The sequence below is a fragment of the Dermochelys coriacea genome, chromosome 5 (assembly GCF_009764565.3).
Source record: "Dermochelys coriacea isolate rDerCor1 chromosome 5, rDerCor1.pri.v4, whole genome shotgun sequence".
NCBI classification, from domain to species: Eukaryota; Metazoa; Chordata; order Testudines; family Dermochelyidae; genus Dermochelys; species Dermochelys coriacea.
The window spans coordinates 86,570,167-86,642,255 of record NC_050072.1 but is presented as its reverse complement, the minus strand read 5'-3'; the positions used below and the strand labels follow the sequence as shown (position 1 = coordinate 86,642,255).

The 72,089-nt window shown below is 40.1% G+C and overlaps 1 long non-coding RNA gene across 1 annotated transcript; it reads left to right on the top strand.

Moving 5' to 3' along the window:
- Nucleotides 1-43,228: 43,228 nt before the first annotated feature.
- LOC122460259 lies at nucleotides 43,229-70,246 on the top strand. Its single transcript, XR_006281460.1, has 3 exons — nucleotides 43,229-43,364; nucleotides 61,705-61,811; nucleotides 70,146-70,246. It is a non-coding gene; the product is annotated as an uncharacterized LOC122460259 (long non-coding RNA).
- Nucleotides 70,247-72,089: the final 1,843 nt, after the last annotated feature.

Below are 72,089 nucleotides of genomic sequence, written 5' to 3'. Positions count from 1 at the left end.
AAGCAGTTCCCTCTAGGCCTATGCAGGCCCCATTCTCCCTCTACAGGTTAGTGATAGGCATACCCCAATCCCCAAATCCTCCAACATCTCCCTGAAGTATTTAGCCCCTGGTCCACTGGACACTCACACTGTTCACAGATTTGCTGCTTCCAAAGAAGCAATACATAGAATCATAGCATTAGAAGCTAACCCCCTGCCAAGATGCAGGATTTATTGTATCTAAACCACCTGAGATGGCTATTGTGCCTCCTTTTGAAAACCTTCAGTGAAGGAGCTTCCACACCCTCTCGAGGCAGCCTGGTCTATTGTCCTACTGTTTTAACAGTTAGGAAGTTTTTCCTGAGATTTAATCTAAATCTGCTTTGCTGTAGTTTGAACCCATTGCCTCTTGCCCTGCCCTCTATGGGAAAAGGAGAACAACTTTTCTACATCTTTTTCATAACAGCTTTTAGCTTACAGTTACAGCTCTGATCACCACTCCCCTTAATACACATCACTTACATATGTTTATAGTGAAAACAAAGTAAGTTGATTTAACGAAGTGTTAAGATTCAAGTGGTCACCCAAAGTCCTTCCAGCATTTTACAGCCAGGTTTGGCTGTAAGGATCTAGGGCATAAATCTGCGTTCCCAGACTCAGCCTAACAATCCATTGTCTTTAGTCTTAAACAGGATCCTGTCTGCCTGTTTGTTTATTCCTGTACATTTCTCTATTGAAGATTTTGCAATCTTTTTATTAACATTTGGCTTACTATGCAAACAGGCATCCATTGTTAGACATAGAGTACCCAATGCCCACAGATAAAAGCATCGATTACTAACTTCTTGAAAGGAAACTGTTTGAGACATGCCACTTTCTGATTACTTCCCTTAAGAACATAGTTTTCAGTACAGACACAGATATTTTGCAGTGATTTTGATAGGAGACTAAGTGATGTAGACATTAACACAAATCCATAGGGCTTTATGCCAGGAAGTTAGACAGTAGTTGATGTTTTTGCACTGAGGCAGCTAATGGAAAAAATATTAGAGAGAAAAGGAAAAAAAATATTCATATGGTGTTCATGGATCTGGAAAAGGTCTTTGATCAAGTTCTCAGAGAAGTCTTCTCATAGTGTAAAGGGAGATGTATAATGGTAGCAGAACTTTGTGTGGCTAGTGTAACCCATGTATGTAGGTGCACCAGCAATAGTCAGAAGTCTTGTGGTGAAATAGATGAACTATTGGTAAAGGTGAGAGTGGATCAGGGATCAACACTCAGCCTTTTCTTGATTAACCTGGTTCTGAATACCCTCACAAAGACCATACAGAAGGAAGCACTTTGGTGCATGCTGTTTGCAGATATCATTCTATGCAGTGAGGAGAAATATAGTTTAGAAGAGGATCTTGATAAATGAAGAAAAGTGTTGGAGAGACATGGGCTAAAAATAAGCAGAGGAAAAGCAGAGTATATGATATGTAATTGCAATAATGTGAACACTGAAAAAATTATCCTTGAAATTAGGTGGGAAGACTGTACTGAAAATGCAAAATTTCAAGTATCTGGGTTCCAGAATCTGGGGAAAATGAGAACAAGCATAGAGCCAGAATAATAAATGTCTGGCTCAAATGGAGAGAAAGTGATCTAGTAAGTGATAGAAAGATATCAGTAAGATTAAAAGAGAAAGTTTACAAAAGAGTGGCTTGTGCAGTTTTAATGTATGGTGCTGAGTGTTGGGCAACAAAGGAGAAACAGGAGGAAATGATCTATTCCAGAGAAACGTGAATGTTGAGGTTGATGAGTGGTGTTAGCCAGAAAGATCATGTGAGGAATGTGTATGTTAGAAAGATGCTCAAAGTAACTTCCATAAACAAACAAACAAACAAAAAAGGAGTGAGGGCTCAGACAGTTTGACAATGTTAAGCAGAGTCCTGGTAACTATGTGGGTAAGAGATTCCAACAGATCAATATTGAAGGACAAAGTTGGAGAGGTCACCCCAAGTAGTAGTTGTGGGATGTCATAAAGCAAAACATGTTAGCATGTGGTGCGATGGAGGATATGGCATTGAACATTTTGGAGGGAGAGGATTTATAGAGCAGACCCCATTTAATGGGATTAACACAAAGTAGATGATGTAAAAACAGAAGTTCTTGGACTCCCTTTGTTAGAACTCAGATGGTATATTGGGCATTGCTAACTCTACTGATTTTGCCTAGGACTTAATTGTATAGACAACTGGACACATGAAAGGAAAGAAATCTAGACCTCTGCTCCTAGAGTAGATAAATAAATGTGTGATGTTGGTGTAGCTGCTTTTTGAGGAATTGCCTTTGAAACCACACATGGGTTCTGTTTAGGGTCAGCTGTGAATCTTCTATAACGTGAAAGGGAAGGGAATTGTGGGGGGGGGGAAGAGTGAATAAATAAAGGATCACATCATATGTATGAGTGTTATGAGACACAATGTCTGTCTTGGGAGGTCCTTTTTCTTTTTCTAGTCTTTTTGCCATAGGGACATCCCCTTAGCATTTTTTCCAGTTGAACATATGGCCACCTTACCATTTGTCGGGACCTAAGACCTTTCCCGCTCTCCGAGACAGGTGACAAAGAAATTCCTCCACTTCTGGCAATAGTGCCTGACAAGAAGAGAGGGCTTGCCTTTCAGTTGCAGAATTTTCATGGGACCACATAATCCCAGAATCTGAGGTCTCCAAATGGTTGCTTGCTTGTGGGTAGGCTTTGTTGATACTGTCAGTCATATTGTCTTAATCCCCAGCTCTGATCATCTCAGTGACTACTCAAGAAACATACTCAAAGAATGACTGTGATTAATTTTCTTTATATCTACAGTTGTTAAAAGAACAAAAGACAAACTACCAACATAAGAGAGGAATGATAGTGTCTTTTCAAAACTGCTCATGCAGAATAATCATGGACGTTCATGACTCCAGAAGTCCTTCTTCTTGCTTCTTATGGAATCCATTCATGAGGTGATTTCCCATGTAAAAGTAGTTTGAAGGTTTCAGAGATAATTAATTTTCTTAGAATTCCTCCAAAAAGCACTGAGATGCGATGGGGTATTCTATAGAGATTCATTAGGATTCTTGTAGTGCTGGAAATGTAGGAAATTTGAGCAAAATGCCAGTTTAAACAGACATCAGCATATATGGCAGTTAGAGCCAGGCACTCATGCTCTTTTCTTCTAGGGAAACAGCAAAAATGTGCATAAAACTGCCCTCTGTCCCTTTAATGGACTTTTTAAACCATTCTCTCAAACTACATATGGGTATCTTTAAATCCATTATTAATATCTTTAGAATGTGCTTGGTTTCCTGGTACAGAAAGTAATAACAGCAAAGGAAATAGACTCCTAAAATAAATACCATATGAAAAGAGACAATATTATATCATAATAAATAATTATACTAATAATAATTGAGTAATAGTATCTGTATTAGGACTTAGCAACATCTTGTTTCCAGTTCTGTGGGGGGTTTCCTCTATAAGCATTTCATAAAGGTGATTAAGAAAAAGCAGAAAGCCTAAAAGGAGTGAAAGATGGGAGGGATCAGCAAGGAAAGCTACCTTGTTGAGGTCAGAATATGTAGGGATAAAGTGAGAAAGGTCAAAAGCCATGTAGAGTTGGACCTTGCAGAGGGAATTAAAACCAATAGTAAAAGGTTCTATGGCCATATAAATAAGAAGAAAACAAAGAAAGAAGAAGTGGGACCGGTAAACACTGAGAATGGAGTGGAGATTAAGGATAATCCAGGCATGGCCCAATATCTAAACAAATACTTTGCCTCCGTCTTTAATGAGGCTAATTAGGAGCTTAGGGATAATGGCAGGATGACTAATGGGAATGAGGATATGGAAGTAGATATTACCACATCCGAGGTAGAAACCAAACTTGAACAGTTTAATGGGACTAAATCGGGGGGCCCAGATAATCTTCATCCAAGAATATTAAAGGAACTGGCACACGAATTGCAAGACCATTAGAAAGAATTTTTAATGAATCTGTAAACTCAGGAGTTGTACCGTATGGAGAATTGCTAACATAGTTCCTATTTTTAAGAAAGGGAAAAAAAGTGATCTGGGTAACTACAGGCCTGTTAGTTTGACATCTGTAGTATGCAAGGTCTTGGAAAAATTTTTGAAGAAGAAAGTAGTTAAGAACATTGAGGTCAAAAGGATAATTGGGACAAAATACAACATGGTTTTACAAAAGGTAGATCATGCCAAACCAACCTGATCTCCTTTGAGAAGGTAATAGATTTTTTTAGACAAAGGAAACACAATGGATCTAATTTACTTCGATTTCAGTAAGTCATTTGATAAGGTTCCACATGGGGAATTATTAGTTAAATTGGAAAAGATGGGGATCAATATGAAAATTGAAAGGTGGATAAGAAACTGGTTAAAGAGGAGACTACAATGGGTCATACTGAAAGGTGAACTGTCAGGCTGGAAGGAGCTTACTAGTGGAGTTCCTCAGGGACTGGTTTGGGGACCAATCTTATTTAATCTTTTTATTACTGACCCTGGCACAAAAAGTGGGAGTGTGCTAATCAAGTTTGTGGATGACACAAAGCTGGGAGGTATTGCCAATACAGAGAAGGACCGGGATATCATACAGGAAGATCTGGATGACCTTGTAAACTGGAGTAATAGTAATAAGATGAAATTTAATCGTGAAAAAATGTAAGGTCATGCATTTAGGGATTAATAACAAGCATTTTTGTTATGAGCTGGGGACTTATCAGTTGGAAGTAACAGAGGAGGAGAAGGACCTTGGAGTATTGGTTGATCATAGGATGACTATGAGCTGCCAATGTGATATGGCCATGAAGAAAGCTAATGCAGTCTTGGGATGCATCAGATGAGGTATTTCCAGTAGAAATAAAGGGGTGTTAGTACCATTATACAAGGCACTCGTGAGACCTCCTCTGGAATACTGCGTGCAGTTCTGGTCTCCCATGTTTAAGAAGGATGAATTCAAACTGGAACAGGTACAGAGAAGGGCTACTAGGATGATCCGAGGAATGGAAAACCTGTCTTATGAAAGGAGACTCAAAGAGCTTGGCTTGATTAGCCTAACCAAAAGAAGGCTGAGGGGAGATGTGATTGCTCTCTATAAATATATCAGAGGGATAAATACCAGGGAGGGAGAGGAATTATTTAAGCTCAGTACCAATGTGGATACAGCACAAATGGATATAAACTGGCCATTAGGAAGTTTAGACTTGAAATTAGACAAAGGTTTCTAATGATTAGAGGAGTGAAATTCTGGAACAGCCTTCCAAGGGGAGCAGTGGGGGCAAAAGACATATCTGGCTTCAAGAGTAAGCTTGATAAGTTTATGGAGGGGATGGTATGATGGGATAGCCTAATTTTGGCATTAATTGACTATTAGTGGTAAATATGCCCAATGACCTATGATGGGATGTTAAATGGGGTGGGATCTGAGTTACTACAGAGAATTCTTTCTTGGGTGTCTGGCTGGTGAGTCTTGCCCACATGCTCAGGATTTAGCTGATCGCATTATTTGGGGTCAGGAAGGAATTTTCCTCCAGGGCAGATTGGCAGAGGCCCTAGGGGGTTTTCACCTTCCTCTGCAGCGTGGGGCACAGGTCACTTGCTGGAGGATTCTCTGCACCTTGAAGTCTTTAAACCATGATTTGAGGACTTCAGTAGCTCAGACATAGGTTAGGGGTTTATTACAGGAGTGGGTGGGTGAGAATCTATGGCCTGCGTTGTGCAGGAGGTCAGACTAGATGATCATAATGGTCCCTTCTGACCTTAAAGTCTATGACTCTCTAAGCTCCTATTCAGAAGAAATGTCACACTGCCATCTAGAGCTGTGTGAAGGCCAGATGTGCTGACTCTGAATTGAACCAACCTAATAAGAGGACAAGTTGGCCTAGTGTGTAAAGGTATAGCCCATCCCACAAATAAAACTCCTGCTTCATGAGAGAGAGAGAGTTTATAGAGCTGCTCCAAGAAATGAATTCCCCCTGCTGTGCACCACTATTTCTGCTCTCCGTCTGTTCAGTTCCCCCATGTGTGGGACAGATAGGCCAAGAGACAAGACAGAGCAGAAACAGGGATGAGGTTAAAAACTGAGATTTAGAACTTTTTGTAATATTGTATATTAACATTCGATACAAAAAACTGTATTAAAAATGTCCATGGAAAAATAGTGTCTCATAATGCATATGCACAAGGGAGCTGAATTAAGGTTGCACAAGCAGCCTTAATTCTGGCATGTAATAACTTCTGAGTGCCTGACTTTGTAACCTTAATAATGAACTTTGAATGCATAGTTTTCTAAAAATAGCATTACCTTGGTTTAAGAGAAAAAAAAACAAAAAAACCCATCCATTACATACAACTGTAGTGATTTCTGCCTGGATTGTCAGCAGGGTTTGAACTGGAAACGTCTGAGCCATACCACAAACCTTTGCCCTTAGCTAAAGAAGTAATGCTTACCTGATAGCAGTAGTAAGCTGCCATCTACTATGTGATAGCAATAAGAAGGGGACGCAAAATGGCTAGTGAGGTTAGCAGCCATTTCCCAGACTGTAGTAGAATACTGGTATTAGGATTCCCAGGCACTTTTCCTGGCTCTGGGAAGGAAATATTGTCTAGTGGTTAGAGTAAGGGAAGCTGTTAGGATCTCTTGCTTGCTGTGGTCTCCTGGCTTCCAGCCCATTGTACCTTCACTAAGGCAAAAAGATAACTTGCTGCTGCTGCTACTCCAATGGCAGCCCTTCTCTGCTGCTGTTGGTCTGTGCAGTTGTTCAGAAACCGTGCAAGAAGATCAGTGGGTACTCAGAGCATGCTCAGTTCAGTTGGAATGTTCAGAAAGTTAAAAGCGTGGATCTAACAGCTTTTACTGAGCATGTATGTAGTGTATAGGAACTGGGTAGTATTCCTTTAAATAGTTTGACCCTTCCAGTGGCCTGTCTTCTATGTTTCAGAAGTCACCAGATGCCTGCCAGAGCAGTAGTATCTATATGTAGACTTGCATGTTGTCTATAGTTAGATAACACAGTTATTTGGACCCCGTTAGGTTTGGGTGGTTCCTTCATAATAGGGTTGTTGTCTAAACAGCAAATATACACCAATGTGCAAATAATGATTTTTCTGAAGTTTATAATTTGGCCAAATCTGAACAGAGTTTCATGGAGAAAGCAGGAAACACCTCTCTGGCCCCTAGGCACCTAGCTTAAGTTAGAGCAGCCTGCAGACTTCAGCTGCTCTAACTACCACTAGGGGACTGTTCCTGCAACAGGTTAGCCCTAGTGTCAGGAGAATGCTGCAGCCATCCCTCTCCAGATGCACTGAGCACCACTTGACATAGGATATGCCTCCTAGGGCCAGACACTCTAGGAGCGTTGAACACTTGCAGCTCTTATTGACTTCAGATGGTGTTGTGGATACTCAATGCTTCAGAAAATCAGGCCCACAGAAGTCAAAAACAGAGGCATCCTAAATTGCAGCCCACATTTGAAAATCTGGGCTATAATCTTCAGAAGAATCTTGGCTTCTGTCCTGTCCTTGTTTCACAAACATAATAGTCTGTTTCTGTACTTGCTGTTATATGAACAATTACAACAACATAAAAACATTTTCCTCTTGGGATCACTGTATGGATTTACACACTTCATTGGAGTTAGGCTTTTTTTTCTTAACTGGATTTTAAACTTAGCAAAATGATGATCTGAGGAAGTGTAATCTAAAAATATAACAGGAGTGTTTTGAGAGAGTTTGGCTAATGGCCAGTGTGAATAGTTGTATAGACTCTCGCAGGTATTACTTTATAGTGCCCTGACCTCTGCAGTACTATGTGAAATGATTTTGTTTATAGCTCTTCTGAATGACCTATACATGGTATGCCCTCAATTTTCCAAAGGAGGATTACATGTACTGGAAATTCATTCAATTTTCTAAAACCCCAATTATCCAAAAGTATTGCTTGTCTCCAGGATATCCAGATAACCAAGGTTACACTGCACTGGCATTCAAGAAGTACAGTTAGAACCCTAAGGGTTGCTTTAACTTATGCCCTGGCCCCCATGGGTGGTGTGGCTGCCAGGAAATAACAGAAGCAAAGGAATGCCCCAAATGTGTTTCCTCATATCCTAGCCCACCCTCTACACTAGATCCCTCTTGCAAGAGGGGTATAGAGGCTGTGTTCACTGGGGATGCTCACTGATTGAGGCCTGGCAGCTCTTCTGGAGTCCCTTTGTCTTGTCCAAGTCAGTGGAAAGAGACAAAATAGTCCACGTTAAAAATTCAGTGGGCCCAATTCTACTGCCATTCAACTCAATGGAAGTCTTTTGCAGTGAATAGAAAATACAAAATTAAAGCTGGTTAAGATCTACATACAGCCCATAACATTCAGCAAAGTACTACTTAGTTTTAGGGAATTCACAAAACCTCTATTTGTCAAGATGTTGCAGTTTCAGAACAGAAGGGAAGCAGAACAATTTCAGTGAGTTCAATGAGTGAATGGTGGTGTTCTGTGTCAGCAATGCAGAAAACAAAGTGACCCAAAATACAAACTTGCTAACATTTCAAATAGTGTAGTCTGTTATGAAAAACCCTGCGTATTGTGTATAAAGCTATGTCTGCACTGGAGATAGTTGTAATTTCCAGTTCTGGCAGAGCTAGGTGCTAAAATAGATGCATAGCCACAATGCCACACGTGGCAGGACAGGCTGGCCACCCCAAATAAAGTTCCATCTGAAACCCTGGTGGTAGTGGTGGTGGTACCTATTTGGATAGCTAACTCATCCTGCCACTCATGCCACTAAAGCTATACTTCTATTTTTATCATGTTAACTTGATCAAAGCTAGAAAGCATATGTCTACCCAAGCTGGAAATTACACCTCCAGTTCCAGTGCAGACATGCCCTAAGATCAATGTGAAATGTAACATCTATCAAAAATATTTGGGGGTAAAAATAAAATGTATTTTATTTCTGCTTTTTGTGTGTGACTACTCTGTACTGTAATTGATTCCCATATCAAATTCAAAGACTATTTCTTCCTCTGGTTATTTGTGGCTCTAGGGGAAACTGTGCCTGGAAAGTTAGATTAATAAATCAATACTGCACCAAATTAAATCTCTCTGCAAACTTTGTTTCTTCCCTAATGGTTTGAAAAGTTCAGCAAAAACATTTTTGTGTCCCCATATGTTAGATCAAAAGAAAGTGATAAAATGCAGATGTATGCAATTTTGTTTTATTCCAGACCACATGAACCACTAGCAAACAGCACATAACTATTTGAAAATGTATGATTTGTAAGCGGCTTTAAAGACAATGTATACCAGATTGCACTATGCGCCTGGCCATTTCCCTCTCACTAAATGATATAGTTCTGAACCCCTTCTCTCTACTTATACTGAGAATTACAGTGTACACTTGTGCTGTTTCGGTGGTGGTACAAGCAAAGGGGGAATAAGGTCCGAGCCCTTGAATTAGTCCTTTCATTTTCTTTCTTCAATACAGACTGAGTGTGACTTCATATTTTATCGAATGCTCCAAAAGAGTTTATTTTTTACACTATATCTTCCTTTTTACAAAAAAGGCAATATATAAAAACTCATACTTGTTTACTGTTCTGGGAGAAATCACAAGGGTCATCAATTGGATTATTTCCTTATAAGATAAAATGGGGACTTACCTAATAAAAAGCAACCATTTTTGATATTTCTTTCAAGCAGTAGGTTAGGCCAGATTTTCAAAAGTCACCTTAAATTTATACTTGCAAGTTTGCATGCATAGCCATTTGCAGCTGGGCATTTGTGTCTGGAAATTTGCTTATAGAAAATTTCTGTGGTGGGGGGGCAGAAAAGGGGAGAGTAGAAGAGGCCTGGGTGGCACAAGTTGCTAGCCATCTGCCTCTGGAGTAATGGAGCAAGATTCTGCTGTCATTTATGCTAAAATAAATTGACTTCAATGGAGTTACTCTAGATTTCCACAGGTGTAAATGAGAGCAGAATTTTGCCCTCAGAATTGAACAACAGTTTCATACAAAATAAGTACAGTAACATACTTTTACTCTTCCTCCACTACTGATGCTATATCACAGTACAGGATAAGCTGTAAGAATAGGAATTCCTTTTAAAATGCTATTAAGGAAAACTGAAAAATTGAAAAATAAAATACCATTGTGCATGAGCAAGTGTTATAAACTTAAAAAAATTTTAACCTGACCAACTGATAAAGGCCTTTCCATACCCGAAATTGAGATGTGGATAAGATTAAAAAGTAAAGTAGGGGGACAAATCCTGCCCTCATTTACACTAGTGGAAATCCAGACTAACTCCCAACTTCAGTGGAATTAGTCTGGATTTACATTAATGTAAATGAAAGTCTAACACACTGATTAGAGGCATTATATGTCTCTCTCTTCTGTGGAGCATGTAGTCTGTTACAGCTCTCCACTACAGAGTCAGGCTTTTTAGCTCAAGTGGTAGAGACTCAGTTTTTAGCTTTGGTGGTCAGATATGATGGTTGTCATCGCTAAGGCAGAATGTCGCATAGAGCTTTTAGTAGTCTCATAAATGCTTAAATAGTATAACCTTCTTGTACTCCTAAACAAAAACATAATTGAAACAAAGTTTAAAACAATCCCTAGAACAGAATGAGCAGAAGAGAATGAGCTTGCCAGATGGGGAGGGCCAATGGAAAAAGAGCTCCATGATGATGTGGCAGATCAGCCACTAGGCTTGAGACAGGCAATCTGGGGTTATGCACAGGTTCTTCCATTGTCTAACCCTGTGTAAATCTCTTAACTTGTCTGCAGTCCCCATCTCCCCTCCCCACTTCCTGCATTTGTATTAATGGGAATAAGGATACCTACATATCTTTTTTTTTTAAGCACTCTGAGATTCATGTATGCAAAATGCTGGAGTGTGAAAGTCCTAAGTACAGTGTGATGGGTTCGGTCACAGAGACCCCCTTGGGACTGTCACCTGACGTTCTGGAATTACCTCTGAGCCCATTTTCCACTGCCAGTTTGGGACTCCAGAACCCTGTCTTGTTGAGCCAGACATGCTAGCCTGCTGCCACACAAAACACAGGTCTGGTCCATGGCCCCAGAGTTGCAGACTTTAACCAAAAACTGCTCAGCAAATCACTTATTTCCAGTCCCCAGACACCCAGTTCCCAATGGGATCCAAACCCCAAATAAATCCGTTTTACTCTGTATAAAGCTTATATAGGGTAAACTCATAAATTGTCTTCCCTCTATAACACTGATAGAGATATGCACAGCTGTTTGCTCCCCCAGGTATTAATCACTTACTCTGGGTTAATTAATAAACAAAAGTGATTTTATTAAGTATAAAAAATAGGATTTAAGTGGTTTCAAGCAATAACAGACCGAACAAAGTAAGTTACCAAGCAACATAAAACAAAACACACAAGTCAAAGCCTAATACATTAAGAAACTGAATACAGGTAAATCTCACCCTTAGAGATGTTCCAATAAGCTGCTTTCACTGACTATACTCCTTCTTTATCTGCGTCCAATCCTTTCCCTGGTACAGTTTGTGATGGTAGGATCACAGAAAACCTCTTGGGAACTGCCAACTGATGTGCTGAGACTATCCTTGAGCCTGTTTCACCTGGCAGCCTGGGACTTCAGTGGCCTGACTGGTTTGAGCCAGACACGCTAGCCTGCTACAAACATAGACCCAGGTCTGAACCACCTCCCCCGACAGCTGCAGGTTTTACTGAAAACAGCTTGAGAAGTGTTCCTTTCTCTAACACTCAGATGCCCAGCTCCCAATAGGGTTCAAAGCCCAAATAAATCTGTTTTACCCTGTATAAAGCTTATACAGGGTAAACTCATAAATTGTTTGCCCTCTATAACACTGATAGAGAGATATGCACAGCTGTTTGCCCCCCAAGTATTAATTCATACCCTGGATTAATTAATAGGTAAAAAGTGATTTTATTAAATACAAAAAGTAGGATTTAAGTGGTTCCAAGTAGTAACAGACAGAACAAAGTAAATTACCAAACAAAATAAAATATGCAAGTCTATGCCTAATACAGTAAAAAAGTAATTACAAATTAAACCTCACCCTCAGATGTTCCAGTAAGCTTCTTTTATAGACTAGCCTCCATCTAGTCTGGGTCCAGCAATCACTCACACCCCGGTGGTTACTGTCCTTTGTTCCAGTTTTTTTCGGGTATCCTTTGGGGGTGGAGAGACTCTCTTGAGCCAGCTGAAGACAAAAGGGAGGGGTCTCCCAGGGGTTTAAATAGACTTTCTCTTGTGGATGGATACCCCTCCCTCCCCCTGTGTAGAATCCCATCTACAAGATGGAGTTTTGGAGTCACATGGGCAAGTCACATGTCCATGCATGACTCAGAACTTACATGTAGCAGCCATTGTTCACCTGCTACCTTGACCATCCTCAGGTAGACTTCTTACATGAATTGGAGTCTTTCAAGATCCATTGTCCATTAATGATAGGTTTCAGAGTAGAAGCCGTGTTAGTCTGTATTCGCAAAAAGAAAAGGAGTACTTGTGGCACCTTAGAGACTAACAAATTTATTTGAGCAAAAGCTTTCGTGAGCTACAGCTCACTTCATCGGATGCATTCAGTGGAAAATACAGTGGGGAGATTTATATACATAGAGAACATGAAACAATGGGTGTTACCATACACACTGTAATGAGAGTGATCAGGTAAGGTGAGCTATTACCAGCAGGAGAGCGGCGGGGAGGGGACCTTTTGTAGTGATGATCAAAGTGGGCTATTTCCAGCAGTTGACAAGAACGTCTGAGGAACAGTGGGAGGGTGGGAAAGAGTGGGGAGGGAATAAACATGGGGAAATAGTTTTACTTTGTGTAATGACCCATCCACTTCCAGTCTTTATTCAAGCCTAAGTTAATTGTATCCAGTTTGCAAATTAATTCCAATTCCGCAGTCTCTCATTGGAGTCTGTTTTTGAAGTTTTTTTGTTGAAGAATTGCCACTTTTAGGTCTGTAATCGAGTGACCAAAGAGATTGAAGTGTTCTCCGACTGGTTTTTGAATGTTATAATTCTTGATGTCTGATTTGTGTCCATTTATTCTTTTACGTAGAGACTGTCCAGTTTGACCAATGTACATTGCAGAGGGGCATTGCTGGCACATGATGGCATATATCACATTGGTAGATGCGCAGGTGAACGAGCCTCTGATAGTGTGGCTGATGTGATTAGGCCCTATGATGGTGTGCCCTGAACAGATATGGGGACACAGTTGGCAACGGGCTTTGTTACAAGAATAGGTTCCTGGATTAGTGGTTCTGTTGTGTGGTGTGTGGTTGCTGGTGAGTATTTGCTTCAGATTGGGGGGCTGTCTGTAAGCAAGGACTGGCCTGTCTCCCAGGATCTGTGAGAGGGATGGGTCATCCTTCAAGATAGGTTGTAGATCCTTGATGATGCATTGGAGAGGTTTTAATTGGGGGCTGAAGGTGATGGCTAGTGGCATTCTGTTATTTTCTTTGTTGGGCTTGTCAGGTAGTAGGTAACTTCTATCCATTAAGTGTTTCTTGACTGGCCATAACTTGCAAATTCCTTTTAAAGAATTTTAGAAATGCCTTACTAAGGCTACTTAAAATCAAACAAGTACACAGCCAATATTCATAACTTTGAATACAAAAATGATATATGCATACAAATTGGATGAATATATTCAGTAGATCATAACCTTTGCAGATATTTGTCACATGGCCTATGTATCATAAAACATATTCCAGTTATGTCATATTTACATTCATAAGCATATTTCTATAAAGCATTATAGGGTGCAACGTCACACAGTTCTTGTTAGTTCCAGCAGGCAATTTAGGTGAAAAACAGGGGATTTCACATGACTGGGACCCCCTTTGTTATGTTCCTCCTTTTATATCTTTGGCATAAGGTGGGAATCTTTTGTCTCCCTGGGTCTCTCCCCCACTCCTCCCCTCCTCCCATCCATCATTTGGAGTGCAACGTTACATGTCCTGTGAGACCCCAAGCCTCCATTCTTTCTGGTCTGACTCACACAAGAATGCATCCGATGAAGTGAGCTGTAGCTCACGAAAGCTTATGCTCTAATAAATTTGTTAGTCTCTAAGGTGCCACAAGTACTCCTTTTCTTTTTAAGAACTCTTACAAGTAAACAGAGCCATTTACAACCAATCGTCCTGGTCAATGGGAGCCATCAAGATTCTAAACCACCATTAATGGTCAACACTTTGCATAATTATAATAGGACTTCAGAGTAATACTTCATATTTCTAAAAAGAAAAGGAGTACTTGTGGCACCTTAGAGACTAACAAATTTATTAGAGCATAAGCTTTCGTGAGCTACAGCTCACTTCATCGGATGCATTTGGTGGAAAAAACAGTTTCAATTACAAGAATGATACAGGTTTCAGGGTAGCAGCCGTGTTAGTCTGTATTCGCAAAAAAGAAAAGGAGTACTTGTGGCACCTTAGAGACTAACAATTTTATTTGAGCATAAGCTTTTGTGAGCTACAGCTCAGTTCATCGGATGAAGTGAGCTGTAGCTCATGAAAGCTTATGCTCAAATAAAATTGTTAGTCTCTAAGGTGCCACAAGTACTCCTTTTCTTTTCTAAGAATGATACATTCATACAAATAGGATTAACACACACAGTAAATTATAAGCTTTGTAATGGTACCTTACACGAGACCTTTTGCATAAAGCATATTCCAGTTACATTATATTCACATTCCAAGCATATTTTCATAAATCATATGGAGTGCAATGTCATATACAGTATTAATGATTTTTTTAAATTAAAAAATGTACTGAAACAGAAAGATAATGGGAGAGCTGGTTCGAAAACAGAATTTCTGTCCCGTGAGGAACTCTGACATCTGGAAATTTGTTTTTGTTCCAAATCAAGTCAAGACCTCAAAATATTTCATGCAATGGAAATTTCAATTTTTTGATTTGGAAACATCGGAATGACCGTATCAAAATGTTTTGTTTCAGTAATGATGAAACACGATAAGATAAATTATACCACAAAGTCAAATTGAAATGAAGTGAGAAACTTGGAATGAAACTAAAGAAGAAAGTCAAAACAAAAAGTTCACTTCAATTTTGAATTGTTTTGAAATTTGTAGACATGTACACTCTGCATACATTTCCCAGATCTGAAGAAGAGCTCTTTGTAAGCTCTAAAGCTTGTCTCTCTCACGAACAAAAGTTAGTTCAATAAAAGATATTATCTCACCCACCTTGTCTCTTTAATGTTCTTACCAAACATTTAGATTTTGACAAAACTGCATTTTCCACTTGAAACTGTTCCATGAAAAAAACTTTAACCAGCCCTAGATAATGGGATACTGTGTATCAGAACAGAGGTGTATTTGCAGAGTTGAATGAGTCAGTGTGGAGGGCTTCAATCTGCATTATTCCTCCATCCAACCAAAGCTCCCAGACTTCACTCCATGAATACAAACATTACCAATTGTTTCTTATCTAAGTACCTGATACCTGCCAAAAGCTTTGGTTTTGAATTTCTCTCCCCCAACCCCCTCCACCAGGTATGACATACCCAGGGGACACTAACAGAGAGAGCTTAGTACATCATTATCCACAGTCTTGTTCAATTTCATTCTTTACAGAAAGCTTCACTCTAACTTTGACTGACAATTAGGATAGTTAATTTCTTTCAGAGAAACAAGTCAGCATTTCTTCATGAAGCTAGCCCAATGGTGCTCAATGTGTCAGCCAGCAGGATATGTTGAACAGCAGGGTAGTTCAACTCTCTCAGAGATCAAATGTGTCATCTCTTGTGACACATACTTCCTGTGAAACCCACTGTATCTCAGAGTGTCTGGAAAGAAATGCTATGTGAACTCCACCAACACAGGAGTGATGGTGCCAAACAAAAAAAAAGAAGCCAAATGCTTGTCGCTCTGGGACAGTGAAAACATCTGTGGAGTATTTTGCTAATCCTAAACACTGCAAAGTCTGCAATTTTTCAATGGCTATTTTACTAGATGGGAGGGATGGGGGAAGAGGAAATGTCCTCAATTCTTTAGGGAAGCTTTGGATAGCTATTTCTATTAATATTTTTGAGGAAGTCTTGAATCCTTCATTGACTGGGATCATATTCCCATAGCATGTTCCAACTTCTGCAAAAGCACTTTATGTAGGCTTGTCTGGCACTACATCCAAGAATGAAATAGCTCTATTGGCTAGAATACAATATGCTTGTCATGCAAAGTCTTTAATAGACTCCATATTGTCCAAATACATATATCACAGAAGGGTTAGAGGAAAACTGTAATCCCTCTCTCGTTGTCCCTCTTTCAAGATATAAGATTGGTGTGGAAGCAGTTTAAAATATGTCTCAGTGAAATTCACATTAAGTGTACAGCAGATGCTGTAGGTAGGTCAATTTCAGGCTGAGAAGAATGTTTCCTTTTCTCTACTTTTTATATCAGAAGAGCACAGTGTTGACAACATCAAATTAAATCTTGTTAAAAATCCACATTTGCAATTATTTTCATCAAATACTGTGGCCAGATTTTCAAAGTGATCCCTAATTTGCAGGGCTTCATCTAAGACTCCTGTTGGTATTGAAATTTGTCACCCAAAAACTAAGGTAACCAAACTCATAGGCCATTTTGGAAAATTTGAGCTTGCTGGGTTTGATATTCATCAGATTATTATGTGTTATCATAACTGGAAAGGGAAGGAGAGCTGATGGCACCTGTCTGATCAACTACATAGCCTCACATACAAATTAAACAAGACAGACAACTTAATAGAGCCCTCCAGTACACCACATGAAAGAGCTCGGGGAGCATATGAGCAATTGCTGTACACTACGGGTATTGTTAGAGAGAAGCGGTCACATACATGCACATATCTATTGATATAGTCACCTGCCACAAGTGTTACAATGGTCATCAATTTTCCATTAGGACAACGTGTTGGCGGCTGAGAATAGTTTTCTTAGTTATGTGTCTGTTGATTCTGAGGCATGTTAAAGACACCTCTATAGAAAGTGAGATAAGTAGTGTAAACTTCACAGATTATATGGCACATTTGGATCTACAATTCCCTAGTAATGTCCCCCTTTCACGATCACTTGCAATTACTATGACAGTTTAGAAAGTGATGAAAAATACTAGAACTTATCAAATATTAAATGCAGCATAATATTAACAATTGATAAAGAGGTGTCATGTAATTTACAACAGTGCATCCTATTCACCAGGTTCTTTGTAATATCTAGGCAATTAATATATTAAAGAAGAGCTGTTTGTATTTCATGTTCCAGATTATGGATATCTGATTAAAGGAAACATGCATGTAAAGTGCTTACTATGCACCAGAAATCACGTTTGACATTCAAAAGTTGTCACTGAGACTTTATTGTTATAATTAATATGCCATAGAATATTCACTCCAGAGATATATAAATCCACACATTGCATGTATTATATACCTTAATTCATATACATTTTATCTATTTATAATGATGAATGTGTAATTTTTAAGGAATTCAGTCAGTCATTTTTAAGTTAGACATTGCTTTCTACTATTTTTTTTCTTTTTCTTTTTAACTGATTTAAATGTATAAATCATAAAGGGACAAATTCAAACCAGATAAAACTCTCATGGACATTTCTGGGCTAAATTTAATAGCAATAGTGTAAGAGACACTCATTTTGCATACTCACAACACTAAGTTGCAAGTTACTCCACTAAAAGTGAAAGGATGGGGCAGATTCTGTTCTCAGCTTCCTAGGTGTAAATCCAGAGTAGTTTTACTGAAATCAGAAGAGTTTAGATTTTCACCGTTGTACCTGAAGGGGATAATCTGGCCTATTTATATACATTTTCTGATTAGCTTACGCCTGACCTGTCACACTGCAACTTATATCATCACTGAATTTGCTCTTACATAGCCAAATTCAGCTGTCATTGCAGCTCATTTAAAGTCACTATGCTGGCACTGTTTAATTCTACTCTCACCTTCAAGTAGATTGCAATTTCACAAAGGGATTGTGTGTGGTGAATAAGCCTTCACACCTTATGCTCTGGGTAGTAGTCATTTTCAGATTCCAGAGTACGCAATGTATGGTTATAACTGTGCATACCTCATCCCCTGCTCCTTCATTGCCCACCCCTGCTCCTTCATTCTGAGGGAATGGTGATGGAGTAATTACACGTCCTTTTATGTTGCCATCTGTCAAGGTTCCTTCCCCACTCTGAACTCTAGGGTGCAGATGTGGGGACCTGCATGAACCCCCTAAGCTTATTTTTACCAGATTAGGTTAAAACTTCCCCAAGGTACAAACTATTTTCCTTTTTCCATTGAACTTTATTGCTGCCACCACCAAGCATCTAACAAATATATAACCGGGAAAGAGCCCGCTTGGAAACATCTTTCCCTCCAAAATCCTCCCCAAACCCTACATCCCCTTTCCTGGGGAAGGCTTGATAAAAATCCTCACCAATTTGCATAGGTGAACACAGACCCAAACCCTTGGATCTTAAGAACAACAAAAAAGCAATCAGGTTCTTAAAAGAAGAATTTTAATTGAAGAAAAAAAGTAAAAGAATCACCTCTGTAAAATCAGGATGGTAAATACCTTACAGGGTAATCAGATTCAAAACACAGAGAATCCCTCTAGGCAAAACCTTAAGTTACAAAAAGACACAAAAACAGGAATCTACAGTCCATTCAGCACAGCTATTTTATCAGCCATTTAAACAAAACAGAATCTAACACATATCTAGCTAGATTACTTACTAAGTTCGAAGACTCCATTCCTGTTCTGTTCCCGGCAAAAGCAGCCAGAGAGAACCTTTGTTTCTCCCCCCCTCCAGCTTTGAAAGTATCTTGTCTCCTGATTGGTCATTTTGGTCAGGTGCCAGCGAGGTTATCCTAGCTTCTTAACCCTTTACAGGTGAAAGGGTTTTTCCTCTGGCCAGGAGGGATTTTAAAGGTGTTTACCCTTCCCTTTATATTTATGACATCATTAAATGTATTTTTATGACATTTCTCTCATACTGTGGGGATAGGGATGTGAGAACAGTGAAACAATAGCTACGCTTACTGAATTGTGTCTCCGAATATCCCAGCGCAGCACTGGAATGCCTGAAAATAACCATTCTGTGAAAAGTTTGAATCAGAGGCTGGTCCAGATTTGGCCTACCTTTTTAGACCAGGTTTTAATTGTCTGTCTGCCCCTAACTCCAGACTGGTCATCTCTCCAATGATTTATTTCTGCATCCCTCTAGTTTTCTCAAGATCATATGTAATCTACCCTTGCATGCTGTGCAGTAGGATGGAAGGGAAGGTGGGAAAAGACTGAGCACATAAGAAGCCTCTCCGTGTTTGTGCCTCCTCAGCAAAGAAAGATCACAAAAGCAGACCATGTGAGCATAAGAGCAAAGTGCCCAGAAAGGGCTGAGGAGGTGGTGATGCTGTTTTTCTGTCCCATTTTGCTTTGGCTTCTGAAGCCTGACTAAAAGGAGCAATTTGCTCCATCCTTATGGATGATGCAAAGTAAAAACCTTCCCCCTCACCCCATGACCACCCTTCCCTCCCACATGCACACTAAGCAGACCTAGGAGAGATTGTGCTTTCTGAGGGCATGGAATAATTTGGTGATATAAGAAAGTGGCCAGGATTATGGTTGTGATGTCAACCATGATAGATAATTGGGTGTGAGGGGGAATAAGGAGGGCTTGGGAAGAAAGATGAGTTTGGGGTTTTTTTAGGCTATGTTAAGTTTAAGCTAATGGCAAGACATCCAGGAGAAGAAGTCAGAGGGAGGCTGAGATGTAGGATTAGATGAAGGGAGACAGAGTTGGAGTGAAAATGCAAATTTATGAGTTCTTGGCATAGACAGTATAGCTACAGCCATGTGAGCAGATGAAATCATTCAAAGAGAGGTTGTAGAGAGAGCTCAGGCCTAAGCTCAGGATCTCATAGAAGACCTCTCCAAAATGATGCTAAGGAAATAAACAGAAAGGTAAAAGGAGAACTAGGAAAAAACAAGGAAGAAGAAGAGGTATGTTGTGTTCGGATGTGCAAAGAATATAGTACTGGGCCTCATGATGAAGCTTCAGACTATCTCATTTAGAGCTCAATCCTTTTGAACGTCCAAGATATGTACTGTTTCTGTTTGTCTTGGTTTCCGCTTACAGTTTCCTGAAAGAATTGTAGGGTTTTTTTAGAGGAACTACTACATTAGTCTGTGTGAGTGGAATTTTCCAAAGCACTCAGTGGCGACTCAATTCTGCCTCAGTGGAGTCAATAACAAAATTCTCGTTGACTTGAATGAGAGGGTTGTGCAACGGAGTGATTTTGAAAATCCCTATACTTCAAGCTCATCATTTACCACAAGAGAATTGAAATACAGCCAGTCACTAAACATTTCAAACACAACACTCTCATAGGTAAAATAATAACTAAAAGATCAGGGTTTGAACTCTGCCTGGGATGAACAACATGTTTGTATATAATTAGCTACTCCCCATTCATTGATTTCCTTAGTCTCCCTCACTGTTTGTTGATCTGTGATCTCTGAAGGCCTGATCCAAAGCCCATTGAAATCAGTGGAAAGACTGTGACTCATTTCAATGGGTTTTCGATCGTGCCCTAAGTACACTAGTGTGATGCAAGCAGCTGGACACATACGTAAACTATTGCAAATTTTCAAGCTTTCCAAGTTTACTCATCAAGGAATCAAGTGATTTATTTTGGAAATCCACATAAACACTGAAATTTTACTTGCTGTAGACACTTTGTAAACACAAAGCAATGTAATGGCTCTCTGGGTATAATAATTTACCAGAAAAGAAGTTAAAATGCAACCACATCTTCCGCTGAATTGCATTATCAAAGGGAATTATGATTCCATTCTTAAGCATTTCCCATGCTTATGTGAAAAGGCTCAATTAATGACTGAAAGCATAAGTGTACTCTTTTTTGTCTAATTATGGTAGTACTGAAGCTTTTGTTTTGTTCTGAAAGCTTTTCCACATACTTTTAATATTTTCATTTGTTCAATCCTTGCAAGATAATACTAAACTATTAATAAATCTTTCATGCCTAGTTCATATGCAGTGTATCTGCAGAACATTCTGCTGGCCAGATGCTTATACCTTGTAGCTTCTATGAAATTATATTACATACCACACTATATACCATGACTCCTGTTGACTTTGATGTGAGTTGTGTACAAATCAAAAGGCAAAATCTGGCCTTTAGAAAGATTCTCCTCACTCCCTCTTTAGTGGTTCACACCAACATACATTTCCTGTTAAGAAGAGCATCCTTTAAATGGCATTTATTTTTTCAACTATTGTTGGGTGGTCATCCTGATTAATGGACAATATATATTGTACAGGTGAGGCCACAAAAAGTGTAACCTTCCACAGTAAATGTACGAAGTTGTTCTTTCAGTGGTGCCACAGGCTTATGATAAATATACTCACAGAAGATTATACTATTGGGTCACCTTTGTTATATACATAGATTCTAGAATGTTGTTTTTAAAGAGCTTCCAACAGACAACATCAAGCCAATAACAGATACATTAAAAGGCTTGTATCCTATATGTAATTCTACATTTAAATAATATTAAAACAATTATAGGATCTTATCAGGTTGAGAAATTCCCACCAAAGAGAGTCATACCTAGAGATTTTGGCACAGATCCTCCAAGATATTATGCTCCTAACTTCTACTGACTTCAATGGAAGTTAAGATCATAAATACCTTTGAGGATCCTAGACCTTAGTTCAGAATTTGGAGCCCTTCTAAAACTCTTTTTTGAAGCTTTCCTGAACCTGTTGGCCACTACTCCAGCTCCTCCACATGGTGCTCTGACATTGTATTAAACCCTCCAATATTCCCAGTTGCTACTTTCATCTATTTATCAGGGTCTCTTAATATTTCCCAGTCTTCTCTGTGCCTGCACTAGTCCACAATTCTCAATTCTCCACCATCCATTCTTGTCCCTTCTCCATTTACTCTCTGTTTTCTCTACTGTTTTCCTGGCTTTGTCTGCTGCTCACCCTTTCATTCAGCTTTTACTCTTCATGGATTCATCTATCTAAGGAACTTTGAAAGGATCTGAGACTTCGGCACCCATAAGGATACTTCTGGTGAAACATCATTTGGCTTCAGGCTCATTCCCCCAGAAGATTTTATATGGAAGTGAACTGAAACACAAAATAAATATTGACTTTTGTTTATATTGCCACTTAGTAATGAAATTCTAAATGAGCTGAGTGCTGAATCAAAGTAAAATAGAACATGAAATGTAAATTAAACTTTGCCAAAATATGTGTGTAAGCAATTTCCATTCCATTTGGGAAGTGCAGCAACCCATGATTGAGAAAATGTAATTTCTTACTTTTAGAGAGTACAATAGTTAACTGCAATGACTAATATAATAATTCTTTGCACACTGATAATACCTTTCATCAGGGGCTATCAACGCAATTCAAAAACATTAACTAGTTAAGCCATAGCAAATCTGTCTAAGTAATTTAATCACTATTCTACATAGGGGAAAGCTGAAACACAGAATGGTAAAGTAACTTGCCCAGGACTTCCAGTGAGTCTTTGGTACCTCCAGGAACAGAGCTCAGATGTCCACACCCTAGCTCGGTAAGTCTGAAAGTTATTTCTCCAAACTATTTGGTGAATACTTACAAACAATGAATACCTTTAAAAAAATCAGGAATAGTTTTCAGACAATTCAGTAACCATAAAATGGGGTTGCTTCATACAAAAATATTAGTCCTAGTGAATAATGCACCTAGCTCTACTCCAAAGGTTTCAAAGTTGGGTTCAGATAAGCACCCAAAGATTTACTTGACCTTTTCTGAAATTCTTTGTTTGAGAAGTTACTCTGAGAATCTTCCAAGAACAAGCTTCCTCATTAGACTTGCAGGGCTGTATCCTCAGCTAAGTCAATGGAGCCACCCGGATTTACATACACTGAGGATCTGGCTCTCAGTACTTACTAGTTTTGGCCAAGTCTTAAGTATACCAGGAATAGCTTGTTACAGAATTTCAGTATTTATAATTCCTGCCAAACCTAGGGAGTGTGGAAGTGAACCCATTGCACAGTGTGTGTGTTATGTGTGCGTGATTCACAAAGGATGTGAGTCTGTTTTCACTCTTGGCTAGGGAGCCTGACTCATTAGATCAAGCTATGAAATCTTGTGTTTTTGGCTCTATAGGTTCCTGATTCAATCTTTGGTGTTGGCTAAAATGGCAGTTCTCACAGAAGCCCATGAAAACATAAGACAAGCAAAAGAGTAAACCAGAACCTTTCAAACAACAAAACAGATTCTGGCCCATCACTTTGACTTTTGGTTAAATGTTTGCTTAACTGAGTGAGTGAGGTACCATATTGTATTGAAGTTTCTGAATTACAGCAATATAGGTCAGTGAATCTGTAAGTTAAATTCAGCACAAATAGACTGATTTTATAATAACATTGACAGCAATGCCTGTTCTTCTTTACCCTCCTCCACTTCTACGTTTGAATAGAAATGTCACATGAAGTTGCACTATTGTCACCTTGATTTAAAAAAAATCAGTTAAATCCCACAAATTATCAGATGTATTATTTTTTCGTAGATTTCAGGAAATTTCAAAGTCCGCCTAAACATGTATTCCAACAAGCAACATACTGGGACATGGGGTGAAATCCTGCTCCCCCGTGCACAAGGCCAGAGTGAATGGGTTTGTCATAGGGGACCAATGCAGGCATTCAGGAGAATTAAATCCTCCAGAAGCCAGAACCAGGCCAAAGGACAGCCCTGCAGTCAGTCTGCAGCCACTGCTACAGTTTATGGACTGTTGTAGAATCTTCAAACTACTGATCCTCACCAAGTGAGTGCTGTGGCCAGTGGATCCATGCAGTTTACAGACCCACTGACCTTACCACACACCATCCCACATCTTTGTGGAGTCAACATAGAGCTTAGCTCCGTGGTGCAGAAGACACTGAAGAGTCAGTCCTTCAGTATATCTCATCTGCATTCTGCCGTGATTTTGCTGCATTATAAACTTTCCATGCCCAGAAGGATTTCACCATTATTTGTTAATATAGTCAGTGTTGTGAAATTGTTCACATCACAAAGCATATAACACAGCCTGATTGACAACTGCCACTTGGGAGAGGGCCAGGAATAAAATAGCCGGGAAGCTGCATGTCAGCACTGAGATGCATAGGCAGAGCCTTGCATTGGAATTAGGGTTTGATCCTGCTCCCATTGAAGTAAATGGATAAATTCCCATTGACTTCAGTGGGGCAGGATCAAGCCCCTAATGCCTGCTTATACTCAGTCCTCCACTTTTTCCAAATTATTTAACAACTCAAAACTAAGTGAGGTCCTTAATTTGCCTATAAAACCTACAACTGTTTCTTTAAAAAAAACCAAACGGAACCTGACTTTTTCTCAAAGCCACAGGTACTACAAGATGAATGTTTCTTTTCTATAATTTACAAATGATATATACTCATCCAAATCCTGGTCCTTCATTTTTCTCTACTCTTCTGGTTTTTCAGTGCCTTCTCTAGGTGTAAAATTGCAGTTGTTGTGTGGGTCAGATTATCCAGAATTCACACCTTAAAGATTCTGTGAGCCTATTCCTCAACCCACAAAAAAGATCTTTCTCACAATTTTCTGCTTCATTGCTAACTATATGGTTCAGGTTGCTTGGCTTGCTTGCAGTTTTAATTCCAAAAGCGTGGGAAGATACAGTGTCTCACACTTATGCTTGCTTTCCTGTTTTCTATATTTGTAAATCACTGTTTTCCCAGATAAAATATATACTAACTCTTTCTACAAACGAAAGCTGTCATTTTTCTAAAATCAAATTAAATGCTGTCTGAATTTCAGTTATGTTTTGTAAAACAAACAAATAAACAAAAAACCCAACAACAACCACCTCCTTCATTTTGGCTGATTTAGCTTTAAATCTTCATGTTTGGCTAGATTGTGATTCAGATTACATGCCCATACGAGAGAGCAAGAACCACCCCACCTTACAACCTCCTGCAGAGCTACTCAGTCCTTGGGTTCAGGTGGCTAGAAATGAGCAGGGCTACTCACCCACTTAATCCCTTCCTAGAGCAGGCATCCAGGGAATGAGTGGAGCCTTTTCCTAGTGCTTAAAGTTAATCACATGCTTAAGAGTTTTGCTGAATGGAGCCCCCTAAAGAGCTTACAGCCACAGAACCCATTCCTGCAAATGGATCTGTACAGGCAGATCCATGTGTCCATACAGATCCAAATTCAGGATTGGGACCTACCTTTGACATGACATAAGAAATGATGATCATAAATAGGTTCAGCAAGGCTCAGTCATATCTTGGTGGTTCTGTTAATATTTTTTCTTTTGAGTAGCCTTTCTTCCCCACTACTTCTCATAAGTGAGATGGCAAAAATGAGGCTAATGCTCTATGGTGAATGTATACTCTGCTACAGATGTATTTTTTCAGTTTTAAAAGGAACTCCTGGGAAAAGGTTTATATTGAAAAGTCAAAGGTAGTGGAAAAAGCTTTTCAAAAAATGGTATATAAGATTAAAAATCCTTCAGGGTTCTATCCTGTTGTCTTTATTCAGATAAATTTCCTATTGAAGTCAACAGGAATTTTGCTTGAATAAGAAACACAACGTAAGTCCTTAGCAGAACATACATATACAGTTAAAATGATGGTGGAAGACAATAGCATTATGTTGAGTGTATCTATTCAAAGTCTTAAAAGCTAAAGTAACAGAAACACATTTTAAAAGAACAGGAGTACTTGTGTCACCTTAGAGACTAACAAATTTATTAGAGCATAAGCTTTCGTGAGCTACAGCCCACTTCATCGGATGCATAGAATGGAACATATAGTAAGAAGATATATATTTACATACAGAGAAGGTGGAAGTTGCCATACAAACTGTAAGAGGCTAATTAATTGAGATGAGCTATTATCGGCAAGAGAAAAAAACTTTTGTAGTAATAATCAAGATGGCCCATTTAGACAGTTGACAAGAAGGTGTGAACATGGGGTAATAGATTCAATATGTGTAATGACCCAGCCACTCCCAGTCTCTATTCAAACCCAAGTTAATAATATCTAGTTTGCATATTAATTCAAGCTTAGCAGTTTCTCATTGGAGTCTGTTTTTGAAGCTTTTCTGTTGCAGAATTGCCACTCTTAAATCTTTTACTGAGTGGCTAGAGAGGTTGAAGTGTTCTCCTACCGATTTTTGAATTTTATGATTCCTAATGTCAGATTTGTGTCTATTTATTCTTTTGCATAGAGACTGTCCGGTTTGGCCAATGTACATGGCAGAGGGGCATTGCTGGCACATGATGGCATATATCACATTGATAGATGTGCAGGTGAACAAGCCCCTGATGGCATGGCTAATGTGATTAGGTCCTATGATGGTGTCACTTGAATAAATATGTGGACAGAGTTGTCATCTGGCTTTGTTGCAAGGATAGGTTCCTGGCTTAGTGTTTTTGTTGTGTGGTGATTGACCAATATTGACAGCAGCTGGAACATAGTGATGCTGAACTTTTGCATCATTTGGGCCTTTAACAGGACAATAATATAAAAACTTGTGTATCATCATTGATTTTAGGTTTAGGACTAATGCATAGTGCACTTCAAAACAGCTAGCTGCCAAGTCCTGAATATGAAGTTTTCTGTTTCCTATGTTAGTGTTAATGAAGGTATCACAAACACCAAACAATGCATCCGTGACATGGATAAAGCCAAGCAAACCCTGTGGTCTTTGACTTTCTTGTATATTAGCACCACTCAGCAATTACAGTCAACATACAATGGTAATAATGACAATAAAAAATGTCCCCTGGGTTTGAAACAATAGGGAAATAAATTAAATAAATCATGAGGAACCTTTGAAGAAGCTACTTTGCCAGATAGAATTTGTTTTTCCAAGGATCTTCATAAATCTGATAAGAAACCACTGCAAGAATTTTTGGAGCATTTATATAACAGCCCCGTGTGATTTATTGTTGAACAAGTACATCCATGGATTATAAAATGCATCTAAACACATGGCCCTTGGGTCACAGAATTAATTTATCTTACTTATTTTTATGCACTGCTTGAGCAATATGTACTGTATATTAAACAACAGACACTGGAATATATACAGACATAGCTAAGGACAGTAAATTTACAAGTAGTTCTTTAACTTTTCACAGTCCACTAAAGTGTTTTGGTCTTCTGAGTAAGTTTCATAGGCGTGGGAATGCTGGAGTTACACTAGGGAGGATTTTGATATTCTGACTATAAAGAAAACATTTAGAAATTAAGAGAACTGAACCAGCAATGCAGACTAAAGTCACCCAGTGATGGTGGCAAGTAGATACGGTCCGATTTAAAAATAAGCCAAAGAACCATATAAATTGCTGATGCTAGGTAATTTTCTACAAATTCCATTTCACGGGCTAAATATTTTTTCTGTCAACCATTAGATCCCGTTTTCTTTACCCAGATAAAATGATGCCCATCTCTCTTCTGTGTAGAGCCAATTCAGCATAACTGGTTTCATCATGGGAGGCTCATCAGCCCAGTTAGGCATGGCCTAACCAAGACTTCCCAGAAGCTACAATATACATGTTGCCTAGTATTTTTTTATTTCGTTGATTAATTATATATTTAAAGACAAATTGTGATTTGATATCAATGTCACAACTCACTCTCTCCGATAGCAAAAGGCAATGCTGGAAAGTTTGAAGAATGTAGTGCTGCGTGAGGCTCAAAAGTTGGTAGAGCTAATAGTGCCTCAAGAAGCTGCCTTGTGATCATGGCAATTACCCATGCACAGGAGTCACTTTTTAAAAGTGTTGCTATGGTAATCGCTGCTTGGTGAGGCCAGGGCAAGGTTGTAGCCATTAAGGTTGGCTGTAGGGGGTTTTCAGATCAGGCTTGCACCCTGTGTCTCCCCAGTTCCCTCCCCCATGGGGCATGCCCCATGTGTATGTGCATGAGGAGCCATTGCTGAGCCCCGGGCCTGCCTCATGCTCCACCCTCTGCACCGGCCCAGGTAGCAACTATGACTCCAGCTCCCTTATTCCTCCACTGCTTCTTCACTATCAATAAGATAAGCTTTTAATAGCTATTAAATAATACGTTGTGGCGGGGATAGCTATCTTATGATTTTTGCCTCACCTGTCAAAAAAGCCACCACTGGTTCTGATAGCCCTTCAGTAGCCACACATGAAACAGACCTAATGTTAGCAGAGGCACCAAGCCTGGATACTAAAAGGTCTTTAGATGTTTAACTCACAGTCTTTTTTTTTTTTTTTTTTGAGGAACTAGGTCCTAATCAGTGAGGAAAGATTGAAATAACTCAATATGTATAGCTTGGTTAAATGACAGCTAAGAGGGACATGACAACTACATACGAGAATAGTGTCTGAAGTGTGTAAACACCAGCAGGAATTGTTTAGGGTGGGGCATTACTAAAAGAAATGGAATGAAAAAAGACAGGAAAATATTACATTGAAAAACCTATTAGTGAGGCCTATTAGACCATGGTGAAAAACAATCTCAAGGGAAGGAATAGGAGCATCATCGTCTGAGTCATGTAAACCTGGAATGGAAACACACTGGACAATAAGCTGTAAAGAACATTTCTAATATGGCCTTTGGGAGGTGTACCAGAAATGACCTAATAGATCATTTTAATTTTTAACATCTAAAATTCTATGACTACTTGCCACATATTCTCTTTATATTCCTCCCTCATGCTTTAAAGAATCTCAGAGAGAAAAGAACACTCTAAAGATGATCTCAGTCAAGTGAGAAACACTTGGATGCAGCTATGAAGCGGGTTTGAAGGGCTTTGTAATATTTTGACGCAGACCACCAATACTGGTCTGTTTTGCAATCATTTTCACTATAATAATCTGATTCTTTAAATTCCCATCTATTCTCTTTACAGCAACATGGTGAACTTTTCTTTTCTGTGTTCCAGCCAGTTCTTGTCATCTTTTAAGTCTATGAAGCACCTTGGAAATGTATAGGATGAAAGTTGCTATACACAGTAAAACTCTAATTATCAACATGGGGGATTCTGAATTTGCTTTTATAACTGATAATCAACATGTTCAATCTAATTAATGAACACTGGGAAACATAACTCTGTTTTCAATAATAGGAAGTTGTGGACTACTGTAGTTTTGATCATCAAGACTTCACTACAGAAGTAAGTTATTAATTAAGGATAGTAACTCTAAAGACATGTAATAGTCTATTTACAATGTTTAATGCCTTTTCAGATTGCATAACCCATTTTGTTGTTGTTGTTTATTTATTATTACATGTTAATTGATGTATTGGGTTATGTATTTTAATGTATTACCCACTGGTTCCACCTACTCTCCTAAAGGCGTTTAGTTTAAAATGATTTCGCATACAAATTGTTGGCAATTTTCCAATCCCATTGTAAAAAACATCTTTTTCTTTCTCCTGTTCAAATTAGCAAAAATCTTGGTGAATAACCTAGGAAAATAGTTGCTGACCTGCAGCGAAAAGCTTTTCAGGAAATACAGAAGCAATTGAATAATTGGCAAATGAAAACAAGACAATTCAATGAGGACACTTGCATACATTGACTGCAGAGGGAATGTAACTGTGCAGGTGTGACCCAAAAACCACTCAGTGCCAACTGGTAAGGAGATGACAAGAATATCCTGGTCCTAGTATGTACATTCAGGTTAATCAAACAATATCATCTTAAAAGGAAGCCAGGGTCATGCTGTTCATTAATATTGTTGTGAAATGTACATACAGATACTATGTAAGGAGTTACGTATACGTACTACAATGTGTTTTAAAGGCTGTGTAAAGACAGAATCAACACACAAGTTTTCTTTTAGACAAAAGATGTTTATTCACCTGTCTCTCTGTCAGTGTGCAAATTAAGCATTGTAAAGCAACACAATGGCTATCCATCTACATATGAAGTCACAAGGGGGGTGGTGAAATCAACAGGGCAGCAGCACACAGGAAAATAAGACAGGGTTATCCTGACTTAGAGGACAGACAATGAATTTTGGGGATTTAAGAAGGCAAAAAGACATCCCTTTATCCTGCACCTAGAAGTAAACAGGCAGTATTTTTACACTTATGAAAATGGGATCTCAACCAGCCTTGGTTGAAACACTACAGAGGACATTTAAAGTGAAATAAACTTCTTTAGATAGGAGGTTAGCTTGATGAGTTAAGTTTAGTCTCTTGACAGCATATTATGATTTTGTTTCATACATACATCTCCTTTTGTTTTCATTATCCCTAATTACTATATCTTGAATCTTTGATAATAAACATATTGTTGTGTTCACTATAAATATATCTCAGTGCTGTGGTATTAAGTTAGGTGCTGATCCTCAGCTGAATCATACAAGATGGTGTGTATGCTGTTGCCTTGGGGGCAACAGACCTGGTATTTCTCTGAGTGTTCAGTGGAGAAGGAACTGTCATTACAGGGGAATGCTTCAAAAGGGGTGGGGAAGTGGGGTGCACCTATTTTTAACCTGCAATGCAAAGTAAGGACTGGCATAACCCAGACAAGATTGTTTGGGTGGCTAACAGGCAGTGGTGTCATGGAGCTGACACCCAATCTCTCTCTCACGGGAGCCAGGAGGTAACAAGATGGCTCACAGTCCTGGACACCCCAAGAACTGTCACAGCAGGCACTTGAAAAGTATTTTGGATTGTGAAGGGTTTTTTTTAATTCTTTTTGTAATCTGCATGCCACATACATAAAGAGTCCAGTGTTGTATTCTGATTCCTCATCATGCGGGCACAACCCCATTGAAATCAGTGGGAGTTTTGTTTGAAAAAAGGCTTTAGGCCCTAAGAAATTGTGCTGTTTGTTGGAGTGAACTTTTCTCAGACACAGGATAAGATCCAGCTGGCCCGGTAAATGATGATCTGGCTGTTTGGAATCTGTTGATTTGCTTAGGGAGGAGGTGGTATTGCTAAGCAGATTCATTAATGCCAACACATTTTACCCAACAGTGAACATTTAGTTCTTTTCTTTCCTCCCACTTAGGGCCTGACATTTGAGGTGCTGAGCAGCTCTGGAAAGGTGCTGACCAGACAGCCCTAAATCTCCAGCACCATCAGTGGATGTTGATGTTACTCCATATCTTGTGAGACTGAACTGTTAAAGTAGCAAAATTCAATAGTTCTTTTAAACTAATTGTCAGAGATGCTCGTCAGAGTCTAGTGCTCATGAAAAGTGCTGGCTTGATGTCTCGGGACAGCAAAGTTCTCTGCCTAGACACAGAGGAATGAGACAACTCACATGCTTACAGTTAAGCATGTGCTGGATTAAGGTCTGCGTGCTCAGCATTTACAGGATTGAGCCCTTGGTGAACAAGCTTGTTATGAGGTACAGTGGGTATGAAGAGGAAAAGTACCTATACCACATTCAACCCTTTTCCCATCTATGCTGTCCTTGTCAGAAGGATTATTCAGAGTACTTTATTTCTCAGGAGCCAAGTCTTTCAACTTTTAATCATAGGAGAGCCACAATGGGACTCTTGGAGGAGAAAGATATTATTCAGTATGAGCAAAGCTGGCAGGATTTGGCCTTATCATATCAGACTGTGACACACAGAATTATGAAAGTATCATATGGGGCCTGAGTCTGATCTCACCAAAGTTTTACCCTGGTGTAACTATTGGCTGCAGTGGCTTTATACCTCCTTTACACGAGTCTATTTGAGAGGAGAATCAGAGTGATTGCATTTAGAATACAAAAATAGTTACTACTGTGTCATGACAGCTAAACAGAGGCTGCAAAAGAAGCAATAGTGGCATCCTGAACAAAGAAGAAAGCTACCTCTCAGTCACCACTAAAAATCCTGTGGTAACCTCCGCAGTTGCTTTTTTTTTTTTTGGTGTTCTGGCTGTGCTTTTTAAAATACTTGCCTGTTGACTTTCTGCTTTGTCACATTTAATGTTACAGTCACGTAAACTTCCATTCATTTTCTGCAAAATAATACTAATTACCTGGAGTTTTATAGCTCTACTGTGCAGCTGCAAAATGCTAGGATCTTATTAAAATACCTATTGCACCAGCAGTTTTCATTTACCATAAGTTCATTTTTCATTTCAGTCACTATAATTACTCATCTGAGCAACTTTATTAAAAAGCTAAAACTTCGAAAGCTTTCCACTTCTACTATTCTTTTCATCCAAGTTCAACCAGTTCTAAGGGTGCTTTACAGATCTTCATCTATTAAGCCTTACAACACCCAGGTGAGGTACTGTTTTAAGTAAATGTGATTATAATCATTTTGGGGAAACTGAGGCACAGAAAGTCAAAAGACATAGTGGAAATAAGCATGGGGAAATAAATTCAAAAACCAGTCAGACAACACTTTAATCTCCCTGGTCATTCGATGACAGACCTAAAAGTCACAATATTACAACAAAAAAAACTTCAAAAACAGACTCCAACGAGAGACTGCTGAATTGGAATTAATTTGCAAACTGGACACCATTAAATTAGGCTTGAATAAAGACTGGGAGTGGATGGGTCATTACACAAAGTAAAACTATTTCCCCATATTTATTTCCCCCTCCCCCCCACTGTTATTCACACCTTCTTGTCAAATGTTGGAAATAGGCCATCCTGATTATCACTACAAAAGGTTTTTTTCTCCTACTGATAATAGCTCACCTTAATTGATCACTCTCATTATAGTGTGTATGGCAACACCCATTTTTTCATGTACTCTGTGTGTATATATATCTATCTTCCTATTGTATTTTCCACTGCATGCATCCGATGAAGTGGGTTGTAGCCCACGTAAGCTTATGCTCAAATAAATTTGTTAGTCTCTAAGGTGCTACAAGTACTCCTCGTTCTTTTTGCTGATGCAGACTATCACGGCTACCACTCTGAAACCTGTCGTTTTGTAAGTAGTTAATTTTTCTGTTAATTTTGTAAAGAAAAAGCTAGACAAATTTACAAGTTTACAAATTCAAAATAGTCCTTTATGTCACTCCTTCCCCCCAGGCACATATGTATCATACAATAAGCTATCTAAACTACGTGGCAGAGAACATGCATTATGGGCCTAACAAGAGTAACAATTCCAGGATGGCCTGTGTTCAAGATTGTGCAACAGCAGCAGGATATTGTCCCACAAACTTGTTTCCCATTTCATATATACCACATGGAACTGGAGGAATTGGTGGGAAGGGTGAGTGAGTGAACAGGAGGCAGAGAGAGAGAGAAAATAAAGCAGCCCCAAATAAGGGTGTGAATGTTTGGACTGCTTTTTCTTTTTATTAGATCAGTATTAAACACTTACTGTTTTTATTTTCTTTTTATTACTGAAATATGAAACTAAGAATCCATGGTAAGTGGATGAAACTAAGGCCCTGATTCTGCAATTGACTCCAGGGGGATGCAGCAGGCTGCATATGCGGAGTCAATTGTAAGGTCAGGGCACAAGACGAAAAATGCAGCTAGCATTGAACAAGCAGCTGGTAAACAGTCTGACTTGTCACCTCATTAGACATGTCTTTGCTAATGAACTAGTCAATTTCCAGGTAACTGACATCATCTGGATTTTTTATTGAGACAATCTGAAATGTAGCAATTAGATCACCCCTAAAAAAAAACTTTTTCTGACATTTACTAGGAATATCATGTGCAGATGTCAATCAAAAAACCTCAAGCAAACCTCATCCCCAGACCATATGTTTTGTTGTACCTGTATGTTTGCTCACTTTGAGGGGAAGAGTCAGGGCACAGAGAAATGTACACATAAGAATTTTTGTCCTAGCTTTTCAGAAAACAACAACTCCTTTTTGTCTTTAGTACTGTCTTAGTAAATATTCTTAGCATTGCAGGTGTCACTGTAAATCAAAGATTAACACTTACTGCATGAATATTTTACAGTCCAGTAAGTGGGCCCTATTAAGAAATTAATGCAGCTTTATAACTCTTCCTCCACTTATAATTCCTGTCTGCTTTCAAGCAATGATATGACACACATGGGAAATATAAATTGCCAGAGACTGCAAACAGCGGATGTGTCTACACACTGAAATGTTAACTTTTATAGGCTGTAAAAATAGTTATTGCTCTTTTATGGAATGATAGTGTTCAAGACCTCAAGAAATATTGCACAGAAGGAATAGGTCTTTTTATTAAAAAGCATGGATCTTTTCCCACAGGAAGTTAAGGTTTAAGAAACTGGTACACAATAACCAGCAATGATTTCTGGTTCTATGTCCATTCTAACTGTATCTTCATCTTATTATCTACAAACATAGGTCCTATGCATAAGTCTTGGCAAAATAGGACCATAAATTAGTGTGTCTTGTTTGGACCAAGGTAAGATTATATTCCATACAGTACCTTACAGCTTGGATGAACCACATAATGCTAACTCTACATTGCATTAAAAAATTTAAAATAGACAGAGTGTTTCGATTTGCTGTGGAGGAGTAAAAATAGATGGGTGGTGCACAAGGAGGTATAGGACTGAAGAGACTCAAACATCAAGAACCAAAGCTGTGTTCTAGTTATTGAATGAGAAATAAGGTGGGATACATTCAGCAAATGAAGACTGTTCTGAGCAGCTATACACAGAATGGTTGCAGCGTCATTAAGAGAAAAACAAAGAACTAGAAATAAAGAAACATGTACTCTATATTGGAAGGGGGAAAGTACAGTATAAAGATAGCTGGTGAAACTGCCAACACTGTATTTGGAGGAAACTCTTCCAATAGGCCTAGCTTGCAAGTTGTTTAGAGCTGTCAGCTTCCATTAGTTTCAGTGGGAGTTGTGGATGTGGTTTGCATAGAACTGAGCCCATAATAAATATTTTATTTTCGGGTGGAATAAGATTCCTGGGTTGCAATCACATTTCCCATCTCCAATTGTGTCCTGTACAGCATATATCACATATCCATAAGGAGTGCTCCAATTCCTTACATTTTGTGGTCTGTGGCAGTTTCCTTTCCCAATATTAGCCAAGTGTTTGACGAAATGTTGATGAATGAATGTTTGACTCCCACTTCGGATTTTAATGGGTTTGTTCATCTTTGCCACTTGAGAGGCAATTCTTTTTGCACAATACTGATTTATTTTAAGACTTCTACATGATGTACCAGATATCCACCATTGAAAGAAAAGCCAAAATGATTGGCTCTGCTCAAGTGCTTTCCAGTGGTGTGTGTTTGCCCTAAAAAAGAACTTGAATATTTATTAAAAGGAACTCAGCTGGAATTACTTTCTTTAAACCTTCCAAGAAGAGCCGATCACTGATATTTGTATACAAGCCTTTTCCTCACAGTTAATACTGACCTGGCTTGTTGAGTATAGTAAATATATTCCATGGATCCTTGTCAATGTTCAAAAGGTGAAATTCATTGTAGTGTCTGGGCCAACACAAGGCTTATGAACAACTTAAGTGTTCAGCAATTTTTTTTTCACTTTGAACTCTATGCATATAACAAAGGGCTAATATAAAAGGAGGAAAGCACTATTCTGTGAAGATTATATTTGCCCCCTTTAATTGAGGTTGTGTGCTTATTTTTGTTATGATATTTCATAGTCTGGGGATACTGTTGCATCTGGGATGCTCTGATGCTGTTTAGATAGTCACATAACAGCAATGCCCAGAATGGTTTTTTCGTCTGTCTGGCCAGAAATCTGTGACCATTTCACATGACCCATGCCTTATCACACTGAGATTAGATTACCACAATGTGTTTTATATGAGATGACCCATTGAATCAACTCAGAACTTGAAGTTCATGTGGAATGAGGAGGTTCCCTTGTTACGTGATGCATAAGCCCTGTCCTGACTCTCTGGACAGGGTGAATTTCACCCTAAGTGAACAAAAATATCACAGTTGAATCCAATATGCCACAAATTAGCAAACAGCCACCGCCCATCTAGATTTCATCAAATTCTCAATTATTGCTTCTTGAGCCTCTGGATGCTACACTACAGTTTGTATCTAAAATGTCCTATGGATTCAGTGTGGGTCAGATCTTTGACCATGCTCTCCTATTCAAAAATCTTATGTTTATATAACTGACCACAGCTGCTTCAAATGAATGCATTCCCCTGAGGAGCTGCTGACCAAAAGAGTGGCAAAACAGATATTTGAATGTTTGGAAAAATCTCATCCTTTCTTTGTTTCTTTCTCGCCAGCTATGCTTAAATATAATTTAAGATTGTGTCTAGCAGAATCATCTGCAGCAATTACACTGTGCAGACAAGCTTGTAAGTAGAAGTTCCTTTTAATGACCCAGGCCCAGATCCACAAAGGGACTTAGGTGTTGCAATGGTGCATGTCACAACAGCTAACTTTCAGGCACCAAGAAAATCACAGGAACAATACTGTGACCCACAAAGCCTAAGTTAGGTGCCTAGGTTCCTATAGAGTGAATGGTGTCCTAGAATGAGATCTACAAAGCCAGCCTGCTTGGCAGGGAGCCACCTAAACTAGCCAATGGGAGATATTGACAAGAGGGATGTGTGCTAACCCCCACCCTTCTTTCAGAGTTTGGTGTCTAAGTCCAAGCTATAGGGAGATGCCTAGCTCTGCTTGTGATTCATGAACCTGGGGAAGATAGGTGTTCATCTGCCTAAATCTCAGTCAGGGCCCAATCCAGTATGAGTGCTCAGAGGCTGCCTAAGTCCACATAAATTGGTGCGGGGGGTGAGCGGAGGAGGAAAAGGTCATCCCTTATAGCCTTTAGCCAGTTATTAGGGTATGCACGTGGGATGTGGGAGACCCCTAGTTCAAGTCCTCTTTCTGCCTGATGAGAAGAAGGGATTTGAACAGGGATCTGACCCTCTCAGGTGAGTGCCCTAATCCAGTTCCAAATGGTGCATTGCAACCCCCCAGTGAGTCCTGGGCACATTCTAAGTAGGTCACCGGCCCGGTGCAGAGGGGAAACCCTCAGCGGGGAGGTTGGAGAGCCCCCATCCACATCCTGCAGTGATGGCTCCTGTCCTGTGGGGCTTGGCCTAGCTCCTCACTCCGGTTGTGGCAATATAGAATGCAGGTTTGAAGCACCACTTGCTCAAATTTGTCCCAGCCATCCCTCCATCATAACAGAGGGGCCCAGAGTAGGGACCCAAGTCCAGCCCCCAGGGGCAGGAGCCACCGCTGTGGGTTGAGTGTGGGGCAGGCTCCCTCTCCAACCCTTTCCCCTCAGGGCCTCCCCTCTGCACTGGGATGGGATTAGGGTTTGCAGTGCCAGGGTGGAGGGTGCTGCTGTGAGTGGTCAGTGCTCCCTTGGCAAGGCAAGGAGGAGAAGGATGCTGCCCTAATAATTTTGCCCCCTTCTTCTCTCAACTATGGATCTGGACCCTGGGTGAGTCATAAAAAAGAACAACGTGCAGTTGGTGGGTTGCCTTACTAAAAGGTTTGGGATATTCTGATATTCTCCCTCAAGTTCTCCTATTGATATTGTTTACCTTAAATTAAATAATTGAATAACTAAATGTTAATTGAGCCAGAGAAAGAGTAAGAATGACTCTATAGCCCAGTGGTTAGGACACTCACCTGAGAGAGAGCAGATCTCTGTTCAAATCTCTTCTTCTCAGGCATTGGGGGTTTGAAGTGGGCAACTCCCACATTCTGGATGAGTACCTCAACCACTAGACTAAATGTTATAAGGGAAGCCCTCCTCTTCCCCACTGTTTTGTGTGGAGTTAGGCAGCCTCTGAGCATACCTATCATAGCAGGCCCCCATACATGACTTCGGCAACTGAACACTTCTCTTTTCCCGGGTTTGTGAATGCCTCTGGGGCTTAGTGGGAGATACGCATCCAGACCCCTAGAGGGAGGCAGCATTGTGCATGCCCAGAGGTAGAAACATATGAGCCTAGTGAATTTATACTGAAAAAACTTAGGCATGGCATAAGTTTGAGCACCTACATCATTAGGCAGTAGCCGAGTGGGAGTTTTGTAGATCTCAGTGGTGCCTAAAAATGGAATTTAGGCACCTGAGGACCTTTGTGGTTCCCATTTCCACTGCCACTCCCAATATCAGCCCTGTCCCTCCACACATGGCTCTCAGAATGATAATTTTGCAGACCCCTGAAAGGCTTTCTTGGACTGCTAGCAATCTATGGGCTGTGAACTACAGCTGACTGATTTGGGGTTTTTTGAACATTTTTTCAAGAAAAATGACTTTTCAATCCAAATGAAATTTTTTGGTAAAATGGTTCAGTTTTAGAAAACCAAATTGTTTTTACTAAGTTTTTTAAAACTGAAAACCCAAAACATTTATCCATCAAATTTAGAAGAAAAAGGTGGGGGTTTTTTCAAAATTTCCCACAGTCAGGAAATGCCATTTTTTGACCAGCTCTGCTTTCAACCATTGTTTCTAATGTCCAATACAGAATTAATGTGTGAATTAAATTTTGTTAATTTACTGTATAGAATATTCTAATCACAGGAACATTGACACATAAGGCTGGAAGGAACCTCAAGAGGTCACTGAGTCTAGTACCATACCTGCTGCGCTGAGGCAGCGATAGGTGCCTCCCTCTGCTTGGGATGCTCAGCCACAAACCCTCTCCTGGAGCTAGGCATATAAGTCAGGTCAGATGCTTAGATAACCCAGTCACCTAGCAGCCAAAACCATCTCTCTCTGTCTCATGTTCGCCTTATGTTCACCTCTGGCCATGGCTGTCTTTTGTGTGGGTGCAGTCCTGTCCCCTTCCACTGTTGAGGGCCTGCGTCTGGCCTCTTGCTGTGGGGCCTGACAGGTATCAGGTCTTAGGTCTGCTCAGAACACACTTACATGATCGGGCCCTGCTGGTGAGATAGACAGTCCCACACTTAGTTTGAGAATCCCACTTCAGGGCCTCTGGGGCTTTGGTTTGAGCAAAGGCTCCAAGAAGTTCATTAGTTGTAGGGTGGTGTCAGGGCTTAAGTAGTTTTGCAAATGCCAACCAATGAAAATTGAGGCACCTAAAGGACCTAGGCATCTCCAGGGTTAGGTGGCAGCTGAGCAGCGACTGCGAAAATGTCAGTGGCACCTTAATAGGGGACTTAGGTACCAAAAAAGGCAGATGGACATAGCTAAAAGATCTGCTCTAGGAATTATTTTGGGGAAGTTCTATGGTTTGTGTTATGCAGGACATCAGAGTCCATGATCACAATGGTCTCTTCTGGCCTTGGAATTTATGAATCTATGAATACTTGTAAGGATCTGAGCCTAAGTCACGTCTCAAAATGGGACTTAGGCTTCTAGATCACTTTGGTGCTTTTGAGCCTAATAATCAGTCTGATGGGGGGAAAAATAGAACGTTCAGTTAAAGAATATCTTTGTATGATGGGAACCTAGCATCTTTCAGAGTCTTCCATTACTAACAATGTGCAGGTATTAAATGAGCTGTGAGAGCATTGGAATGCAGCTTCCTGAATGCCACAGAAACAGTCAGCCAGATTCTTTCCTTCTCTAGAGCTCCGCTTGGCTCAGGAGAGAGTGAGGGGTTAGGGGCAGCATGTCAGGAAGCCATAACCAGCTCCAGACTCTGATGTTAGACAGCTATAAATGACACCAGTGACAGGAGTTGTAATCCATTACAAGTCTCTTAAATCAGGTAACTAAATAGTTATAATATGAACAAATATATTGCAAATACATTCTTAAATGTACTTAAGCCACTGCAAATGGGGTACATGACTCTAAATGTGTATGTATATTTATAGGCATTTGAAAGTAGATTTCAAAGGGTTTTTTTTATATTCTGCTTTAAATTATACATGTACGAAGTGTAGTAAACAGTCCTTTCCATGACTGTATAGTCCAGGCCAGGATTTAGAAGAGCCTATGTGATGACAGTTGGAACCATAGGCTGTCTTTAGTTAACTTGGAACTTAGAGCTACAGGGAAAATTACAAGGTCTTTCCTAAGATTCACAATTTCAATAAAGAATCCCTTTTATATTCTTTACAACTGAGTCCTCTCTCTTTTCTACCATGAGGAACAGACAATACAGCATGCAACCACATGTGAGCCATAGTCTATAGAGTCTATTCAATGGAGCTGTATTTTGGGGTTAATTATACCAGTGCAACCCCATCAATGGCAGTAGTGTTGCACATATATAATGAAGTTCCTTTGGAGAACATTCTGTGAAATGTGATCCAGTTGAACTGGGGCTTAATGTGAATGTCATTGTTAGTGAGAATAATCAGCAAAGTGACTAAAAGCTTTTTTCCACATTAAATTGTTTAATGTTAATTGATTGTATTTATTTATTGACTTGACTCCAGTGCTGAGGCAAGAGTTTCTTAGACTTCTTTAAAACAGAACCGTAAAGCAAGACAGGCACCTATAATACAGAAACCCAAGACAGTGGTCTACTGTAAAAAGTATCTGTGTAGCAGTGAAATCCAGCGAACTTCCCTATTTCCATGACATTGAGCTCTTATGGACACAGCAGACAGTAGATGCAACCACTAATTGCTACTAATTGCTTCTGTCTAGACACCATGTAAAGGTTAAACTATTGTCCTTGCTTCCAAGCTAGAGAATACCTGTGTTCTCAACCAGCATTATTTTAGGATGCAATGTGCAAAGTCACCAGTGCAAAAGTATGTATAAAATACTACTACATCAGAATGGTAATGAGTTACACCAACTTTGCACTGGGGCAAAAGACTGCACAATGTGAGGAATTGTAGTGGGTCAGGCCCTATATCTCTAACAGCATTATATTTTGCTTCATTAAATTCGTATGTGATTCTTTCTAGGGTATATCATGAGCAAGTAATTTCCTAAATTATACATTCAATCAACTTACTATGAATGAATAATGATCTCAAATAAGACCCTTGGCAGATGAAAACTCTACAGAGAATTATAGTGAAATAAACCATTTTAGTAAAAAGAAGATAAATTTGCTTTTTTTTAAATTGATACCAGCTTAGAGTAGTGGGTGTCAGTATTTGTCATCCTGATATAATAAATCTCTCACTGATTTCTTTCTTAAGAAAAAAAATACAGTATGAATTTTCCTAAGGGTGAAAGGGTTGCAATATCTTTTATGAGAACAGGATATCATTGTTTTGAAGTCATAAACCTACAGACATCCAGCCTGACTGCATCTTTCCTGTAGACGGACAGGAGAGGAAAATGTAGCATTAGTAGACAGCACTCAGTGTCAAATTCTTTTATGCAGAGTTGTTGTAGCTGTGTCGGTTCCAGGATATTAGAGAGACAAGGTGGGTGAGATAATATATTTTATTGGACCAACTTCTGTTGGTGAAAGAGTCAAGCTTGCAAGATATTACCTCACACACCTTGTCTCTGAAATTCTTGTGGCATTTTGATGCATGGTATCTCTTATCTGACTTCTAGTATGATTTAGTGCTTTTACTATTGTCAGGTCTCATGTTATTTTTGCCTTCTTGTGCTGTGACTAAATCTAGGTGCAATTTTTCATGTCATTGCTCAAATAATCTAGGTTTGAAAGCACAGCTCGTAATGGCACTTGCAAGGAGTAGTTACTTCCCTCTTGCTACTGGTCTTAATATTGTGAGTGAGGATGCATAACAGAGAGAGGCTCTGCAAGCTGTTAAAATACTGACAGATGGAAATTGTGGATAACTATGTAATGGGATGGAGGTGGGGAGAAAAGTAGAAGATAGGAAAGAAAATCTGGAACAGCCATAAAGTCATCTAAGAAGGAGCAAAGATACTGCATTCTACTTTACACAGAAGTAGCAAAATTGATTGACTTTGATATCATGTTTTATATCTGAATTAGCTGAAGGGTTGAAAACACTACCAGGGCCCAAGATAGGCCTATTCCTAAAGTACAGGTATTTGAGACCTTTGTCTTTAAAAGGAAATTACGGTCTTGCAGGTCAGTAAATACCATCAAACTGTTACTCCTACACAGTAGCCTTGATCAAAACTCAGCAAGAAGACACTGAGGCCTGGTGAACATTACAAAACCCTATAGTGTTTGAACACAGTTCTGAACAGTTGAGTTAGCTGCCGCAATCCCAAGCATTACTTAGCAGACAGGTACGTTCAGTATCCAGTCAGCTAACTGTGAATAGAACCCTATTATATATACTGGTAAAAGATGAGCTGTAAGTGTACAGCTTTATATTTCATGGCAACATCAAACAAAGTCAAGCTGATGGCAATCACTTGTACAAACCCCACACTCCAAAGCATGCCAAGCTGTTTATTGCATGGCTTGTCTTGATTAGAAAATCTTACTGAGTTTGAACTCAGTTGGGAAACTTTGAGTTACCTGACATATTGGCCAATGCTGGAGACAGGATACTACACTGATAGACCACTGGTCTGATCCAGTATGGCAGTTCCTCTGTTTTCACTCTCTTCCCCTTTCATACATGCTCCATATGCCGTTTTTCTTTTTTGCTACAACTAGGACTGTGTGACTCATTCACAATGATCCCAAGACCCACTGTACTTTAGCCTGGAGTGCAGGGTTTCCTGTGTTTGCAAACCTTACCTCATATTCTCAAAAAGTTTATGAACGTGGGCTGAAGTTCAAATTCACACAACCCCTCTACCCACAGCTAGTCTCCCTCCAGCTCCTACTAGACCCAAGATCATACATTCTTATCTTTGATGTATCAGGGATTCCAGGTGGCTGTCCTCTCCTGCTATGATGCTGTTTGTAGGAGTGGACTTGGTACAAATTCATGCCATCCTATCCTAAAACAATCTTTTGGGGGGCAAGAAGAAAGGATTACTGGACTCCACTTTCTCAGCTACAGTGTTATAGTACAGAAGGAGCAGCACCAACCGTCAGGATTGAGAGGGAGAAACCTTTCAGGCTTTCTTTATACACTATAAAGAAGCAAAAAGGGCACAGGACCAATTGTTAGTTGATCATTTAATGAAGTCATTTGTTGGTCTCCTTCTTATGAAAAAAGAATTTGCTATGTTTCAATGAGGCTTTTTTTCTCAACCTTCCATTAATAAAGCTTGACAACCCTGTGCACTTGATGGAGCTTCACAACCGTGGTAAGCAGGGAATCTCTGCATGCTCACTGAAAATGACACATATGATTATGAGCTACCTGGGACTTAGAGATGGCCCATAATCCCCACTGGAAGGTTGCTAAGGAATCCCCTGAAGTTTCCTAGCTACTGAGCTAGAAATAATATGGCATCTCTGTTCTGTGGTCAGTTCCTGAGGCAGAGACAACAAGAGGAGCCTATTTGCTGCTGCTTGCCTGCACTGTGGTGGAGGGCACATCCTTCTTCCAGAAGACCCTCATAGAAGAGAAGAAGTGGCCCACACTTGATTGACAGTTAGCCTGGTAGGAAGAGGGAGTGGCCACCCAATGTCTCATTAAAGCTCTGGAGTGTGGCAAAGGCCACTTGTCCCCAGTACCAGAGTGAATAAGAGCTGGCTGTTAGGCCCCCCATATACACATCAGAACTAAGGTTGGGCTCTCCTGCGATGTGTTGGCAGAGAGAGCAGCAGAGGACAGGTTAGAGTCAATTCATTGAAATTGAACTTCCAAGCAAATCTATGGGGGATGTTTTGCTACCATCCTTGTTGACAGAACTCCCAAGGTTTTGCTTGCAAACCCCAGGATTTGCACAACTCATTGTAGCCATTAGCTAAAGCACTTAGGGTCAGAGTTTTATATGTTTGATTTATATTCATTAGCAATGTCATACACGTTAAGAATAATCCATCTGAGAGATGCTAACTTTTATCTCTTTCAGTTGTTTCAAGAGTTAAAGGTTGAGCTGACTTTCATTACTAAACCTGCTTTGCAAGATTTAATTCCTGAGCCATTTCAAATAGCACAAGGAATGATACTGAATATACTTAACTCATGTCAAACTTTCATCGACTTCAGTGAGAGCTTTACCTGAGTCTTTACTCAGGTCCAGTGGGAGAAAATGTTGCTAGTAGTTGTAATTTGATTTGTTTTGTTCTGGGAGAGGGAGAGGCTATGGTTTTTTAAGATATGGTTGAAGTGTATTTTGTTGTTTTCAGTGCTGCAAAAAAATGAAAGGAAACTGGACTTGCAGCATCAATGCTACTTTCCCTAAACACCATAAATTTCGTATTGTTAAATAAACATCTTGTAAGAAAGTAGTCTTTATAATGGAAAAGTATCTTATGGTACTGTACAAACTATGGTCATGATTCTGCAAACACTTATACACCTGAATAATTGTGCATATGTGAGTAATCCCATTGAACATATTGGGTCTAATCACCTGCATAAAATTAGTTGTGTGTGCATGTAAGTGTTTCGAGAATCCAACCAAAACTGCTTCTAAACAGTCAATCTAGCCGAGATTCAGCTTCTGAGAAGAGTAGTTGTGTGTTTTGAAAAGTTACTATTTGTCTGAGTTAGGGCTGTCAAGCAACTTAAAAAATTAATCACGATTAATCACACTGTTAAACGTAATAAGACATGGGCAGCATTATCTCCTCCAAATTGTAGCCAAACTTGTTTGTCTGAGTGATTAGCTAAAGTAAGACTGAGTGGACTTGTAGGTTCTAAAGTTTTACATTGTTTTATTTTTGAATGAATGCAGTTATTTTTTCTACATAATTCTACATTGTAAGTTCAACTGTTATTATAAAGAAATTGCACTACAGTACTTGTATTAGGTTGTAATAAAAAATAAATATAAAATGAGCACTATACACTTTGTACTCTGTGTTCTAATTGAAATAAATCACGTCTTATTTACAATGTCACCTGAAAGTGAGAACAGGTATTTGCATGGCACTGTTGTAGCCGGCATCGCAAGATATTTATGTGCCAGATGTGCTAACAATTCACGCTTCAACTACCATTCCAGAAGATGTGTCCATGCTGATGACAGGTTCTGCTCGATAATAATCCAAAGCAGAGTGGACTAATGCATGTTCATTTTCATCATCTGAGTCAGACGCCACCAGCAGAAGGTTTATTTTATTTTTTGGTGGTTAAGGTTCTGTAGTTTCTGCACCAGAGTGTTGCTCTTTTAAGACTTCTGAAAGCATGTTCCACACCTTGCCCCTCTCAGATTTTGGAAGGCACTTCATATTCTTAAACCTTGGGTTGAGTGCTGTAGGTATTTTTAGAAATCTCACATTGGTATCTTCTTTGCATTTTATCAAATCTGCAGTGAACGTGTTCTTAAAATGAACATGTGCTGGGTAATCATCCGAGACTGCTATAACATGAAATATATTGCAGAATGTGGTTAAAACAGAGCAGGGAACCTACAGTTCTCCCCTAAGGAGTTCAGTCACAAATTTAATTAATGCATTTTTTTAACGAGCATCGTCAGCATGGAAGCAGCTCCTGTGGAATGGTGGCCAAAGCATGACAGGGCATATGAATGTTTAGCATATTTGGCACGTGAATACAAAAGTGCCATGCAAACGCCCATTCTCACTTTCAAGTGACATAAATAAGAAGAAGTCAGCAGTATCTCCCATAAATGTAAACAAACTTGTTTGTCTTTGCAATTGGCTGAACAAGAAGTAGGACTGAGTGAACTTGTAGGCTCTAAAGTTTTATATTGTTTTGTTTTTGAGTGCAGCTATGTAACACAAAAATCTACATTTGTAAGTTACATTTTCACAACAAAGAGATTGCACTACAGTACTTGTATGAGGTGAATTGAAAAATACTGTTTCTTTTGTTTATCATTTTTACAGTGCAAATATTTGTAATAAAAAATAATAATATAAAGTGAGCACTGTACACTTTGTATTCTGTGCTGTAACGGAAATCAATATATTTGAAAATGTAGAAAAATTTCCAAAAATATTTAATAAATTTCAATTAGTTTTCTATTGTTTACCAGTGTGATTAATCGCAATTAATTTTTTTAATCACAGTTAATTGTTTGAGTTAATTGCATGAGTTAACTGTGATTGATTGACAGCCCTAGTCTGAGTAAATCTTAGCATGGTCCCCAGGGTTATCTGTTAAGACATGCCTCTGCAGATGATATGTGATACGAAATAACGTGGCCAGTGCAAATCTCTGGATATCATGTTACCACAGTGTGTTATTCAAAAGGAAATGATGTTAATGTAATTTGACGAAGACTATAATTTGGTGATCAAAAAAATCAGAATAATGGATACCTCTCATCCCAGCACAGACATCTGTGAGACGGTGACATATATTGACCACCTAACCTGTCTTTGAACTAGCATATTGATTTGTATGGCACTGCAGGAATTACCACTGCAGAACCAGGCTTGTGTAAGGATTTTTTCCCAAATACCACATGAAGGAAGGCTTGTTGGGTGAAAATCTCCCAGAAGCTCTAAAATGTAAGAACAGACACTGGACGTAGATTTTTAATTTATTTTTATCACTAAAATAGGAACAGACACTGGACATTGATTTTTAATTTATTTTTATCACTAAAATATTTTCCCCCAAAAAATGTAAAAGTCACATGTGTTAAAAATAGTCTTAAGTTAAATATTAGCTTAATAAAACCCTCAGGGCCAAATCCTGATGTCCTTATTGGCCTAAGTGAGAGTTCTATCTGAGTAACAATAATTCAGTATATTCTTCATGGTTTAGCCCATAGAAGGTATAACAAAAAGCAATGAATATGTTCAAACTGTGTTCCAGTACAAAGGAACCTTGATTTACAATAGCTGAGTTATCCATATGCTGTTTAAAAGTAATCAAAAAGAAACTTTGGCCAACATTTACAAACTTGGGTGCCTACATATAGGCATTTAAATCTATATTTAAGCACCTATATTTAAGGGAGCTGTGGATGCTTAGTATCTGTGAAAATCAGGCCATTTGTTTCAGTGCCTCAGAATATGGATTTACGTGCTTAACATTAGGTTCTGGTTCATCCATCTTGTCTCTATGATGGACGTGTCATTTTCCATTTGTTGCAGTTATCTATTGTGACTCCAGACCTCAGTCTGAGACCAAATAAAGCTTTACATAAAGTAAACGTATTTGGGCAGTCAAGTCACCATTACAAAGTTGAACAGGTGTGTAAAACAAACAAGTGCAAAACAGCAACAGGTCTAACAGTGCAAAACATTCCAAGCACTAAAGAGCAAACTACAATAAAATATGACATGTGGTGTTATAGATAATGGAGCTGCTCATAACTAGGTATCTGGTTTCTTTCCCCTTCATTACAGCAGGTATAGTATGCGGCAGATACTGCTAGTGGTGCAGGGTTCCAGGTCTCTTTGACTGGCTCCCTCCAACAGCTTTCCATAGCTTGGAGGACTTGGTTCTGTGGAAGAAGAGCTTTTTGTCAACTGGCTCAAGATCTCAAAAAGTCTTCTGAACTTTTCTTTCTGAAACATCGTGTCTCATTCCTACATCTGCCGATCATATCAAAGTTACTCTGACAAGCTCCCTTTCATCTCAGGTTCACTTCTTCTCCAGCTCCAAGGCTACCTTTCTTCGCTTTGCAATCATCTGGAGATCCTCCAGCTGCTGCCTGAGCTCTATTTTGTGGAACTGGTCTGACTTCCTGGAGCAGTCCTTGTGTACCTCCAGCTGCAGATTGTTCCCGGTCCTCTGTCACTTGGCCCTCACATCATGCAACCTTTGGGTCACAAAGAGCAGTCTCTGTGGCATCTTCCCTTCCCTGAATGAATCTGAGGCTGACTCAGAGGTTCCAAACAAATGAAAAAAGTTTGTGAATGTCTGTTAGTCCCATATGGTTTTATATTTTCTCCATGTGACCAGAAAGAAAAAATTGTATCTTATATTTCAAATACCATTCCTAGAGCTTCTTCTGGATTCCAAGCTCAGTTGCAGAATATTTCCAGGGAAAGGATGGTATGAAACCAGAACCTTTGCACGCCCCAAAATATTTATTTTCACAGGAGAGACTTTTTTTAAAGATGTGGAGGGGGTGAACTAGGGCAGCATTGGTGACTATTTCAAACTTATTCCAGACTGCTTTCAATGATTGGGTAGCTTTCAATGATTGTAATCCTGGATGAAGATCCCAGAATAGAAGAGAAAGCAGTTATTTCAGACCTCAGAACGGAAATCTTCTGGTTATGCAAGGGAAATCTTTCTGTGTCTTGTACCAGATGAACTGGAGATGGTTCTGAGTTACAGGGGAGGCAGCGGGAGACTTGCACTGCACTGAAATCTGATAGATTTCTGGAACTTCCACAGAGTGAAAAAATTTAATTTATCACTCCTCAGGACTGAAGCAAAATGAAATCTGCAATCAACCAGCTGCAGCACTAATGAGCGAATACCACATATTCCATTAACATGCTGTCCAGTCCTGGGATATTCTTGGTAGAGTCTTTGAGGGCTGTATTTGGTTAGACTATATTTTGCCAGGGTAATGGCTGCAAAGCTTTTAACTTTAGTGTTTCACACCCATGCAGTGCTTTTCTATTAACAACTGCTTCATTCATCAGCTGCTGTAAGTTACTCCTTTACAGTTTTTTCCCCTGCTTGTCTGCCATATTGAATAGCATGGTCAGTCAGGAGGAATTGTGTAATTATGCTGCATCCACCTAAAACTTAAGTGAGAGCTGAGATTAGACGTTAAAACCCAGTCACACATTTCATAATATACTTTATAATAATAACAATAATGGCTGCACCCAGTTTACCTGGGTGAGATGCTGTGACCTCTTCTTATTCTTCTATGTGGGGCTCCTCATTGTGTTCCCTGGGGTCCCAGAAGCATTTCACCAAAGGGATCTCATGACGTGGGGCAAAGGTCCTCTCCTCCTAGCTCTCCACAGCTGAGTGATTGGGCTCCAAGTCCTCACAGACATCAAAGCTCTGAATCCATCCTCAGCCTGCCTCCACAGATTATTCCAGGCTGAAACTGGGATCCAGGCTTGGGGTGCTGTTAAGCATATGGTCCAGCTGTCTGTAAAACAGACAGATCCTTTGGAGCAGCATCAGACTTTGAATTGTTATTCTTGGCCCTCCAGTGGGTTACCTTGAGGCCCTTTATAGCTTCACCTGCACAGTTGTACAGTCTGATTGATCCCAGGATCGGTCTGCAGTATCATCATAGTAGTAGGCATTCCTTCTCTGGGTCCCAAAGTCATAGGTTTAGCTCACTTCAGCCCAAAAGGTTGTGCAAGCTTTGGTATCAGCCTCCAGCCCAGTTGCTCCATACTGACATATGGGCTTCTAGCCAGACACACATCTAATAGCTTTTTTGGAGACCAGAGATGACTAAAACTGAAGGTTCTGCAAGCAGTGAGGGACCAAGGACTCTGAGAGGAAGCATATGAAGGTAAGCAACTTCTAGTTAAGGGACAGAGCACAGGTGGATGGCAAGATAGGATACAGAACTGGGTGCTTGGGTGCTTGTGGGAAGGGACTGGAGGACCGTAATCCATCAGTTGTTGTGATTGGTTGAGGCCATGTGTTTTCACTGCAGGCACCTTGAGTTAGCAAAACACTTCAGACACCTCGAGCTAGCAAAAAGTGAGACAGGATAACTCATGGTCTGTCTTCCACCTCAGGCCATCTCAGCTGCCTTGTGGTGTGGCACAACTATAGCTTGACCGGGGTGGATTTGTGGCTAAAAGTGGAGCATGTTAAAAAGAAAATGCATGGTGCACAATGAGTTAAATCTCTAGTGAAAACAAAACAAGAGCGAGAGAGTGAGGTGATCCACACTAGCTTTTACAAACATATTAAATACTTCAAGTGAAATGATTAACAATTAACTCACGGTACAAAAGTCTAGTGTAGACATACCTGTTCAGAGAAAGCAGTAAATCAAAAAGCAGCATTCCCAACCCAGAGCATTCAAAACTCATGAGTTAGGCCCTAAATAGTCATGAGATTGACTTAAAAATCATGAGATTTTAAAAATATAATACCTTTTGAGTTCCTGTTATTTGCCTTCTGGTTTTTGAACTTTTCACATACAATTAGGTGGTGTTTTCAAACTTTCTTCTGCAACTATGAGGGCTAAAATGTCCTTTTTAAAAAAATAAAAGCTGAGATTGCATATCTCCAGGAGCTAAGGCTTTACAAAAAACATAGAAAAAGACTCACAATCAAAATTGCAAGTGCTAGAAACATTGAAGTCCACAAGTTTATGTCCTATATGAAGTATGATAAGGGTGGTTCAGAGAAAAGAAGAACTAATCTCATTGTGCAGGCAAATATCCATAGCGATATCATTGAGCATGAGCCTGGGCTGTTTATAATAATAATAATTAGTAATAAAAATAATTGTCTAATATTTTAAGGAATGTGAATAAACTATATATGCTTTTAACTCTTGGCTCAAGTTGTGTTCTGGGTTTTAGCAACAACTGTAGCTAAGTTATGAAGGCTTGAAACCAAGGAATTTTATCATGCTTCTGGCTGAGTGATAAAGTCTGAACACAAAGAAAACTACGCATAACATTTGAACTATTGTGTAACAATGAAATGAGGCATAAGGTTTGTTGTGCCCTGCGTAGTCATAAAATAACTGGCATTCTGGTCATTTGTGGTTCAATGTAATGGGGGTCTGGTTTGGCAGCTCCAGGCAATCCAACTCCCATCTAAATTTCCCATGTTTTTATATTTTAACAAAGTCCAAATCTCCCAGGCACATAGGGAACAGCAAACCTGGTGGTCCAAGTTTTCTGTTTTCTTTTAAAAGTAGAAGTCTGTTGTTGTATTTACAACCCTCCCCGCTTTTTTCTGTAGTCTCTAGTAGATTCTAGTCCTGATTAGCTCAACTGAAGATCCCTCTGAATCCTCCTCCACTAGAACTCTAGAAATACGTAGGTATTAAAGTTTGCAATACAGTTGTGGTTAGGTGCATGTTAGTAAAGTTTGTTTTGTATAGATTTTATCTAACGCAAAGCAACTGAATGGAATTTTCTGCCACTTTTGGCCATACAGAGAGGTTTTGTTTGAGGTCTGCTTATTGCCAGCTTTGAACTAGGGATCACGTGATTTTCTGTGTAAAATCAAATTATCAGTCACACCTAATTCAGCTCCTTTTCAGAAAATGTTTAAATCTCCATTCTGCGCTGTATTGATTTAGAAAAACATTCCAGCATTACAGATTTTAAGCCAAAAAGGTGCTGTTCGGATAGTACATTGTTTTCCATTTTTATCCTTTTTGTAGCTATGTTCTAGAGAAGTTATACTTTAAGACACTTTTCACACAGCATAGATAACATGTTCCCTTTTTTCACATCTTGTTAGTTCCTGTATGTGGTGTAACCCAAGTTCCTTGTTGGATATGTCTGTCAATATTCTTGTGCAGTCACCCACAGTGGGGATTTCAGAGGCTTTGTAATATGTTACTACAGTCAGTGTTAGCATTTAGGAGAATATCCTGTATTTTGGGATTGGTCCACACAGAATGATGTCCTATCTTTTCCTTGATGATTTCTGATGCTCCTTTGAACTTCCACAGTCACAAGCCTGGTACTATTACACAATCCCTTGTTCGATACTTTCACTTGCATTAACAAGTCTGCATTCACCTGACATATTCCCTTAGGAATTAGTCATTCAGCTTTTATGGCAATGGGACTGTGTCAGGGTTCCCTCCCCACTCTGAACTCTGGGGTACAGATTCGGGGACCTGCATGAAAGACCTCCTAAGCTTATTTTTACCAGCTTAGGTTAAAACTTCCCCAAGGCACAAATCCCTTCCTTGTCCTTGGATGGCATTGCTGCCACCACCAAGTGATTTAGACAAAGATTCAGGAAAAGGACCACTTGGAGTTCCTATTTCCCCAAAATATCCCCCCAAGCCATTTCACCCCTTTCCTGGGGAGGCTTGAGAATAATATACCAACCAATTGCCTTCAATAAAAGTACAGACCAGACCCTTTCTTTAGGACACTAAAATCAATCAGGTTCTTAAAAGAACTTTATAACCAAGAAAAAATTAAAAGAAGCACCACTGTAAAATTAGGATGGAAGGTAATTTTACAGGGTAATATAAAGATTTAAAACACAGAGGATTCCCCTCTAGGCTCAACTTCAAAGTTACAAAAACAGGAATAAACCTTCCTCTTAGCATAGGGAAAATTCACAAGCTAAACCAAAAGATATGCATTTTGTTTGCCTTTACTTACAATTTTTTTAATCTTATATGCTTATTTCAGGTAGGGTTTTAGGAGATTTTTTTTTCCTGCCCTGGTCCCTCTCTGTCCAAGAGAGAGCAAACAAAGAGAGCACAAACAAAACCACCGCCCCCAGCCCAGATTTGAAAGTATCTTCTTTCCTTATTGGTCCTTTTGGTCAGGTGCCAACCAGGTTATTGGAGCTTCTTAACCCCTTACAGGTAAAGGAGGGATTTTATGCTACCCTTAGCTGTATGTTTGTGACAGTCATGGAACACATGACTTATGAGGAGAGGCTGAGGGAGCTGGGATTTTTTAGTCTGCAGAAGAGAAGAATGAGGGGGGATTTGATAGCTGCTTTCAACTACCTGAAAGGGAGTTCCAAAGAAAATGAATCTAGACTTTTCTGAGTGGTGGCAGATGACAGAACAAGGAGTAATGGTCTCAAGTTGCAATGGGCGAGGTTTAAGTTGGATATTAAGAAAAACTTTTTCACTACGAGGGTGGTGAAGCACTGGAATGTATTACCTAGGGAGATGGTGGAATCTCCTTCCTTTGAAGTTTTTAAGGTCAGGCTTGACAAAGCCCCCCTGGCTGGGATGATTTAATAGGGGATTGGTCCTGCTTTAAGCAGAGGGTTGGACTAGATGACCTCCTGAGGTCCCTTCCAACCCTGATAGTCTATGATTCTATGATTCTATGACAGGCTATAAAAAAGCCTTAGATGGAGACAAACAATTATTGGAGGTGCTCTGTGAAGCAATTTCCATTTAATCAACTTTAATTTTATCTGACTTTCAGACTCATTATCCATCCAGATACTTTCCTCATTCTTCTTCATTAATATTTATCTCTATCTTTCTCTCCATTTTGGTGACCAGATTCTGCTCTCGGTTACACCAATACAAGTCCATTGGCTTCCATATCAATATAAAGGGAAATCCCATTTCATTGGTGTTGCATTGGTGCAACCTAGAGGAGAATTTTAAGTCCCATCATCCTGCTATTTATTTGTATGTATTGTGACAGGGTCAGGCCAGATGGTTACAGGAAAGTGACAGAAGGTAGATATATTAGCCCCAGGTTAAGTAGGCTCCTTTTCCCTGGGTAAGGTAACAGGGAAGGTTCCAGAACAATCAGGAACTTTCTGGAAACAATTAAGACAGACTGGCTGATTAGAACACCTGCAGCCAATCAAGAAGCTGCTAGAATCAATTAAGACAGGCTAATCAGGGCATCTGGGTTTAAAAAGGAGCTCACTACTGTTTGTGGTGTGTGTGAGGAGCTGGGAGCAAGAGGTGCAAGAAGCTGAGAATGAATATGACTGGAAGACTGAGAAGTACAAGCATTATCAGACATCAGGAGGAAGGTCCTGTGGTGAGAATAAAGAAGGTGTTGGGAGGGGACCATGGGGAAGTAGCCCAGGGAGTTGTAGCTGTCACGCAGCTGTTACAGGAGCCACTGTAGACAGCTGCAACCCACAGGGCCCTGGGCTGGAACCCAGAGTAGAGGGTGGGCCCCATCCCTCCATTCCCCCAACTCCCTACTTGATATCAGAGGAGTTGAACTGGACTGTGGGTTTCACCAGAGGGGAAGGTCTCTGGCCTGTTCCCCGATCCACTAGGTAGATCAGCAAAGACTGCAGGGATTGTTCTTCTTCCTTTCCCCATGCTGGCCAGTGATGAGGCTAACTGAGTTAATGGCAGATCTGAGCCACAAAAGTGGCCAAACTGAGAGTTGCCATTAACCTCTGAGGTGAGCAAATCCACCAATAAGCACAGGACCCACCAAGGCAGAGGAGGGACTTTGTCACAGTATATATAACACATTCATCACTGAGGACTCAGATCTAATATTAGACATGCATATATATGAAATCATTAGCAGACATATATCAGGCCATTCTAAAAAGTTTAGAGTCACACAAGTCCATAAATGAGGAGCCACACATATTTTAGTTGACCATAGCTTACGTCATTCCACAGGCTTCTTCATGATTCAAGTCTGTTTCTGATCTGCTGCAATTTCAGTGTAAAGGCAGTTTTCCCGATGACAGAGTGAGCTACTGTACTACAATATCATTTGAAAGAAAATTCTATTTTTTAAATTATTGTCTGTTCAGCCAAAACTTTATCATGCACTTCCGTGTTTTCTTTCAGTTATTTCTTTTCCATAATCAAGAGAGGCTGACCCAAAAGTCACATCCTAGAAATGATGACTGGCCATCAGTCAAGGTTGAGCAGTGCAGGAAGAGGAGGAAGAAGCAGCATGAAAGCAAAAGGCAAGGATTTCTAACCTGTGCAGCCCTCTTTGGAAAGGGCACCTGGCTATCTCAAAGTTCACTTCTCTGTCTGCAACTTACCTTAACAGGTGAATTTGTTGAGGATTCTGAAACTGATATGATGAAGCCTCTCAGGGAGAAGGCAGGGTTTCCTCAGCAGCAGATGCTTGATTATGGAATTCCCTTCCTCACAGATATTGGGATGATCTAAATCTCACCATCTTCAGAACTACAGGCGGGACCCCATGACAGGGTGAAGGAGTTACTGGTGAACAAAGGGTTAATTCAAGATGAGCTTCCCCCTCCCTTTGCATGGTGTTCAGGGGAAGGGCTATAAGAATGGCTGCTTGGGAGATAAGGAGGAGAAATGCCTTTGGGATGGCAAGAGGGGCTCCTCTTGTGCTGAACTCTGCCATAGTTAAAATCTTATATTGTCCCAGCTGGGTGAAAGATGACAGGGTATCTTTTAATCATATAAGCAAGTAATGTAAAATTGTTGTTGAAAGAAAGCCCAGCATGGGGTCCAAGAATAGCATCAGCTGAGGTTGTCTGAACTGTTCATTAGGGAGTTTGACTTGCAATACTTTGCTGTGGCCCCTTTGGCAAACGAAAGGCCATTCTGAGCAGTCAGGCTTGTTTAAAAAAAAAAAAAAAGCATTACCTCCCACAACCTCGCAACAAGAAAATAAGAGCAACCTTGCTCAGCATTTCCCCATACTAATTCTGAAAATGACTAATTGGCCTTTCCTGTAAGCTGGGTCTGTGTTCATCCAGCAAGTGAACTGAAAACATTAGAACAGAAGCTGCATTTTCCTCTAGTCTTTTCTCTCTCCCTCTTTGTCTGCATTTGTCTTATTTTGTTTTAAGATGAAACAGAACAAACAAAAGCCTCAATCACCAGGAGCTGGGACTGTTTGTCTTTGTTCTGTGCCTAGCACAGTAGGCCCCTGAATTTGCTTCAGGTCTCTAGTCACTATTACAATATAAATATTAAACAGTAATAATAAAATCTGAAAGCCAAAAGCAACCACATAAAATGGATCCTCTCTTTTTCCCAACATGGAGATTTAAAATCCTCTGAGAGATTGCCAAGCAGATTTTCCATCTGAAAGTCTATAGAAGTATAGATTTCAGAGGAGTAGCTGTGTTAGTCTGTATCAGCAAAAACAATGAGGCGTCCTTGTGGCACCTTAGAGACTAACAAATTTATTTGGGCATAAGCTTTCATGGGCTAGAACCCACTTCATCAGATGCATGGAGTGGAAAATACAGTAGGCAGGTATAAATACACAGCACATGAAAACATGGGAGTTGCCTTACCAAGTGGGGAGTCAGTGCTAATGAGGCCAATTCAATTATCATGGATGTGGTCCATTCACAACAGTTGACAACAAGGTGTGAGTATCAACAGAGGGAAAATTATTTTTTGTAGTGACCCAGCCACTCCTAGTCTTTATTCAGGCCTAATTTGATGGAGTCAAGTTTGAAAATTAGTTCCAGTTCTGCAGTTTCTCATTGAAGTCTGTTTTTGAAGGTTTTTTGTTGAAGAATGGCCACTTTTAAGTCTGTTATTGAGTGTCCAGGGAGATTGAAGTGCTCTCATACTGGTTTTTGAATGTTACAATTCTTGATGTCTGATTTGTGTCCATTTATTCTTTTGCGTAGAGACTGTCCAGTTTGGCCAATGTATATGGCAGAGGGGCATTGCTGGCACATGATGGTATATATCACACTGGTAGATGTACAGGTGAATGAGGCCCTGATGGTGTGTCTGATGTGGTTAGGTCCTATGATGGTGTCCCTTGAATAAATATGTGGACAGAGTTGGCAACATGGTTTGTTGCATGGATTGGTTCCTGGGTTAGTGTTTCTGTTGTGTGGTGTGTAGTTGCTGGTGAGTATTTGCTTCAGGTTGGGGGGCTGTCTGTAAACGAGGACTGGTCTGTCTCCCAAGATCTGGGAGAGTGAGGGATCATTTTTCAGGATACGTTGTAGATCCCCGATGATGCACTGGAGAGGTTTTAGTTGTGGGCTGAAGGTGATGGCTAGTGGCATGCTGTACTTTCTTTGTTGGGCCTGTCCTGTAGCAGGTGACTTCAGGGTACCCTTCTGGCTCTGTCAATCTGTTTCTTCACTTCAGCAGGTGAGTATTAAAGTTTTAAGAACACTTGATAGAGATCCTGTAGCTGTTTGTCTCTGTCTGAGGGATTGGAGCAAATGCAGTTGTATCTGAGGACTTGGCAGTAGACAATGGATCGTGAGATGTGTTCTGGATGAAAGCTGGAGGCACGTAGGTAAGTATAGTAGTCAGTAGGTTTCCAGTATAGGGTGGTGTGTGGACTTCAACAAGAAACTGCAGAACTGGAATTACTTTGCAAACTTGACACCATCAAATTAGGCCTGAATAAAGACTGGGAGTGGCTGGGTCACTACAAAAAATAATTTTCCCTCTGATACTCACACCTTCTTGTCAACTGTTGGGAATGGGCCACATCTACCAGAATGAATTGGCCTCATTAGCACTACAAAAAGTAATTTCCCCTCTGTTGATATTCACCCCTTCTTGTCAACTGTTGGAAATGGGTCACATCCACCCTAACTGAATTGGCCTTGTTAGCACTGACCCCCCCCACTCAGTAAGGCAACTGCCAAGTTTTCATGTGCTGTGTAATTATACAAGCCTACTGTATTTTCCTCTCCATGCATCTGATGAAGTGGGTTATAGCCCGTGAAAGCTTATGCCCAAATAAATTTGTTAGTCTCTAAGGTGCCACAAGGACTTCTTGTTGTTTTTATAGAAGTATAGAGAAAGGAAGTAAGGGAAATGGTTAATACTCTGATTTACTTGATTTTTTTCATTTTGAACTGGTTTGTGTTTACTTTTTGTTTTCTCTGTATGAGAGTTGAATGAATGTTGAAGAGTTTTTATAAGATGATGTACAACGAGAATATCCAAGTCCCTCACAACCAAACCCTTAACCCAAAATACTATTAATGTTGTGACCGTACAAAAGTAACATCCCAAAGACCTACCCAATTTTCACAACAGTCCACACTCAGGATCAGATAACTGGCTTGTGCTATAAACTTGAGTGTTTTTCTATTTACTTTCTGATTATGTTAAATTATTTTATTTTCTTGCTCTAAACATTAGCTCTTGAAGACAAAGATCCTATTGAAAACCTCTTTGTTTGGTTGGTTTTTATTTTTGTTTTTGTTTGTTTGCTAAGTCATTCCATCAGTTTACAGAGCCATCTATTTCCCCAGTGGTGGTCCTCACAGAATAGGCCAGGAACCCATCCTGGAACATAAAAAACAGAAATGATCCAAATACCAGAAAACAAATATGTGAAACCACTAACAGTGAACTACAAGTTTTCGTGAGCTACAGCTCACTTCATCGGATGAAGCTCATGAAAGCTTATGCTCAAATAAATTTGTTAGTCTCTAAGGTGCCACAAGTACTCCTTTTCTTTTTGCGAATACAGACTAACACAGCTGCTACTCTGAAACCAGTGAATTACAAGTGAATGCAAACCACATATTGCTGTATATCGTAATGTACATTGATGGCTACATACGAAGTACTCAGGTAGACCTATACAGCAGGGAAATTATGACAGCTAAAACAAAGAGAATGAGAAAGAGGTGTGAAAGAATGTGAAACTTGGTGAACTATATGTAGCTAATTTGAGTGGGCTGCATACCAACATGGCTCTACTCATTTTCTGCAAGAACTTTATTGAACATACTGGCTCAGTTCAATGCAGATACATTGTTTATGAATGAGTTCCCTCACTATCACACAATTGCAACTTTTGTAAACATTAACTAAAGCAAGGAAGCCAGAAGAGTTTCATTTTGAAAAGATATATACACAATGAAGAGTCGCAAACAAACCTCAAATGACCTAAAGACTGTTAAAGATAGGATGTGGTTATCATCCCTCAGTTTGCATCATTTTAAGACATAGCCAGAGGAAGTACACTTCATTACAGACTCTGCATATTAATCAAAAGCTTAACCTTTTCAATGAATAATTGAGGAACCTTCATGTTTAATATTAGATGAATGTTTTATTTAGTTGTTTTGGGTGGAGTGGGTGGGGTGGAGGATTGCTTATGGAGAATAATTAAATAAACTTGGTATCTACCCATTCCATTCCCTTCTGAAGAAAAAATAATCTCCCAGTGAAGTTGCTTGGGAAATATTGATTCAAGCAGATAAACTTAATAACTAACGACTATGGGATATCCCCTCCAAAGTCCTGCAGAGTTTCTGGAGCAAACAAGCAGCCTTAACTCTGCCCTGTAATGACACAAGGGGGAAAAATGAAAAAAATCAAGTGTGTCTTTAAATATCTGCATCATATAATCTGGGACTACAACACTATTATTCATTAATGATAATTGTATGTTCATGGTATTGGATTGCTACAGGGCAGAATTAAGGTTGTTTGGGTGCTCCATGTTTGGATTTCTTTTAAATTTAATCTTGATTCAGAATTCCCTGGCTTTATGATGCTTTGTTTTTGGATAATACAACATTCCTGTAGCGCATTTTACCCTAAATTACAGATATGTACTCACAACTTTAACTCCATCATAATACAGTTTGTCTCTGACAATTAAGTGATTGCTTATGCCAAGAGCACATAACTCTCGTGCCCTGGCTGCCCTTGATAGCCAAGGTGTTGATTGTGATCTATCAAGCCTTAAATTGGTTTGGAACCGGCTGCTTTAGAGATCTTCATATGCCCTAATGCCTCAGAGCAAGTCTAGACTACAGCACTACATCAGCACAGCTGCACTCATGTAGCTGTGCCACTATAGCGCATTTGGGAAAGCACTTTCCCCTTGGCATAATTACTGCACCTCCATGAGAGGCAGAAACTGTCAGCAGGAGAACATCTCCCATCAGCATAGTGCCGGTGGGGACAGCACTTAGGTTGCTATAACTTGCCTTTCTCAGGGGAGTGTCTTTTTCACACCTCGGGGTGATGTAAGTTGCATCAACTTAAGCGGTAATGTAGACCAGGCCTCAGTTGAGATCAACTCCTCTTTTTATCTGCCAAGACCAGATTCATTAACCTTGTAACCCCATCTTTGTTTTCTGTACTTTTGGACAGATGGCTCGGTGTGGACTGTGGGTGGCTTTTGGGAGGCTTTTGGTGGATCTATGGATTTCACTTCTGTGGGGAGCAGTTTGTTATTTTGCGGGGGCTGGAGAGTGAGTTCATTGTATGGCATGTGAATTATACTGTGAAGGGTGTCAAATTGATGTCAGGGTGACCAAAGCCTTGTGGGATGAGCATTTGGGGGATTTTATAAACTGAAAGAACAGAAAAGTATCACTGTCTGGATCTATAGCTTTCCTGCCACTCCATGATTAAAACCAATTGTTAAAACTAAAGAAATACTGACTGTTCAGTGTCTGTTGCAGTTCCCAGATGAACTGAGTCATGGCTTAAGGTCTATGGCTCAGGCATTATGTTTTTTTATAAACATCTCTGCAACGGAGAGCAGCTACAATCTCCTTACATGACCGCTAACTCCCATAATCCTGATGTCTGTCTGTAAATGGCAATGGGCCAGTGAGAATGAAGACCAGACTTTTGGCCAAATGACTTCAGCTTTATCAAAGCTTTTATTTAAACAAACTATGTCCAGAGCAGCATGGAGGGTGAAGTAGGAAGAGGCCACCCAACACTGCCTATCATGCCATGTCAAGAGTGCTGGGGTTTGTCAATAACAGACCTTTTAACAAAGGAGGGCTGCCATTGGCCAGCTGTCACGATGACACTGACCAGGTATCTTGCCCAACCTCCAGGGTCTTGCTCCATAATTGGCGCCTCTCATAATGGCTTAGTCCCTGTTTGAGAATAATCTAACTCTGATAGCTTACCCATCTGTGGAAAGGTAGAAGAAAACTGTCTCACTATAAAACTGTTCGACTGATACATGATACATTATAATTTCATACGAAGTGACCCCTCATAGTTTATATAAAACAAGCAAGTGGGGAGAATGGGGCTCTGTGTTACTTAAACCATTTTGGGGTAAAATTTTCAAGAGCATTTCAGTGACTTGGGAACCTAAGTAAGTTCATTTTCAAAAGAAACTTAGGCACATAGGAACCTAAATCTCATTGTCCTTCAGTGAGATGTAGGTTTGTAAGGCCCAGAATTTTAAAGGTATTAAGGCACCTACTCCAATTGAAAACAATCAGAGTTAGATGTCTAAATACCTTTAAAAATCTGGGCCCAAGGCCCAGATCCTCAAAGGGATTTAAGCACTTCACTCAGTAAGGCACCTAAATCCCTTTGAGGGACTTGGCCAAAGTGTCTAAGTCACTTTGGAAAATGGGACTTAAGGTCCTATGTTTTATTGATGGTTGTGAAAATGTTAACCTTTGCCTCTGACACCCAAAGCTGTGAGAGTGAGATCTTGTGTCAAGAATCAAAATTAAAATGCAGTTAGAATTTCTTTCTTTTGCCACATTGCTATCAATTCATTTAACATTTTGTATGCAGAGCATTTGAAGCATCAATAAACCCCCTATGAATCTGAAAAGCAAATAGGACATGTAACCTGCATTATTTACATAAGACTATCATGGGACTCATTTTCCATTTGCAATTATTGCTGGCAAAATTAAAGGGTTTTTTTTTTGAATTATCAGTTTTTGTGTAACTATTTTCATTTGAAGAGAAACAAACAAAAGTATTACTATACACAGTTTAATATTTCTGAACTTGAGCGAGCAGTGAGAAAATGCTCACATGTAGAGCGAAGTGGATACTACTGTGGATTTGTGATGTGTGAGGCACTTTTATATCTTTTCTTTTTGATTGAAGTTGTATTAAATCAAATTAAACCAAGAAAGGCAGATCTGGCTTTCTGGGTATTCTGTGCTGCAGTACTCTGGTGGTAGGAACAGCAACAGCATGGTAGAGTTCAGATCAGCCTTCTGTTGAGTTAAGGATTCAGGATTAAGGTTAAGGATTGAGTTAAGTTCAGAATCAAGACAGCTATCTTCATGGAGCTTGTGGACATCACTCCCCTGCGTAGGATTAACAAGTCTCTTTGTAGACCTCTGACAATGCTTTGGCATGAATCTCAAATAGGGAAAGTAATGGAGGAAGGCATAGTGAGAATAGAGGAGAGTGAAAGGGTGAGCAAGAGAGTCAGTGTAGCAGAGATAGAGAGGAGGACAGATTGTTGGCAGTTGTTAATATAAATCTTAAAAGAAACCTAGAAATTTACTCAATTCTGATGGTTTGATGGTGGATTAATTCTGGATTTGTAGTCTTACTGCATCACATTCTGGCCTTCAGGTGAGCTTCTGATGATTGTGGGAGATATATGCAGTAGTATGTTATTAAAGTTCACCTTTCAAAGTAGTTTGGCTGGGGCCAATTACTGAATACCAAAAGACAGACAGGTAAGAATGCATACAGTGGAATCTAAGAGCAGAAAAACAAAGTAATTGTCATGTATCAATACATTCTGCATGTCTTCATATCCCCTGCTGTTAAGGTAGATGGATTGTGCTGCACATTTATGGTGTTCAGATGCCATACAAATAATGCAACTGAGAAGGACAGAAAACTGCCAGTTCAACCTAACATGATCAGGATGGGTCAAATTATCCTCTCAATGCCAAAATAATCCCATTGACTTTAATGGGAAAACAGAGGAAAATGTGGCTTGATGTATTTTAAAATATCCATTGAGGCTGTATTTGCCAGATATATGAATCCATTCCTACCCAGTCTTGTTAGAAAGAGGTGGGGAAGGATGGAGAGCTATAAAAGACCAAAGAGATGTGTAGCCAAGAATTTTTAGCAATATTACTCTTAAAATCACAGTTTAGTGACTACTTCTCATTTCAAACTACTAGCTAGCCATATGCAGAAACTGAGACATTTTGTAGGTCACAGTGTGGGATTTATGGTCTTAGTTGTGACTGATATTAAACATTTTACTTTTATAAATAATTCTTAGGTACCATGAAAGAAATGTAGGGCCGGAAGGGACCTTGAAAGGTCATCTCATCCAGCCCCCTGCACTGTGGCAGGACCAAGCAAACCTAGACCATCCCTGACAGGTGTTTGTCCAACCTGATTTTTAAAAACCTCCTGTCAGGGTTCCTTCCCCACTCTGAACTCTAGGGTACAGATGTGGGGACCTGCATGAAAACCCCCTAAGCTTATTTTTACCGGCTTAGGTTAAAACTTCCCCAAGGTACAAACTATTTTAACTTTTGCCCTTGGACTTTATTGCTGCCACCACCAAGCGTCTAACAAATATATAACCGGGAAAGAGCCCACTTGGAAACATCTTTCCCCCCAAAATCCTCCCCAGACCCTACACCCCCTTTCCTGGGGAAGGCTTGATAAAAATCCTCACCAATATGCATAGGTGAACACAGACCCAAACCCTTGGATCTTAAGAACAATGAAAAAGCAATCAGGTTCTTAAAAGAAGAATTTTAATTGAAGAAAAAAAGTAAAAGAATCACCTCTGTAAAATCAGGATGCTAAATACCTTACAGGGTAATCAGATTCCAAACATAGAGAATCCCTCTAGGCAAAGCCTTAAGTTACAAAAAGACACAAAAACAGGAATCTTCATTCCATTCAGCACAGCTTATTTTATCAGCCATTTAAACAAAACAGAATCTAATGCATATCTAGCTAGACTTCTTACTAAGTTCTCAGACTCCATTCCTTTTCTGTTCCCAGAAAAAGCATCACACAGATAGAGAGATCCTTTGTTTTTCCCCCGCTCCAGCTTTGAAAGTATCTTGTCTCCTGATTGGTCATTTTGGTCAGGTGCCAGCGAGATTATCCTAGCTTCTTAACCCTTTACAGGTGAAAGGGTTTTTCCTCTGGCCAGGAGGGATTTAAAGGGTGTTTACCCTTCCCTTTATATTTATGACACGCCCCCCAAATCACAGATAGGGTGAAACGCTGGCTGTGATTTCTTCCTGGAGCTCTAGGAGAAAACAGAGTTAATAAGACACATGCACCCCTAAATATACTACCAAGTATATAAAGATTAACAATATTTTCCACATCTCAAGGACAATTTTAACCAGTTGATTCTGGGAAACTTTCACGGGAGAGTGCGTCAGCCACTTTGTTAGAAGCTCCTGAGATGTGTTGGATGTTGAAATCAAAATCTTGAAGAGATAAACTCCACTGAATACGTTTTTTGTTATTTCCCGTGGAAGTATGAAGCCACTGTAGCACAGCATGATCGGTTTGCAGGTGGAAACATATGGGCGTAGCTTTTCCAGAGCGTAGACAATGGCGTAACATTCTTTTTCACTGACTGACCAGCTGCTTTCCCTCTCACACAGCTTCTTGCTGAGAAACACACTACAGGGTGGAATTCTTGATCCAGTCCTTCCTGCATTGACTGCTCCCACACCACGTTCGGACGCATCTGTGGTTACTAGGAACAGTTTGTCAAAGTCTGGGGCCCTTAGTACAGGGTCAGACATGAGTGGTCTCTTTAAGCTGGTTAAAGGCCTTCCAACACTCTTCAGTCCACTGAACGGCATTTGGCTGTTTCTTTTTGGTTAGGTTTGCCAGTGGGGTGGCAATTTGGCTGTATTGCGATACAAATCGCCTGTAATATCCGGCCAATCCTAAGAAGGATTGAACCTGTTTCTTTGACTTTGGGACAGGCCACTTTTGGATAGCATCCACTTTGGTCTGTAGGGGATTGGTAGTGCTTTGACCCACCTAATGTCCAAGGTAAGTCATTCTGTTTAGGCCTATTTGACACTTCTTAGCCTTAACAGTTAGTCCTGCCTCCCTTATGCGCTTGAAGACTTTTTGTAGATGTTCCAGGTGTTCTGCCCAGGAATCCGAAAATATGGCCACATCGTCAAGGTAGGCGACTGCATATTCTCCTAATCCCACGAGAAGACCATCTACAAGTCTTTGTAAGGTGGTGGGTGCATTCCGCAGTCCTAAAGGGAGTACATTAAATTCATACAGCCCGATATGTGTGGTGAAGGCTGACCTTTCCTTGGCGGATTCATCTAGCGGTAACTACCAGTACCCCTTGGTTAAGTCCAAGGTAGAGATGAACTGGGTCAATCCCAGTTTCTCTAATAGTTCATCTGTGCGTGGCATTGGATAGTTGTCTGGGCGAATTACAGCATTTAGCTTACGGTAGTCCATGCAAAAACATATCTCCCCATCTGGTTTGGGAACTAGAACCACTGGAGATGCCCATGCACTGCCAGAGGGGCAGATTACACCCATCTGTAACATATCCTGGATCTCCCATTCTATAGCAGTTTTAGCTTGAGGAGACACCCGGTAAGGTTGGACTTCAATTGGGTGAGCATTACCTGTTTCAATGGAGTGGTATGCCCGTTCAGTCAGTCCTGGGGTGGCTGGGAATGTCGGCGCGTAGCTAGTGCACAGCTCCTTGATCTGCTGTCGCTGCATACTCCCAAGGGTCATGGAGAGGTTCACCTCTTCCATGCCACCAGCACTTTTCCCTTCATAGTAGACACCTTCAGGCCACCCAGCGTCATCTCCTCCCTGGGCTGTAAACTGACAAACCTTCAATTCTCTGGAATAAAAGGGCTTTAGAGAATTAATATGGTACACCTTAGGCTTTTGGTTGGAGGTGGGGAATGCTATGAGATAATTAACAGCTCCCAGGCGCTCCTGGACTGTGAATGGCCCTTCCCATGACGCTTCCATTTTATGGGCCTGGAGAGCCTTTAAGACCATGACCTTGTCTCCTACTTTGAAGGAACACTCTCTGGCATGTTTATCATACTAGGCTTTTTGCTCTTTTTGAGCATCCTTTAGGATTTCTTAAGCAAGGTCTAAAGAGGTTAGGAGGGTGTTTTGTAGGTTGGTTACAAAGTCCAGAATGTTAGTTCCTGAAGAAGGTGTAAACCCCTCCCATTGCTGCTTCACCAACTGTAATGGCCCCTTAACCTGACAGCTATATACAAGTTCAAATGGTGAGAACCTAAACTGGGATGGGGTACAGCTCTGTAGGCAAAGAGCAACTGCTGCAACACTAGGTCTCAATCATTGGAGTGCTCATTTATGAGTTTACCTATCATGGCCCCCAAAGTCCCATTACATTTATCCACCAGGCCATTTGTTTGATGATGGCAAGGGGTGGCAACCAAGTGATTCACCCCATGAGCTTCCCAAAGGCTTTCCATAGTTCCTGCCAGGAAATTAGTTCCTGCATCTGTGAGGATGTTGGAGGGCCAACCTACCCTGGCAAAAATGTCTGCTAGTGCCTGGCACACACTTTTAGCTCTGGTGTTGCTTAGAGCTACTGCTTCTGGCCATTGGGTGGCAAAATCCATGAAAGTCAGTATGTACTGCTTTCCTCTGGGTGTCTTTTTCGGAAAAGGACCCAGAATATCCACAGCTACTTGCTGAAATGGAACTTCAATGATGGGGAGTGGCTGGAGAGAGGCTTTGATCTGGTCTTGGGGTTTTCCCACTCTTTGGCATACCTCATAAGACCGGACATAGGTAGAAACATCCTTGCCCATTCCCTCCCAGTGGAATGACCTCCCCAACAGTCTTTGGTCCCGTTCACCCCAGCATGGGCACTAGGATGATCGTGGGCTAAGCTCAAGAGTTTGGCCCAGTACTTAGTTGGAATTACCAACTGTCTCTGAGGATGCCAATCTTCCTGGTGCCCACCAGAAAGAGTTTCCTTGTATAAAAGTCCTCTTTCTACAACAAACCTGGATTGATTAGAAGAGCTGAGAGGCGGTGGATTGCTCCATGCCGCCGTCCAAGCTCTCTGGAGGCTTTCATCCGCTTCCTGTTCGGTCTGGAACTGTTCCCTTGATATTGGAGACATCAGTTCCTCATTGGATTGTGGACCTAGGCTTGGTCCCTCTGGAAGCGATGTAGGGATGGGGCTGTTTCCATTGACTGTGAACCACTCTCTGCTGGTGCACTATGTTGGGGTTCAGGCTCTGGCTAAGCCTCTTGTGTCGGGTTATCGGCTGCTGCCAGTTCCGGTTCTGGGACTGGCTCTGTCTGGGTCTTTGGGACTGGATCCACTACTGCTGTTGCAGACGTTGGCCTGGGGTCTGGGTCCATCACCTCTGACCGGGTCCTGGTAGAAGTTTCCAGAACAGAGCTAGGTGTGACAGCTTGCTTAGCTTGGCTGCGGTTGACCATTCCCGCCCTCTTGGCTAGCTTCACATGATTGGCCAAGTCTTCCCTCAACAGCATGGGGATAGGATAATCATCATAGACGGCAAAAGTCCACATTCCTGACCAGCCCTTGTACTGGACAGGCAACTTGGCTGTAGGCAAATTGAAAGAGTTGGACTTGAAGGGTTGAATTGTCACTTGGATCTCTGGGTCGATTAAATTTGGGTCCACTAAGGAAGCATGGATAGCTGACACTTGTGATCCAGTGTCCCTCCACACGGTGACCTTCTTCCCTCCCACACTCACAGTTTCCCTCCGCTTCAAGGGTATCTGGGAGGTATCTGGGCCTGAGGACCTCTGGTGTGATTCTGGTGCAATGAACCATAATCTCTTGAGGTTCTTGGGGCAGTTGGCCTTCACATGTCCTAGCTCATTACATTTAAAACATCGTCCAGCTGACGGATCACTGGGGCGAGGTGGGTTGCTGGAGAATGGTGTGGTGGGAAGATAAGGTATCTGGAGGGTTCCTTGGCGGGTAGTTGGGGCCTTGGGCTGCCCCTGGTAGTAGGGTGTGGTCTGAGGTTGTCCCTTCTGGTATCCACTCCAACTGCGACCAGTTTTTTTCTTTTCTGCCACCTCCACCCATTTGGCTACAATCTCCCCCACCTCGATTATAGATTTGGGTTTCCCATCTAGGATGTATCTTTCTATTTCCTCAGGAAAACCCTCTAAGAACTGCTCCATTTGCATTAGGAAGGGCAAATCTTCTGGAGATTTAACACTTGCTCCTGATATCCAGGCATCCCAATGTTTCACAATGTGGTAGGCATGTCAGGTAAATGACATGTCTGGTTTCCACCTTAGGGCTCTGAACCGCCGACGGGAATGCTTGGATGTTAGCCCCATTCTGACTCTCGCCTTGGTTTTAAACAGTTTATACTTGTTCATGTGTTCCTTAGGCATTTCAGCCGCCACCTCAACTAAGGGTCCACTGAGCTGCGGCCTCAGCTCTACCATGTATTGGTCTGTAGAGATGCTGTACCCAAGGCAGGCCCTTTTGAAGTTTTCTAAGACAGCCTCGGTATCATCGCCTGCCTTGTAGGTGGGGAACTTCCTGGGTTGTGAAGCAGTACCTGGAGAAGGATTGCTAGGGTTTGTTGGTATATTCTGCTTTCCCTTTGCCTTCTCCATCTCCAGTGTATGCTTCATTTCTTTTTCCCTTGCCTCCATAGCTGTCCTGTGGGCAGCCTCCCTTTCCTCCTCAGTATGCTTCCATTCTTTTTCCTTTGTCTCCATAGCTCTCCTGTGGGCAGCCTCTTTGGCTGTTTCTGTTTTGGGCTCTGTCATGTTTGCCTCTCTGTTTTTAACTAACTTTGCACCCGAGAGTTAGAAATAAAACAACAACAAAACTTGGCTTGTAAAATATTGCTGTGCTGTAATCAGATACCTATGTTCTCTGACAGTGCTTGTCAGCCTACAGAAAAATCCTTAAAAAAAAAAAAAAAAACCTAACACCTTTGTCTCCAGGCAAATAGACAGTCCCCTCTAGTTGCTCTTGGGTAAAAAAAAAAAATTTCTTCAGGTCTGTGAAGACTTTTGAATTTCCCTGCAGGAGGTTTACTACCCTGCCTTTAAGTAGAGAAAACTCCAGCTCACAAAAGACAATTCCCTTTTGTCTCTGCTCTGGCCCCCAAGCAGAGACAAAAAAAACCTCTAACTGCTTTCAGCTTAAAACCTGCTTTCCAGCAGGCCAAAGGAAAAAAAATATTTCCTTTTAAAATCGGTGCTTCTGGTTCAAAAAATCTCAAATTGATCTCAAAATGATTTCAAGTTAATTCCACCACTCTGCCACCATGTCAAGGTTCCTTCCCCACTCTGAACTCTAGGGTACAGATGTGGGGACCTGCATGAAAACCCCCTAAGCTTATTTTTACCATCTTAGGTTAAAACTTCCCCAAGGTACAAACTATTTTAACTTTTGCCCTTGGACTTTATTGCTGCCACCACCAAGCGTCTAACAAATATATAACCGGGAAAGAGCCCACTTGGAAACGTCTTTCCCCCCGAAAATCCTCCCCAAACCCTACACCCCTTTCTGGGAAGGCTTGATAAAAATCCTCACCAATTTGCATAGGTGAACACAGACCCAAACCCTTGGATCTTAAGAACAATGAAAAAGCAATCAGGTTCTTAAAAGAAGAATTTTAATTGAAGAAAAAAAGTAAAAGAATCACCTCTGTAAAATCAGGATGCTAAATACCTTACAGGGTAATCAGATTCCAAACATAGAGAATCCCTCTAGGCAAAACCTTAAGTTACAAAAAGACGCAAAAACAGGAATCTACATTCCATTCAGCACAGCTTATTTTATCAGCCATTTAAACAAAACAGAATCTAATGCATATCTAGCTAGACTACTAACTACGTTCTAAGACTCCATTCCTTTTCTGTTCCCAGCAAAAGCATCACACAGACAGAGAGATCCTTTGTTTCTCCCCCGCTCCGGCTTTGAAAGTATCTTGACTCCTGATTGGTCATTTTGGTCAGGTGCCAGCGAGGTTATCCTAGCTTCTTAACCCTTTACAGGTGAAAGGGTTTTTCCTCTGGCCAGGAGGGATTTAAAGGTGTTTACCCTTCCCTTTATATTTATGACACTTCCAATGATGGGGATTCCACAACCTCCTTGGAAGCCTATTCCACAACTTAACTACCCTTATAATTAGCATTTTTTTCCTAATATCTACCCTTAATCTCTTTTCTGCAGATTAAGCCCATTACTTCTTATCCTAACTTCAGTGGACATGGAAAACAATTGATCACCATCCTCTTTATAACAGCCCTTACTATATTTGAAGACTGTTATCAGGTCCTTCCTCAATCTCCTTTTCTCAAGACTAACCACGCCCAGTTTTTTAAAACCTTTCCTCATAAGTCAGGTTTTCTAAAACTTTTATCATTTTTGCTGCTGTCCTCTGGATGCTCTCTAATTTGTCCACATTTTTCTGAAAGTGTGGTGCCCAGAACTGGACACAGTTCTCCAGCTGAGGTCTTACTGAGGCCAAATAGAGTGGGACAATTACCTCCCGTGTCTTACATATGACAGCATTGTTAATACACCCCCTCCCAGAATCATATTAGTCTTTTTTGCACATAGATTCATAGATTCCAAGGCAGAAGGGACCATTGTGATTATCTAGCCTGATCTTCTGTATAACACAGGCCATAGTATTTCTCCAAATTTATCCCTAGAGCACATTTTTTAGAAAAACATCCAATCTTGATTGATGTTTGATGACTGATGCTCAATGGAGAATTTACTGCAACACTTAATAAATTGTTCCAGTGGTCAATTACCTTCACTGACAACATTTTTACACTTTATTTCTAGTTTGAATTTGTCTAACTTCAACTTCCAGCCATTGGATTGTGTTATACCTCTCTTTGATAGATTGAAGAACTCATTATTAAATATTTGTTCCCCATGTAGATATTTATAGATTGTAATCAAGTATCCCTTAACCTTCTCTTTGTTAAGTTAAATTGATTGATCTCTTTGAGTCTATCACTATAAGACATGTTTTCTAATCCTTTAATCATTCTTGTAGCTCTTCTCTGAACACTCTCCAATTTATCAATATCCTTCTTGAATTGTGGGCACCAGAATGGACATTGTATTCCAGGGGCACATTAGTGCCAAATACAGAGATAAAGTAACTTCTCTACTCCTACTCAAGGTTCCCCTATTTATTCATCCCAGGATTTCATTAGCTCTTTTTGCCACAGTGTCGCATTGGGAACTCATGTTCAGCTGATTATCCACTATGATCCCCAAATCTTTTTCAGAGTCTCTGCTTCCCAGGATAGAGTCCCTCATTCTGTAAGTATGGCCTATGCTCCTTTATTCCTAGATGACTACATTTACATTTAGTTGTATTAAAACACACTCTGTTTGCGTGGTTACTAGGACAGCTGCAGTTTGGTTGGGCCCTGTCTAAAATACTCCTCTTTAAAAACATGTTAATTAAATGAGTTAACCAGCACATTTTTAAACATGACCAGTTTTCCTAGTCAAGACATGCCCTTTCTGTATTATGATCCTGGTGAGTAAAACAAGAGGTGAATTATTTAGGAACTGTGCTGTTTAACATGATTGAAAATACGTCTGAAAGCTGGTGGATACTTGCAAGCTTAAATCCATAATACATTTTAAAATCCATAATACATTACAAATTTAAAAGAAACTTTTCCAGTTGCATTTTTTTACATGTTACTGATCACCACAATCATTTCTTTGTGGATCTCTGAAGACTGAGAGGCAACAGTCCCATCTGTATTTGTTTCAAATCAAATCAATTCCAAATTTTCCCAAATGAATCCCCAAATGGAAAGAAACCTGCTGTGGTTTCATTATATGAGAGCCAGGTCAGCTTACAAAAACATGGAAGGAAATTCTTCTTGCTAGGACTCCCTAGAAGGGGCTGTTGGTGCTTTCCATTAATTTTTTGCTTGCTCATAATGAAGCACATTGCAGTAAGTATTTGTAATGCGTAAAGGATTTATATTCTTCTTTGCTATTTATTCCATAGTCCTCATCATACATAAAAACAGCTTTTGAGAATTATTCAAACCTGTTAGTTCCCATCCAGCACTGAATCTAAGGCAAAGGGTAAATCTGTAACATCTGTGATTCATTGAGAGATCAAATTCCATAAATATTTAACACAAGCACATTCCCAGGAAGAAAGAGGCTCAGACGTAATTGCATTCTGTCTGAAATTTATTGTAGATTGACATTTATGTAGACATTTGAATGCCTGTGTCCAGAGTTCATCTGAGAAGAGGCATTCTTCCAAACCACATTCCACACACCCTTCAAGAGGGCAAAATTTATCACCCAAATAACAGAGTTTAAGACATGAAGACTATACCTACTGTTGAATCAAACCTCCCCTTCTTTTGTATTAAAATGAAATCAAGTTCCAAGGTCCATGATTTTGAGGAGTTGTTTCTCTTTATATCTAAGTGTATAAAAATGATCACCAATTCCACAAACGAAAAGTCAGAATTTACAGTTCCCAGGGCAAGACTCTCTCCTGCACCAGAACTCTGTGCAGATCATTGTGATAAACAAATTGGTGCTACCATGTGCCTATTCAGTCATCTCTGCTATTCCAAGGGCTGGTTACGAAGTAGACAGAACTGAAGTGCAATTGTTACGCTGAGGAGAACTTTAAAATAACTCATACTTAATTTTATTTATCTTTCACACCTTTTACACATGATGCCACATTTGCTAACTTCTGAATATATTTGTGTTTGAACAAGGCTTTGCTTCCTCACAGTCCATTTCCACATCCTATCTGATCCTGCAGGGAAGTGAAGAGGGCTGGTTGGAAGGGATATCCAAGTTAATGTAGATCACTCCTATTTTGGCCAGAAAGGTTGTTCATTGCATGTAGCACAATGCATTTCCTCTGCAAAGGCGGAACAAGTTACCTTTATGGCAAGTTCCCATCCCCAGCAGTTTAAGGACCAGTAAACCAGATCCA